At 44.1% G+C, this 70,657-nt stretch overlaps 7 protein-coding genes across 7 annotated transcripts; all 7 read left to right on the top strand.

The window, feature by feature from the left end:
* Positions 1–20,074: 20,074 nt before the first annotated feature.
* Positions 20,075–23,625, top strand: LOC146762552 (inositol 1,4,5-trisphosphate receptor-interacting protein-like 1). The gene has a single exon (XM_085546629.1). The coding sequence runs from the start codon at positions 21,186–21,188 to the stop codon at positions 22,833–22,835; it is 1,650 nt and encodes a 549-aa protein (XP_085402755.1). The 5' UTR covers positions 20,075–21,185; the 3' UTR covers positions 22,836–23,625.
* Positions 23,626–26,331: 2,706 nt separating this feature from the next.
* On the top strand, positions 26,332–29,164 carry LOC146762551 (inositol 1,4,5-trisphosphate receptor-interacting protein-like 1). Its single transcript, XM_085536797.1, has one exon. The coding sequence runs from the start codon at positions 26,719–26,721 to the stop codon at positions 28,372–28,374; it is 1,656 nt and encodes a 551-aa protein (XP_085392923.1). The 5' UTR covers positions 26,332–26,718; the 3' UTR covers positions 28,375–29,164.
* A 2,706-nt stretch (positions 29,165–31,870) lies between these two features.
* On the top strand, positions 31,871–34,697 carry LOC146762550 (inositol 1,4,5-trisphosphate receptor-interacting protein-like 1). The gene has a single exon (XM_085536796.1). The coding sequence runs from the start codon at positions 32,258–32,260 to the stop codon at positions 33,905–33,907; it is 1,650 nt and encodes a 549-aa protein (XP_085392922.1). The 5' UTR covers positions 31,871–32,257; the 3' UTR covers positions 33,908–34,697.
* Positions 34,698–36,679: 1,982 nt separating this feature from the next.
* On the top strand, positions 36,680–39,524 carry LOC146762549 (inositol 1,4,5-trisphosphate receptor-interacting protein-like 1). The gene has a single exon (XM_085546621.1). The coding sequence runs from the start codon at positions 37,792–37,794 to the stop codon at positions 39,439–39,441; it is 1,650 nt and encodes a 549-aa protein (XP_085402747.1). The 5' UTR covers positions 36,680–37,791; the 3' UTR covers positions 39,442–39,524.
* A 3,413-nt stretch (positions 39,525–42,937) lies between these two features.
* Positions 42,938–45,764, top strand: LOC146762548 (inositol 1,4,5-trisphosphate receptor-interacting protein-like 1). Its single transcript, XM_085536795.1, has one exon. The coding sequence runs from the start codon at positions 43,325–43,327 to the stop codon at positions 44,972–44,974; it is 1,650 nt and encodes a 549-aa protein (XP_085392921.1). The 5' UTR covers positions 42,938–43,324; the 3' UTR covers positions 44,975–45,764.
* A 2,677-nt stretch (positions 45,765–48,441) lies between these two features.
* LOC107306512 (inositol 1,4,5-trisphosphate receptor-interacting protein-like 1) lies at positions 48,442–51,268 on the top strand. Its single transcript, XM_085536794.1, has one exon. It carries the CDS (start codon positions 48,829–48,831, stop codon positions 50,476–50,478), a length of 1,650 nt encoding a protein of 549 aa, XP_085392920.1. The 5' UTR covers positions 48,442–48,828; the 3' UTR covers positions 50,479–51,268.
* Positions 51,269–54,217: 2,949 nt separating this feature from the next.
* LOC146762547 (inositol 1,4,5-trisphosphate receptor-interacting protein-like 1) lies at positions 54,218–56,776 on the top strand. The gene has a single exon (XM_085536793.1). It carries the CDS (start codon positions 54,363–54,365, stop codon positions 56,010–56,012), a length of 1,650 nt encoding a protein of 549 aa, XP_085392919.1. The 5' UTR covers positions 54,218–54,362; the 3' UTR covers positions 56,013–56,776.
* Positions 56,777–70,657: the final 13,881 nt, after the last annotated feature.

Here is a 70,657-nt window from a genome sequence, read left to right as displayed (position 1 = left end):
ATACCTCTTGGTGGAAATATAATACTGCCATGCAGAAAGTAATTCTGATGGAAAGTGGCTAATGATATAAGAACAGCACCAATTATTATCTTCATATTTTTGTCCTGTTGTACTACTGAGCCTATTGTGTATGTGTTAATGAGATGTCGACTGACAGAAAATTCCAGCCTAAAAACGCTACTTGGTTAAACAAGCAAACTATTTCCTAGTTGGCAAAAACAGAGCTCTAATAAGCAAAAGACACCACTACACAACTACAGGAAAGAACGTTTTTTAGATAAAAGAAATGGGAAATCATACAGAGTCTAATATACAACAAGTGCAGCCTGAGGAATAATTCATGCATGTTCACCTCTCTATTTCTGAAAGTTCTAGGTGGTTACATTCAAGTCAGCTTTGCAGTCTATAATCACAAACTCTTTTGTAATGTAGCAGCTACTGATTTTCCTCTCTGCGGACATTTCCGTGAATAGCTTCAAATCTCAAGTTAGCGTGTATATTTTTATTTATTTATTTATTTTTAAATTTTGATTATGAGTGAGAAATTACTGGAATTTTGAGGAAGCCCTGAGACTATTGCAGCTATTGTTTTCAAGTTGCAATGACATTTTTACTGGAGAAAATACATTAAAATTTATCCTATATTGCTTTAACAAAGATTCCATTCAAAATAAACCAGAGAATATAAAAGTACATTGTCATGAACAAGCATTATAATAAAAGGTTAAAATAGACCATATAATGTACAATGCATAATTTTTCATTGTATTGCGTTTCAATCAGCTGTCTCTATTCTCCATGCCCTCCTATGCAAGGGCATGGAGAAAAAAAAAAGAGGGAACACACCGATCCTTTAAATCAAAGAATGATTCTCCAGTGGTAAAAACAAGTCTTTGGCATTTGCAGCATAATATATTAGAAAATGAGCTGAAGATTTTGGAAGTGTTTTTCTTTTTTCTTTTTTTTTTTCTTAATACTTCAAGCAGTAACTCTTGGAAGAAGAATCACATCCATAGAGGGAAAATCCAACCTATTATTATTTTGAAGTTTGTTAAAGGCTCAGAATTGCTATGTTTTGCACTCATTATTTGAACAAGAAAAGAATGCACTATTCAGGTAAGCTAAGTATTACAACCAGGTTTACAGAGTGTAATGCAGATAAGAGTGGTATACTAAAAGGCTGCTACTGTCAGCATCATATAGGAGCAGATGATGCTACTCAGCATGAAATGAGGAAAAGAGGTCTCATTAACGATATATCTGCCCAACAGATAAAGTAGCTTAGTAATGAGGAAAGAGGTTCAGTTTGGTGAAGATTCAGCAAGAGAAGCAAAGTATCCACCTCCTGTAGCGCAATCACTTGTCCCAGAATTTATGTCCCATAATCCACAATAAAATGAGTATAGCAAGTAAAAATATACAGTGCATACATTTAGTATCTCTACAAGGAAATAAAGGACTACTTAGAAGTTATTGAAACATCCATGGCAAGGAAGTTGTTGAAGTGCTTTCCTTCTCATTGTTGCTCATTGATAAGCAAGTAAATGAAAAACAGTTACAACCTCTATTCTCATCTTGTATTTTTTATTGCTTTTTTTTTGTTGTTGTTTTGGGGTTTTTTTTTTTTTTTGTGTGTGTGTTCAGTTATGACTGCTGTTAGAGTTATGACTGCTGTTAGAAAATGAATACAGCTTATATGGATACATCATCTGAATTACCATAACCATGACTGTGTTTTTATACCCTCCTCACTTAACTGTGTAAACTCAGCTCTCGTGGATTCTGTAGAGACACACATCTTCATGAAAGCTGTCTACTTCTCCAGAAACAGGTTATTAGAAGGATTAAAGACAATGTCCTAAATATCTCTGCAGCTTATCTCTCTCTCCTTGCCCCTGGCCTTCTCCATCTGTGTCCCTCAGACAAAGGATTTCTCAATCCCTGACCAGGACTGCCTGGACCTGTCCATCTTCAGCAGACTTTGAGGCAATAGTGTAAAAAGCATGGCCTCTTACATATAGTTAGGCTGCAGTTGGACTTGATGATCTTTGAGGTCTTTTCCAATCGGAGTAATTCCGTGATTCTATGTATGTAAAATCTGAGAGGTAAGCCCCTAAATTTGGCTTCAGCTTTGTTTTTTTACTATGAAGATTTTTGAACAAGCTGACTTTGCTTCAAGAAGAATTTTTGGATTTGTAGGTGAATGGGTAACCATTCATCAACTAATGTGGACCAGGTGAGTTTTATCTTCATTTTCAGAAACACTGGTTATTTGAAGTGTCTATACTGTTAGGAATTATCAAGAAATACACATGCAAGTAGGGTGGGCTGTTTTTTCCCCAAGCAAGACTGCTGCTAGAAAGTTCTTGAAGCAAAAATCAAGCATTAGAAATAGTAATCGAAAATTTAATTGGTGAGTTATTCTTATACTGAAGACTGTTTGTTGAAACTTGAAGAGGTGGATCCTTTACATAATGCATCACATATTTTTTCTAGGCAGTAGAATGAATAGGAAAAAATAATCACCCCTGCTGTCACATGATGTGAGTCTTTTGATAAGAGGTGTTCTTAGCTGGCTGCTCAGACTTGTCCCCAGATGACAAGACCACAGATCAAAAACATTATGCAGAACATGAATTAGAAGGACCAGAGTAAATACTGTCTCATTAGAAATTGAATACTGATAGGTCCCTATCAGCTTTAATTACTTTAACACTGTTATCCATATAACAAGCTTCCCTGCCATTTCTTAGGAACAGGTATATTTAATAAATAATATAGTAAAAGTTACTTCCTAATTGTACCTATTAGAAAATTTAAGCTACAAAAATGCACAAAAGTTTCTGCTGTATCTCACACAGACGGTAGTTAATGAACAGACATCATGAGTCTGAATTAGCAAGCACCCTTTTCTTTCTTGAATATACCTTAGATGTTATTTCAATGAGGGAAATTGTCTTTTACGCAGAGCATATTTTCATTAACTGCATGTTAGTACTCAGTCTGCCATTTGAAATTCATATTGCCATTAATTAAAGATAATATGTCAAAATAACAGATATGCAAATGTATATATTGAAATCGTACATGTACCAAAAAGGAAGAAAGAGACAAGGTACAGAAATATTTTTTGTATTAATTATTTGGTAAACTCCACAAATGAAATTCCTCAAAAACTCACTTGCTATCAAACAACTTACTACACTGAATGTTGTGTAGAAAAATAAAGTACTTTTTCTGCTTTTTTGCATCTTCTTAATCATCATTCTGGTCTGAGTTTCTGTAAATGCAACTTTAATCTTTATTGAAGATGGCACATCGAGGGAATGTTTCTGTTGAATGTAAAAACAATAAAGTTTTCAATATTTTGATTTTATTTATTTACTTAAATTCTCTGTCTCCTTCAAAAATGAGGATGCTTTACCAACCAAAACTTAAAACAGGCAGGACTTTAGTGCTAAAATACATTAGAAGTGCTGTCACTGGGTACCAAATGTGATTTTATTTGTAACGAAATATTGGCTACATGAATAAAATGTCTCAACAAATTAAACGCTCTATATTGTAAACACAAAGATAAATACTTGAGCTGATCAAATGTGCCTTAAGTAAACTGTTGAGACAATCTGGTGCTATGCATCATTTGAACCAATTACACATGTTTTATTTCAAACCTCCGAGTAAATAAAGTCTCACCTTTTGGTTTGATAACCTTTGTCTTTCTCAAAAAAAGGTCATTTAAGGTTGCTGCTTTCCTCCAGTTTGGTCCCACTTGGAAGCAGAACAGACTTCAACTCTCATTTTTGGAGGTTATCTAAGACTGATGCAGGAAAGGGATGAAAAGGTTAGAATGACCTTTTCATCCCCCTGCATCGCCTTGAAGAGTGATATTTTGTCACTGAGCTATGCAATTAGGATCTCCCTCACTTCACTGGTTCTGAGGCATCCTGTTGGGATAGCAACAAACTGAACTATGTTTCCGATGAAAGCTTTCTCTCTGGTGGGTAATGTCTTAATTAAAAAGCAAGTCATTCTTGATCTTCAAACTTGGACACTTTTGATTTTGGATACAAATAATTATTCAAAAGTAATTCCTTTCTTCTGTAGGAAAAATTCCCAGAGATACTGGGGAAGTGTATTAATCTGCTTCTCTAGAGAAAGGCCCTTAAAAGTTGAAAGATCTAGTTCATTTAAGAACTACTATACAACTTCTACAGGTATTGTAGTAACTCTGAAGAATGGAGAAAGGTAATGCTCTGCTCCTACAATTGCATTTTTGGAACTAATGATTACAAAATAGAAGAGAGCAAATGGGGCAGTCAGCTTTAATCAAAGTGCTTGGTGTCAGATACGGACCTTTCTGGGTCATTAGAGAATGATTTTGCAAGAGAAATGGGAATAACAGTTTCCTGTTCTTACCGAAGCACGTGTCAAAGTAAACTGTTCATGAACATTACTGCTAATCAGTGCTTGAAGGCATTTATTTTCCTGGTTACGAGATCAACAAAATGCAAACCTTATGCCACAAAACCTAAAAATGTACTTTGGGAGTTCTTTAAGCAAAGATGGTAGCACTATGGCTTCCAATGTTTGCTTCACCCTTCAGGACACATTATGCCAAAGACACTCAGAAGGAAAGCAGGTACAGTAGTTAATCTCAGCTAGAGACTTACAGAAGCTTAAACGTATATGCTTATTTTTTAGTGTAGTTTGGGTACTGTGAAGTAAAATAATTTATGAAAGAAAAGCATAATATAAATATAATGAAAATATCCTGTTAGGGGGATACTTTGCCAAAGCATCATACTCCAATCTCCTAAAAGGTTGGCATGTTCTACACAGAGTGAAGTAAAAGTTTATATACTGTGTTTCTTGATCTATATCTGCTACTTGAAATAATACTATAATGTACATCAAACAGTTATGTACAGACGTCCTAAAATGCATACTGTATTAATTTACAAGTCCGTGCTAAAGAACATTAAAGCATCTGTCTAGATCGTGGTCTACTTTTAGACAGTACTCAATGTGGAAGGACCTGCTGACATGCTCATTTTTAGTGGTGGATATTTACAGCTTGTGTCCTTGGCACTTGTGCTCTTCATGAGTAGCAAGTATGCTGTGGTAGGCATCGGGCCTACTCTACAGGTTTTGGTCCTACCAGCACCTGCATATTTGCAAGGGCAAGCTCAAAATTAGTGATACATCATGTGGGACATTGGAAGCAAGAGTAATTATCTAAATTAATTACGGCAAGAAAGGAGCAAAATTAATAATAATAAAAACAATAGTCTGAGCCAAACACCTGCAGTTTGGGAAACTGCTACTGATTGGAAAAAAGGTCACGGAGATTTTGTAAGAAATACTGTTGCAGTCCAAGTTTAGCCTGTTTCAGAAGTTAAATATGATTTTTCAGCTGTGGAAATATTGTGTTCACAGTTCTATAAATTGTTCCTGGGTTAATTTAAATGAGGTTGATGCTTGGATGAAGATTTCTTTCCTTTCTTAACAGTTCATCATCACTCAGCAGCCATGTTTTAGAACTTATTCCCTCATGATTTAATAGTATTGTATTATATTTCAGGGCAATATATTCTTTCTAATCAGCTAAGAGAAGGTAGAGGAGATAAAGGCATGTCAGTTGCAGTCATCTGAATAAGTGTGTCAATCGAAATGGCTTAAGCGCCTCTGACACAATACACATCAAAGGACTGAAATTTCGTACCACCAATATGACAGAATTCAAGTCTTGAAATACATTTCTACATTCTAGGTAAAAATAGCAAGAACAGAATGGTTTAGTAAGATTTATCATGTGTCTTTGTGACCAGAAGGTTTTAAGTACTAGTACTGATTCACTTTCTGATTATGATAAGAATTAAATTATTTCCCATCATTTTTCTCATTGCAGATGAACAAGATACATGCAAGTATGTACCATATGTATAAAAGTAATTGCTTCCCAGCAAAATACTTGTAAGAATATCAGTACCAACATAATTGTGCTGGTTAGTCCTCATGTTTAATGCATTTCCCAGCTAAACACAAGAAGACAGAAAGTAAAGTAAAATAAGCAAAACTTGGGAAGGCAGGAAACAAGTTTAGAAAGGCAGATTATAGAATTAACTTTTGTATCTACTGATTGTGCACATGGAGGCTGCTTCAGGATCTCCTGAAATAATTAAAAAAATTAGATATAATCAGAGATTGCAAGGGATCATATATCAGGAAAGTGTTTAAATTTACTCAATTACAGTTATCACAGCTCTGTTTAGAACACAATGGATTCTCTTTAGGTCTCCATGAATGTGTTAAAATGTATGAATTAGACTACTGTGATATGAGGCAGTAGTTGCACTGATAACTGATATTCATTATGGTTCTATTTTTGGTTGAGCTTTTTGTAAGCAGACAATTTTCTGTTTCTCATACAGATAAATCAAACAATCACACAAAGGCTCTTGGAAAGACAGAAGGAAAGAAGATGGACAGATGTGGGCACTGAGGGGCTTATAAAATATTTAAATGGGAGAATGAAGGATCTGAAAATCAAAGCAACGTAAAAGAAAAACTAATTATGAACTTTGTTTTACCACTGGTTTACCTGAAGATGCAGTGTGCTGAAATGAAGCGTAAATGGAACGACTAATTTTTTAGCTGGCAGAGGGTTATATTGTTTCTGCTGTGGGTTTTAAATGACTCAGGCAGTTGGCCCTATTGCTGAGGTTCAAAGGCTGTGAACCCAGGAGCTTATATGTCTTATGTGAAAATGCTGGAGAAGAAAAGCTCCCTTTAGTCACAATATTGAGGCAGAGTGACAGGTGCTCGTTCCCCCAAATCCTTCCTGAGATGAATGCCTGTATGAGTTTCCTGCCAATGGGATTTTCGGAAGGGGAGCTGAGAGTCTCCAACAAAGCCCTAAGATAACAAAAGAAGGTCCTCAGATGTGTTAAAATTGTTGCAAATACTAAACATGGAAGTCAGCTTTCCTGCTTTAAAACCCATCCATATGAGACATACCAACCCCAAGGCTTTCAAAATCCTTTTGAATTCAGTAAAAAAAACCCTCACTGCCTCCAGAAATTGACTCTCAGCTGAAGATTTTCAAATCCTCACAGCAGAATCAGAGTTGGTATTTAATGAGGGTCCCTTGTAGAAACACCAAACTGACTGCACAAGCAAACTCTACATTTGTATGCTTTTTACTTTGGCACTCTAGGGAAGAGGCTGCACTTGACCAGTAAGTGATAAATTGCTGCAGAAGCTAGGTCAGTCCAGAGAAACTGAAAAATATATTCTAGCAGGGACAGTAGTGACATCTATTATAAAGATGTGCTACTTAACTACCTTTGAGCATCTGGCTTTTCCCACAGTACAATTTGTTTGGGAATGTGATCTCTACAAACAGTTTCTTATTTCATGGCTGAAGAGCAGTAACTGAACATGTTCAGACAAACTTACCATGAAAGTACTGTATCCCTTTTATCTTTGGACAGAGGAAATTCTTCAGGCAAAGTTTCTTTTGATCAGTAAATGCCAGCCCAGCAGTGTGCTGCTGGCAGTGATGAAGCTGTAGGTATCTGTCTGTTCTGAGTTGTCAGAATGGCCTGAAACAAAAAAATGCATGAAATTCATTCTCCAAATTCCTTGACAATGCCAGCTAGGGAGCAAATGTTGGTGACAGTGAAACTAATTGTAGCAATAGGGTCCTCCTCCTACGCTTTGGGAAAGGTGGGAGGAGTGTTCATAGCATACACTGTGGGATAGTCAAGGAACTGTAGAAAGAATCCTGTTAACAAGAGGAAGAAAACTCTCTGCCACAGGGTACAGCTCACTTGCTTTTATCAGTTTTTTGAAACAGCCTGTAGAGTAACAGCACTTCTGCCATGCAGCTAAGATCACTACTGTCAGAATAAAAGTATCATAAAGCATAGGTAAAGATCCAAATGTAAGTTCGTTCACCTTTTCTTATATGGCAGTAACAAGAATATGGAATTCATTGTCTTGGTTGATGAAAATATAGTTCCTGTTCTCCAAGCTCCACTCCAAGGAGTGTGTCTGTTTGTGGCAAACACTTTATCTTTTATCTATGATTATCCAAGGTAAATAATTTAATCTGGCTTTACAAGTTCTTTATTTTTTCTACACTTATTCTAAGAGAAAGGTATTAACAAGGTAACATTAACATACTGATGGGTAGAGAAAACACTACATTAGAATATCTGGGTAATTTATATGCTAAAACAGACTGGTTACTGTTTTCTCTGTTACCAAGGAATAGCCAATACCGCTCAGGCAATCTTACTGAGAATTTTATCCCTCTGTGTCTTCAAAATCAGAACTTAGTCACAGTTCTGAGTTTACAGTCCCTGTAAATGTAAAATGTTTAAAAATGTAAGGAAAAGGAGAAAAGCAAGATATATAGACATCATGCACTGTTAAATCATAGAATCGTAGAATGGCCTGGGTTGAAAAGGACTACAATGATCATTCAGTTTCAACCCCCTTGCTGTGTGCAGGATCGACAACCACCAGACCAGGCTGCCTAGAGCCACATGCAGCCTGGCCTTGAATGCCTCCAGGGATGGGGCATCCACAGCCTCCTTGGGCAACCTCTGTCAGTCTGTCACCACCCTCTGTGTGAAGAACTTCCTCCTATTATCCACCCTAAACCACCCCTGACTCAGTTTAAAACCATTACCCCTTGTCCTATCACCATCCACCTATGTAAACAGTTGTTAATGATTTAACCTATATAAATAAAGGGTGTATAGTATATGATGAATTTTGCTGGTAGCATGCTTTGAATTTGAAAAATACTTTCTAATAAAGAAGAAAAATCATAATGGTCTTCTGAACAACACTTTGCAAGGATAAAACTGAAAAATGCTGCTGAACCTTATAGAATCCAGATATTTTCTATCTGGAAGAGGAGAATTGATAAGATCACTGAAAAACAGATGTTTCAGAGGACTGCTGGCTGAGCTGGGTGGAAAAGTCTTTTCTTGAACACAAAATTGCAATGAGTGATTAACTGTTCATTTGCTTTTTCTCATTATCATATACCTGTTTCTTGTGTGTCCGTAGCAAAAGCTAAAGTGAAATATGAAAATCTTAGACATAAAAAATGACAGGAATCAGCTGTACAACAAAGTTATTTTGCAGATAAAAATCTGAGTTCTGAACAGATGGTGTAATGTCCTGTCATCCATATTTACATTGGATATCAGAAATGCATCAAAATCTGGTACCCCAAAAAAATGGAATTAGCAATGGGCATACTGCCACTCAACTGCTACGAGATGGCATAGATATTAATTATGCTGCAGAAAAAGTAGACCACTTAATAGTAAAAAGATACTATCTCTTTTCAGGGTAAGCCATAGAACCACCTCAGACATGGTCTGACTTAGAATCACATGTGAAATACTGTTCTGTCCTGCAGCTAGTGGATGCTTTCAATGGAAAGGACTCTGTGGAGTCCTTCAAGTGGATGCACTTGAAACTTGCAGCAGAACTGAGTACTGGACAACATGGTGTACTTGACCATTATTTCACACTGGCTGGGCATTTTAAAATATGATTTGTGTTTTTATATGGTTTTTTTTGGTGTTTTTTTTTTTTTTTTTTTTTTTTTTTTGCTCAGTTATTCTTTCATTTTTATTTCTGTACCATATAATATCCAATAAATGTCTTAGTTTGATCAATGGAACACCACATGAACATTATTTTGGGGATTTAAAGAGCATCTGAGGTAGGAAATTACACTCAGATAACAGAGTTGTCACAGTACAGATGCCTTTGCGAAACTAGAGAAAGTTGCTTCCTTTGGTTAAGGTCCAGTGTGCTATAAATATAAAACCTGAAAAACTGAATTTATATGGACTGTGAACAGAGACTAATAAAGAGCTGGACTTCTCTTTCAGGTTGTTAGACCCATTGTGGCCTATTTTCATGGACAGTGGCAAAGCCTGCTTTTTTGTTGCTGAGGTATCTATAGCTACAGACAAATACTACACCGTGCTTTCATTTGAGATTCTATTTCCATTTCAAAATCACATGGAGAGCACTTGATCACTACCTCTATGTTTTTCTTGTACTGTCATAGCCTGAAATCATACTTAATGTCTACATTTAATGCTATACATTACACATTCCTTTTATCACATGAAGATGCCCTATATACACATAACTACACATGACAGACCCTCTCCTACTTCAACTAGCTAAATATATCATCCTTAATAGTAGAAAAACAGATAGTGACACATCCTGTGTTCGCTAGATGGCTCTTGAATATTGATGATGAAAACACAGGTGGGAACTAAAGTTCCACAAAGTTATTGTAGGCATAAGACAGATATGATTTTTCGTAGTAATATACTTGAAAGTTCTTTCTGAAATTTGTGATAAAAAGTGACTCAGTTTAGTAATTTCCAGCAGCCAAGAGTGCAAAACTGGAGAGATGTGCACTGGTTCACAGATTTCTAAAAAGGAATTTCAGCTCAAGCTCAAAGGTGAAAGAATGAGCCCTTGTGAGCCTAAATTCATGTAAATGTACTTGTCTGCAGTAGGACTATAGGTTTTGAATTTTGTGATGTTAAATATTTTACTCCAATATGGAAAGAACACTGAATTAAGTATGAAGGCAGTAACTTCATTCCAAGAGTTTCCAATAGCATCATGAAGCTGTGTCCCATGTTTAGTGTGGGGCAAGGAATAGACTAAGGAATTCAAAGTAGACGTATTTATTGTAGATTGCTACAGCAAAGATGTTTGTGAAGGCTCAGGTTAGATGGAATAAAGCAGTGTACTGAGTTTACTTGCCATACAATCACTTTGTTGGAATTTAATGCCACAGCTTTTGATCAAACAGATCAGTTAAAGTAATCAATTTGATCACTGAATTATGGATAATTTCTTAGAACAATGAAATAAACATCATCATTCCTTAAGCATCAGCTTGGAGGCTGAGAGGCAGAACTGAAACGAGCAGCCTGAAGTTACATTACATTAATGCTACCATAGGAAAATGTCTTCACATAATATTCATCCTTGGCAAAAGAGTAGAAACAAATTTCTACATTTAAGAAATCACAACATGAATTTAAGAAGAATCATTGCACCTTGAAATAGGGATTAGAGCTGTTTAACCTAAAGAAAACTGAAGGATAGGTTTTAAAATGTAATTCCATAAAGAAGATTCTGTGATTGAATGCCCATCTACAAACCTGATGAAGCTAAATGTGCTTCAGCCAAGACAAAGAAAGGAGGCAAGTGCTGTGTCTTCATTTACACCTTTTGTGTTTATGCTCCGAGTTCTGTGACTGCCTGGATAATGCCAAATTTTGAATGATTTCTGTCTGAGGATGATGCATTACAAAAGTTTGGACTACTACAAGAATATAAATTTCTGCTGGCATTGCCAAAAACAGGACACAAAAGGAAAAGAACACATTAACTAGAGTGCAGTTGGAATGTGCTAAACGGTAATGGAGCTGTGCATGATTGCTCTGTCAGGAGGAACCTCCATGTGGTTACATGATAACTTTAAGGCTAACTTCACACACTGCGCTGTCAAGTCTGAAGGAAAAGAGATAAGAACACATTTTTCTATTTGATGGGGAATGGTGGGAATGAGGAGTGAAAATGAAGAGTGGAATTAGATTCAATCAGCAATACTTTGAAGATAATGAAGTAAATATTGAAAGGGTGGTAGCACTCCTTTGAAAAGAGGCATGTTCAGTAATTCAAACCATCATTTGTATTACATGAAGTATCTCCCCTTATTTCATTCTAACTTTTTCTCTGACATGCTCATTCATGCTTATAGTACTTTGAGATACAAACTCTCTTTGTAGTATATATGTCCTTGCAAACATAACAGCATCAAAATAATAAAGTAACAATTCAAACAACGGATAGTATACAGAAGAATCAAGTCTCATTTTTGAGAAATGAAAAGATATGATTACGGATATGTAATGGCAAATTGGAATAGCATCAATATGTGACTTCAAACAAATATTCTGAGCAGCCGCTCAGTGAAATCTTTTTTTGTTTGTTTGTGGGTTTTTTGTTCATGTGTTCCTTTATTTTTTTTTCAGTCATTAGAAAGTTTACTGTAAATATCCAGTCTGAAATGAAAATAACCTACATTCTTCTGCAGTTTAATTGAAGATGATCTCTTCACCATTGCCTAAATCTATATGAAGTAAACATTTGCTTTACTGTATTTGCATTGTTGCACTGAGGATCTTTCCTTCAGATAAGGCCCTCTTCTAGCACTGACATAGCACTAATAATAATAATAATAATAATAATTATATATATATATATATATGTATATATATATATATATATATAAATGGAATTAGGATGTCTATGAATTCTGTTATTTTGAATAATGTCCACAGTTTTGTGTTTGTATTTGGAATGTTAAATAACAGACAGCTTTTGGAAACCGGTTAAGACCTGGAAAAGATAACTGAGGAGTATTTTGTTTTCAATAGATTTGTTGTTATTCAAAGCAGAGAAATAGGAAGCGGTAACCTGTTTTTCTGCATTTACTCTCTGCTTTGTCAATAGAAGTTTCTTCTGAAAAAGACTGAACAAATCACAACCATCTTGTTGGACAGCATTCCAAAATACATGGGTATCCGTCTTTCCTCAGCTCTCACATGGTTTAAGTGATAACTTCAGTTGATCTATTTCAGTAGATGACCTACTTAAATGAATATATAGCTGAGACTGGGAAAAGGAAAATGCAAACTGATTGTGATAACCCAAAGTGTGTACATCTAAAGGTTGGTTTCCTCTAAAATTTATCATAGCCCAGAGCTTACCTTGTATTCCAGTGGTTTCCTATTTATATATGCTAGACTTCCTGACTGCTTCTCATCAACTGCAAAAACAATTAAAAGGAAATCACTGAGCTTTGACACAGGAAACAACCACCTTGAATTTGGAAGCTGAACAAGGAGAGACTGAACTGATAGTGGGAACCAAGCAAGAAGTTTACTTTATTGTGGACAATAAAATGGTCTATTAGCTGTGACCATTTCCTCGCTGGTGAATATGCTATGTGGCTACTTAGGCTTTACCCTGGCACTTGGAGGAAGGATTAGGAATGAAAACAGAATTCACTTCAGTGCTAGTAGAAGCTAGAACAGAGGTTCAGGGGAAAGTGTTTGGTACTTCTGTTTACACAAATTTTATTTTCACACTAGAAGTTAACCAAGTACTTCCACTTTTAAGCTTGCATAGGTATGTTGCTTCTCTTAGTTAAAGTCTCCAAATTTATTGAGATATTCAGAATAATAATGAAAGCAAGTAGCTACTGAGTTGCTTCTGGCAAGCATCTGTGATGGAAAGAACAATGTCTGTCCTTTGTCATATTTGGATAAATCTCTACATAAATTTAAAAAAAAAAAAAAAAAAATCCTAGATGGAAATGAATTTATAAAAAGGCATTATTGTGTTGCCAGTACAGACAACAGCATTACAAGCTTCCCCCTTGCAGTTGCAAAATATAACTCTTTGTAACTGAGATGTTCGTAAAACAGCACATCTAGTCAGTCCTCCAGTCTTTCATGCTGGAGGGACCACTAGGACAATACAGTTACTTAAGAAATCTTTTTAGTTTATATTAATCCACAGAGATGTAGTTTGGCCAGTTTCACTTGCTTTGAGCATGGGCTATGAGCAGATTAAAGCGTTTGTAATGTTTTCATTTTTAACCTGAGATATGTTGTCTGAAGAAGTCCTTGTCCTTTCTGAAGAATCAGAAAGCAAATCTACCTGGAAAGCAAATGGAAAGAAAAATAGCTAATTTTCAGGATTGCTGCAAATCATAAGGTGAGAGCCTAAGAGAGCAAAAAGCTACAGTACTAGTGAAACAAGGAATATCACATAGGGGAAACCTCAGGCCCCTGCCCAGGCCTGTTCAGGTCACGTGGCCAAGTCATCTCCCTTCAGTCTCCGATCAACTTTAAAAAAGGAAGGAGTCACAGAATCACAGAATTGTAGGGGTTGGAAAGGACCTCCAGAGATCATCGAGTCCAACTCCCCTGCCAAAGCAGGGTGGTGCAGTTGATATGCCTGAGTGGTCAGAATAGCAGACAGACAGACCTAGACAGGTTCAAGAAGTGTGCCCAGGAGAACCTCAGTGAGGTTCAAGAAAGCCAAATGCAAGATCTCACATTTGAGTCACAGGTTAATACAAGCTGGGGAAGGAAAGGAATATGCACAGTCCTGCCAAAAAGACATGGAAGTACTGGTGGATGGCAAACTGGGCATGAGTCAGCAGTGTGACCTCACAACCCAGAAACTCAACTGTATCCTGAGCTGCATTAAAAGCTGTGCAGCCAGCAGATCAAGGGAAGCAATCCTTCTCCCCTACTCTTCCCTGGTGAGGTCTCACCTGGAGTTCTGTGTCCACATTTAGAGTTTTCTGTGCAGAACAGACATAGACCTGTTGATGTGTGTCCAGAGGAGGGACAAAAAAAAAGTTATCCAAGGGATGGAACATGCCCCCATGTGAGGACAGGCTGAGAGAGTTCAGCTGTGAGAGCATTCTAGGGAAACCTGACAGCAAACTTTAAATATCTAAAGGGAGACTGTCAGGCAGAAGGGGGAGTAATCTTTAGCAGGGGCTGCTGAGATAGGAAGAGGGGAAATGGTTTCAAACTAAAAGAGAGAAAATGTATATTGGATAGAAGAAAAAAAGTTTTGTTTTTTTTTTCTTTTACAATAAAGGTGTTGAAGCACTGGAAGAGATTGCCCAGACAGGTGATAGATGCTCTATTCCTGGAGACAATTCAGGTCAGGCTGAAACAGTCTCTGAGCAGCCTGATTTGTCTGTGGATATCCCTGCACATTGCAGAGGAGTTGGACTAGGTGGTCCCTTCCAACTCAGATGAATCCATGATTCTAAGTCCCTTTCATACACATAAGAAAGTAGGTAGTCCATAGCAATGTAAATTATAAAAATAAGTAATTTTCCATTCTTTAGAGATAATAACATAATGAACAAACAAATAGGAATAAGGCAGAAAAGAAAATGATCTTTGGATTGCTGTGGTTTTTCTTTTACTCATAGAAAAGCAGTAACTTTTGAAGAAGGAAAAAACTTAAGCTGCTGCTGACATTTCAAAGTTATTTGTCAGTAAGAATGTACTTGGAGGCTGATCTTTAACTACTCTGTAAGTAGCAAGTAATTTCCATTTGTAATATTTCAGCTTACTGAGTGTGCATTGATCTCATTTTTGATGACATGCTGCAAAATGATTAACCACTACCTCACAGATACAAATCTGTACTGATACATAAAATGTTTAAAGGCAGAGCAGTTAAGGGGACATGTCCTAGAAATCTTAAACTGTGGCCTTTCTTATAGCTAAGAAAGCCTATTATTCAACACATACCTTTTGCTTCACTAATAGAATAAAATTAAAATTTCATAATCATATAACTCCCTTATGGATGATAAACATCCACCACAAACACTACACAGACTAATTAAACATAATGATTACAATAAACATATTGCAATCAAAATGTAACTAAATATTTCTTAACAAAATTTTCTATAAACTCAGGTACCATAAATTTCCATAGAAGGCTTTTCAAGGGACAGTTAATTAACAGGTGAACTTGGCAAGTGTGAACAACAGGAATTACAGCCTGTGGGGCTGAACTTCTGTGGTGAGGTTGCTACTAGTAGATATGATTGATCTGCTGTACCTTGAAAAATATATATGGTCTCCCTACTTTGCAGTAGAACAAGACATGTTTACATTGGGTAAAATAGTTTACTCCTGCTCTCTTCTGAACAAAATAACAAGAATTGCTAATTTTTCCATAGCATTACATTTCTCCTGCATGTTCAAATTGACACATTGCACAGAATGTGATGCATTTCTCTACATTGAAGGTGTTCTCATCTCCACAATATGATGGGCAAATTATTGTACTATCTTCAGAGATAGTTCAGCACAGATAGCACATTATCTCAGAATTGTGGAAATAAAGTTATAGAAGTGTTTGATCTTTGACACAAAAAACAGTTATTTCAATGTACTGATTTCTAATGAGAGGGAATCACAGAATCACAGAATTATCAAGGTTGGAAAAGACCTAGAAGATCATTCAGTCCAACCATCACCAATACTTCCCAGTTAAATCATATCCCTCAACACAACATCCAAACATTTCTTGAACACTCCCATGGTCTATGACTCCACCTGGGCAGTGCATTCCAGTGCCTGACTACCCTTTCTGAGAAGTAATATTTCCTAATGTCCAGCCTGCCCTGGAAGGAGAATGATGAGCTCAATCATGTTCTCTTATTAATCTGTATGCATGCATAAATAAATAGGATACAAATTACTTATTAAGTGAACAAGTTATCAACAAGTGAAAGTTATAACAAGTTATAACAAGTGAAAAAGTTATCTTTAAGGAGAAGTTTCAGACTACAGAATAGTAAAGCTTTTTTCAGCTATTTGCTCTGCCATGCTGTGTTTGAACTACATTGAAGAAATGACTCATATGTTTTGACATGATTCAGTCTGGTGTTTTATTTTCAATTTTTTTTTTTTTTTTTTTTTTGTTTAAAAATTAGATCAGTTTAATGCTGCTAAAATATTAATAGCTTTGTGAGACCTGGATTATCTCTGCTCACAATCTAGCTGAGGAATGAATGACTAGATAAACCTTGACATCCGAAAACCTTAAAATCTCAAGTAATATTCAGAGGAGGAAAACAGTAATTTCACTGAATGAGCAGAAACATCAGAGGTAGCTTCAAGAGTAATTTTAGAGCTAATCCTTAAGAAATTTTGTTCATTTATTGAGTATAAAGAGATAGGTAGACAGTGCTTAGGTAACTGTGTTCTTTGAACTGAGTCAGTTTCTTACCTTGATCGAATTACTGTAGTTTTTAATTCATAAATTAGAAAAAGAAACATACTTCTGGTATCAAAAGGAATTATTGAGAAACACTTCAAACTTCCTTATTCTTAAAAAATATTCTAACACTGATACTTACAGCTACTATCACGTTTAAATTGTGCAAACTGTCCTACTATTCACATTTGATAGCTCATATTACATTAGGTAGATCATACTGCTTTAAAAAAAGCATTTATAGCTTATGATTTGAGAGCTTTTAGATATCATGCATGAAATTTAGTCTACATTTTGTCTCTGAAATTTTGCAGCCATGGACAGCTGCACGCAGTTTAAAGAGGCAGAATGAATGGGAGAGGAACAAATCTGGGCCCAAGCAGGACAGTCCACAGATGAAGCATGAAAATGATTTTTGGTAGGAACTGTGGGGTGAAGTTTGACCATGTTGTGCACTTAATACTATATAAAGTAATCAAATAGTAACAAAAAACCTATCTGCTGTACATAGCAATTGCTGATAAAAGGCACTTTCTTCATGAGTTTCTGTTGGCATTGGTACACACCATGTTATGAGGCCACCAGCGTCTATGTCTGTAGCATTCTGATAAAGCTCCTAGTAAACAATTACCACCTGAGAGACTAAAATGAAAGGTCAGTGAAGACTGCAAGTATGAGTCTAGACTACCATGGCAGAGGCAGCTTCTAAAGCCTTGCTTCTTACTTGTACTATTGATTTGTCTGGCAGAAGCATCACTTTCTCTCCTATTCTGAGGGCACTGAGGAGTTTTGGCAACAAGGACTGAAAACCAGAGACCAGGTGGGAGCACACTAGAACTGGGCATGGGGTTACATCCACAAACTCAGTGGCTACAGAGGTAGTTAAATCTATTCTGTCCCTTCTCATGATCTCTAAGGTGGCCTCACACTTCCCTCTCATTGTGGCTTACAGGCCTTTTTTATGGATATCATAAATGACAGTCACTAAATTGTAATCAGTACTATTTCTGTAGCTTGAAAATCTATAAATGGAAATGAGTTTTAGGCTAATCTATTGCAAGATTTTGTCTTTTTGATTTCCACTATTTTTACAAGGCTTTTCTCTAGATATAATAAGAGCGAACAAAAGAAGGAAAGCTGGGATTAATGTGTAGAGAAACAATGGTCATTTACTTTTGAGTAAAACCAGGTAGAAAAAAAATCCATCTTATATTGCACTGTAATAGGTGAGATACTAAGAACATCTGTTTGAACTGTGGGATATTCCTGTTCTTCCAGTGCTTTACTAACTCCTTAGTACTATTTAAACTGTGAATACTTTAATAGCTGTGTCAAGTGCACTGATAGACTTAACTGCTCTGACAAGCCTCATCTGGGATTACCATACTATTCCACTGACCCCAGAGCAGCACTTCAGCTGTGGCTTAGTAATCATTGTAATGGTTTGAGGTGGGCTGCTTGCTGATAGTGCTTTGGCACAGTACAGAGGTAAGCAATCCTCTTTCCCTGGTGGAAATACCTGTGCTGCTGATGGGCTGTTGTGCTATGCCTCTGGGCTCACCAGGAGAGGAGAGGCATGCAGCTGTGCTCACTGTTACACACTGGCAGGCTGTGTCTGGCTGATGTCTTGTGAGTTAAGCCACGGAAAAGACAAAAATACCATTTTCTCTTGAAGAAAAGTAAGTCTTAGACTATCTGGTCTTCCTGGACTGGAGGCTTAGCCTTGCTATGCTGTGTTTGTGTGTATTATTGTCTCTGTTAGAAAAGGTTTTCTGAAATACCTCCACAAGTAGCTTTAGAAATACGTTCACCTTTAAGTTGTTCCTCCTGTAGTTGAACCGTGATGTAACATCCTTGAAAAACAATCTTCACTTTCACCAGAAGGAAAATCTGCTTACCAAATTGTCCTCCAGAATTGCTAGGCCATGACCTGAGCTGATGGCTGAGCAACAGATGAGAAAGCATGGCTAACTCAGAGAGCTCAGGTGCAAGCAAAGTAGCTAAGTGATCAGAAGGGTCAGAGCCTTGATCTACCCCTCCTCACAGAATTGTAGGGGTTGGAAGGGACCTCCAGAGATCATCAAATCCAACCCCCCTGCCAAAGCAGGCTCCCTACACCAGGTCACACAGGTAGGTGTCCTGGCGGGTCTTGAATATCTCCAGAGAAGGAGACTCCACCACCTCCCTGGGCAGCCTGTTCCAGTGCTCAGTTACACTCACATGTAAAGAAGTTCAACCGCACATTCGTGCGGAACTTCCTATGCTGTACTTTCATCCCATTACCCCTAGTCCTATCCCCACGCACTACTGAAAAGAGACCAGCCTCACCACTATGGCTTCCACACCTCAGGTATTTATAAACACGGATCAAGTCCTCTCTCAGCCTTCTTTTCTCAGGGCTAAAGAGACCCAGTTCCCTAAGTCTCTCCTCATAGGGGAGATGCTCCAGGCTCTTCACCATCTTAGTGGCCCTCCGCTGGACTCTTTCCAAGAGATCCCTGTCTTTTTTGTCCTGGGGAGCCCAGAACTGGACACAATATTTCAGATGAGGCCTCACCAGGGCAGAGTAGAGGGGGAGGATCACCTCCTTCGACCTGCTGGACACGCTCTTTTTAATACACCCCAGTATGCCATTGGCTTTTTTGGCTACAAGGGCACACTGCTGGCTCATGGTCAATCTGTCGTCCACCAGGACGCCCAGGTTCCTCTCAGCAGAGCGCCTCTCCAGCAGGTCTTCCTCCAGCCTGTACTGGTGCATGCAATTATTTCTACCCAGGTGCAAGACTCTACACTTGCTTTTGTTAAACCTCATCCGGTTTCTTACTGCCCAGCTCTCCAGCCTGTCCAGGTCTCGCTGAATGGCAGCACGGCCTTCAGGCGTGTCAGCCAATCCTCCCAACTACGTGTCATCAGCAAACTTGCTGAGGGTGGTCATCAAGGTCCTCATCAAGGTCGTTGATGAAGATGTTGAACAAGACCGGACCCAGTACAGACCCCTGGGGGACACCGCTAGTTACAGGCCTCCAACCGGACACCGCACCGCCAGCGACAACCCTCTGCACTCTGCCAGTCAGCCAATTCTCAACCCACTTCACTGTCCACTCATCTATCCCATACTTCCTCAGCTTTGTTCTAAGGATGTCACGGGGGACAGTATCAAAAGCCTTACAATTCTTGTCAGCAATATACATCTCAGGAACTTGCTTATTAAGATCAGAATTATTTACTCCAATTAACGCTATTTAAGAAAATTTTAAAACTACATGGAATGAAGATTCACATAAACAAGAGACTACAGTTCTGATTCAGATCCTGGAATATCCAGTAATACTCATTAAGAGTTGCCCATAATGTGTGCTATTTAGTCTGTCGTGATCCCTTAAAGGAGTAAAAGAATTGGTGAAAACTAATCTAACTGCAGGCAAACCTAAGGGAGACCCTGGGAACTCAGAAAAACATAGACAAGGCTCAAGATGGACAGGCCCACTTGATTTACTGCACTGCAGATAGGCTGAAACACACTCGTCTCAGAGATCCCTCTCTTGAGTCAAGAAGTCCAGAGTGGACAAAAACTGAGATTTAAAGTGGACCTGAACAGGCTTAGAAGAGCTACATCTGCGGAAAATAATAAAAAGAATATTGCATCAACAAAATCTGAAGAAATTGAAGCAAATGCAACCCAAAAAATCAGGTGAAGAACAAGATGTGTTTAATCTGTAATCGCCCCTTAGAGTAGTACGATATATGAAGCCAACTGCTTTCTCTGCAGTAAAAGCCGAGGGAAACAAAGGCAATCCAGTCCGGCCACGTGCCTCAGAACAGGGCCGATGCCGCGGCCATGGAGGCCCAGGGCAGCTGAGGGGGGGCCGAAGGGTGGGGCCGAAGGGTGGGGATGGGGCGTCTGTGACGGCACAGCGCGTCACAATGCGGGGCTGGCATCGAGGCCAGCAGCGGGCAGCGCTGCTGCACTTTGGCCTGGGCCAGCGGTGAGTGCAGCAGCAGGGGGAAGGCTGTGCTGGGCCGGGCGCGACCTGCGGCCCGCGAGGGCTTTGGGAGCCTGCAGTGCCGGCAGCGAGCGCTCAGGGGAGCCTGTGAGCGGCTCTCTGGGCAGCCGGCAGCGGCGCTGGCCTCAGCCCCCGCTGCCTCCCAGCTCCCTCGGCCCCGCTCCTACCTGAGCCCAGGGGCTGTGTGTGGCTCCTGGCCCCGCTCCCCCAGCCGTGCTCGAGCTCCCACCCAGCCCCTCTCACTGACCTCCCCTCTCTCATCTCTTCCAGATCATGGCTTTGGCGTTTTTCTTCGCCTTGTTGGCGCGGACAGTGGCTTTCGTTGGTGATGAGTTGGATGCGGAAACGCTTGAACGCATGCGTGAGCGTGAGGTGTTTCTGCAAGAGCAGATGACACTGCAGTGGCAGCACGTAGAGAACCTGGGGCAGAGCTGGATAGGCATTCGAGCCTTGTCCTCTGTGTTGCCTTACGGGAAGGTTTGCAGCCTTCTGGAACGCATGCGTCAGGTGTTTCTGCGAAAGCGGATGGCAAAGCTTCCGCTTCCGCTTCCACAATTAGAAGAGAGCAACCTGGAGAAGAGCAGGGTGGATATTCAAGCCTTGCTCTTGTCTGTGTTGCCTTACTGGAAGGTTTGCAGTGTTGTTTGCATTCTCTTCCTTTTTCTCTGGTTCATGTGGAAGATCTGTAAAAAGTTCCAGAGAACTGAAGACATCAGTGATGAGGAGAGCTCCATCCGTCAGCAGGAGCAGCAGGAGGAGCAACGGGAACCGGAGGTGCAGCAGGAGAAAGCGGAAGAGGAGGGGAGTAATCTTCTCCGTGCTGATGTGCTCTGGCCAGAGCAAATTCATCGAGATAACTGTGAGCAGGTCCTCCTCCTCTTTGGTCGCCTCATCAACTTATGCCAGTATCTGGTGTCAGATACTTTCTTTCCGGTGCCAGAGCACCCCATCGGGGTGGGCAGTGCCTATGAAGGCTGGTGTCCCCCTGAGGGTGAACCCATGTTCCGCCTGCTTGTGCCCCTGTCGGCCCCCCGTGGGCACGTTTTCCACCTCGATCTGGGTGCCGCAGGGGAGCTGCCAGCAAGGAACTCCCGCATCCGTGTAGATCTGGAATGCACGTGCGGGAGGGAGCAGGAGATGGGTATGCGGTGCTTTCTCCACACCTCCGAGGAAGAGCTGGGAGATCAGCAGCCCAGCCTGCTACGTGACTTCTGCAAGGACGCCTACCTAGACGCGGAGAAGACTGCCCGATGGTTCCAGGTGCTGATCACAAATGCCTGGAAATACATGCCTGAGGCAGAGACATGCACTATGAGTGTGGGGTTCTCCGGGCGCTCCTGCAGGATTCATCTGACAGACATCCACAAAACAGACTTCGTTGCTGAGACCGTATTTGGCGTCCAGCAAGAGAATACGGACATCTTTCTGAGCAGCCAGGAGACAGAGGCTGCTTTTACCCCCAGCACAACCTGGCCACAGAGTTGTGCGGTGGCTGAGGAAAAGTTTTTCCAGCACATAGCCACCCATGACCAGGGGAACACTTTCAACAACCTCAGATACGTGCAAGTGGGTGCCCACATCCTGGCGGGCCAGAATTTTTCTCCCTACCAACTGAGGACAGTGATCATGCACCTCCTGACTGCCATCCCTCCGGAAGGCTGGCATGTGAGCTATTTCCTGCAGCGGATGGATGACATCTTGCGCTACCTGCGCTGCTGTGTGGAGGAAAAACGCCTGAACCATTTCCTCATAGGAAATGAGGACGTGCCTGCGGAGATTATCTTGCCGCAGGAATTCCGAGCGTCCCAACCGCTCAACCTCCTCCAGCACCTGGTGCAAGATCCAGACAGCTATGAGCAGGCACTGCAGGAGTTGCAGGAGCTGCAAGATCGGCTCACAGGCCTGCTGATCGATAGCAATTGAGAGACGCCCACTTGTCCTACAGACCAGCACTCTGGACATGGAGAAGACACCACTCAGCAGGCAGTCGGAATTGCTCCCCAATGTTTTCTCCACAACAAACCAACAGTGCGGTAGCCAGAGTGCTGAACTGAATATGCACAAGGGAGCAGCTGATGTGAGACTACACTGTCCTTCCTTCACCACCCTGAGGACCACCTGGGGAGAGAGAAGATGCTCAGCCTCCTACAGACTCTCCAGGATACGGAGAAAACTGCAACCTGGTTCCAGGAACTGGTGAGAGAAGCCTGGGTAGCTATGACTCGACTGTCAACAGTGCGGTGCGATTTGAGGCCCTCTGTCTGCTTCTGCAAGCTCTGGCTGACAACCACCTCTTGCAGAGTCCTCTGGATTGAGCTCAGGCTCAGGGTACAGCAAGAGGACTTGGACACATTTCTGTCCTTTGAGTAGGCAGGGGCTGTTGATAGCAGAAGCACGAGGAGGCCACAGAGATGCGATACAGCGATGCAGAGACTTCTTTGGGAAACAGCCGCTACAGCAGGCTACATTTGATGGATTTCAAAAGAAGCTGCTTACTTAAGGCAGCGTTTGGAGTACAGCAAGACCATGAAGACATCTATCCGAGCAGCCAGGAGACAGAGACAGCTAGACCCATATCCTGGTAGCCACCGGCATTTCTACATATGCCATGTTAGTCCAGGTTTTTAGATGCCGGGACCACATGGAGTGAAGAAGAATCATCTTTGTCCACACTGAAGATATAGTTAAATAGTTAAATATAGTTAATGTAGATCAGAAAATGCATATTATTAAAACATATACATTGATATTTCATCAATGTATATGTTTTAATAAAAATTCAATAAAAATTTATAAAATTTCATAAAAATTATAAAAAATTATAAAATTTTATAAAAATTATAAAAATTTATAAAATTTTATAAAAATTATAAAAATTTATAAAATTTTATAAAAATTATAAAATTTTATAAAAATTATAAAAATTAATAAAAATTAAAAAACAAACCAAACTTGTGGTATATGTGCCCTTCTTTTGGTCAAACTAATGCATCAGCTTTGGGACACTGGTGGATGGCAAGCTGAGACTAACAATCGCAGAAGCCAGCTTTAAGCTTGACTATGTTCATTAGACATTATTTTGGGCTTTGTAACTTAGGTTCGTGGTGAAGGCGTGGCCAGGACCCCCTTTTCTGCAGAGCTGGCACTGACATCAGCACAGAAAAAAAGTAACACAAATACATTAATCTGACTTAAGGCGGGGTAAACCAATGTCATTGCAGCTGACTTTCCTCCCACTCATCAAAAATTCTGTAGCAACTAAGCAAATACAAAGCAACTAAAAACCGCCAGCTAGGCCAAAGACCGTAACTGTTCCCATGCTTTTAACTGGAGAGAGAAGTAAAAAGTGTTGATCTGTAAGCCAAAGGAACACTCATTTCTTCCTTCTCTATACAGTCCTTCACATGTGCCACCATTCTGTTATAGCATGTTGAAGGAAGTAATCTAGAAAGTGACATGGGTTCCTGTTAGCCACACTATTTCTTGAGTCCAAGAATCATTTAACAGCCATTAGGAGGGAAGAAATTTTGGTTTTCAGACTTTAGGTAAGACCACCATTATTTCACAGAATCACAGAATTGTAGGGGTTGGAAGGGACCTCCAGAGATTATCGAATCCAACCCCCCTGCCAAAGCAGGCTCCCTACACCACGTCGCACAGGTAGGCGTCCAGGCGGGTCTTGAATGTCTCCAGAGAAGGAGACTCCACCCCCTCCCTGGGCAGCCTGTTCCAGTGCTCTGTCACACTCACATGTAAAGAAGTTCAACCGCACATTCGTGCGGAACTTCCTATGCTGTACTTTCATCCCATTACCCCTAGTCCTATCCCCACGCACTACTGAAAAGAGACCAGCCTCACCACTATGGCTCCCACACCTCAGGTATTTATAAACATGGATCAAGTCCTTTCTCAGCCTTCTTTTCTCAAGGCTAAACAGACCCAGTTCCCTAAGTCTCTCCTCATAGGGGAGATGCTCCAGGCCCTTCACCATCTTAGTGGCCCTCTGCTGGACTCTTTCCAAGAGATCCCTGTCTTTTTTGTCCTGGGGAGCCCAGAACTGGACACAATATTCCAGATGAGGCCTCACCAGGGCAGAGTAGAGGGGGAGGATCACCTCCTTCGACCTGCTGGACACGCTCTTTTTAATACACCCCAGTATGCCATTGGCTTTTTTGGCTACAAGGGCACACTGCTGGCTCATGGTCAATCTGTCGTCCACCAGGACGCCCAGGTTCCTCTCAGCAGAGCGCCTCTCCAGCAGGTCTTCCTCCAGCCTGTACTGGTGCATGCAATTATTTCTACCCAGGTGCAAGACTCTACACTTGCTTTTGTTAAACCTCATCCGGTTTCTTACTGCCCAGCTCTCCAGCCTGTCCAGGTCTCGCTGAATGGCAGCACGGCCTTCAGGCGTGTCAGCCAATCCTCCCAACTACGTGTCATCAGCAAACTTGCTGAGGGTGGTCATCAAGGTCCTCATCAAGGTCGTTGATGAAGATGTTGAACAAGACCGGACCCAGTACAGACCCCTGGGGGACACCGCTAGTTACAGGCCTCCAACCGGACACCGCACCGCCAGCGACAACCCTCTGCACTCTGCCAGTCAGCCAATTCTCAACCCACTTCACTGTCCACTCATCTATCCCATACTTCCTCAGCTTTGTTCTAAGGATGTCACGGGGGACAGTATCAAAAGCCTTACAATTCTTGTCAGCAATATACATCTCAGGAACTTGCTTATTAAGATCAGAATTATTTACTCCAATTAACGCTATTTAAGAAAATTTTAAAACTACATGGAATGAAGATTCACATAAACAAGAGACTACAGTTCTGATTCAGATCCTGGAATATCCAGTAATACTCATTAAGAGTTGCCCATAATGTGTGCTATTTAGTCTGTCGTGATCCCTTAAAGGAGTAAAAGAATTGGTGAAAACTAATCTAACTGCAGGCAAACCTAAGGGAGACCCTGGGAACTCAGAAAAACATAGACAAGGCTCAAGATGGACAGGCCCACTTGATTTACTGCACTGCAGATAGGCTGAAACACACTCGTCTCAGAGATCCCTCTCTTGAGTCAAGAAGTCCAGAGTGGACCAAAACTGAGATTTAAAGTGGACCTGAACAGGCTTAGAAGAGCTACATCTGCGGAAAATAATAAAAAGAATATTGCATCAACAAAATCTGAAGAAATTGAAGCAAATGCAACCCAAAAAATCAGGTGAAGAACAAGATGTGTTTAATCTGTAATCGCCCCTTAGAGTAGTACGATATATGAAGCCAACTGCTTTCTCTGCAGTAAAAGCCGAGGGAAACAAAGGCAATCCAGTCCGGCCACGTGCCTCAGAACAGGGCCGATGCCGCGGCCATGGAGGCCCAGGGCAGCTGAGGGGGGCCGAAGGGTGGGGTCGAAGGGTGGGGATGGGGCGTCTGTGACGGCACAGCGCGTCACAATGCGGGGCTGGCATCGAGGCCAGCAGCGGGCAGCGCTGCTGCACTTTGGCCTGGGCCAGCGGTGAGTGCAGCAGCAGGGGGAAGGCTGTGCTGGGCCGGGCGCGACCTGCGGCCCGCGAGGGCTTTGGGAGCCTGCAGTGCCGGCAGCGAGCGCTCAGGGGAGCCTGTGAGCGGCTCTCTGGGCAGCCGGCAGCGGCGCTGGCCTCAGCCCCCGCTGCCTCCCAGCTCCCTCGGCCCCGCTCCTACCTGAGCCCAGGGGCTGTGTGTGGCTCCTGGCCCCGCTCCCCCAGCCGTGCTCGAGCTCCCACCCAGCCCCTCTCACTGACCTCCCCTCTCTCATCTCTTCCAGATCATGGCTTTGGCGTTTTTCTTCGCCTTGTTGGCGCGGACAGTGGCTTTCGTTGGTGATGAGTTGGATGCGGAAACGCTTGAACGCATGCGTGAGCGTGAGGTGTTTCTGCAAGAGCAGATGACACTGCAGTGGCAGCACGTAGAGAACCTGGGGCAGAGCTGGATAGGCATTCGAGCCTTGTCCTCTGTGTTGCCTTACGGGAAGGTTTGCAGCCTTCTGGAACGCATGCGTCAGGTGTTTCTGCGAAAGCGGATGGCAAAGCTTCCGCTTCCGCTTCCGCTTCCACAATTAGAAGAGAGCAACCTGGAGAAGAGCAGGGTGGATATTCAAGCCTTGCTCTTGTCTGTGTTGCCTTACTGGAAGGTTTGCAGTGTTGTTTGCATTCTCTTCCTTTTTCTCTGGTTCATGTGGAAGATCTGTAAAAAGTTCCAGAGAACTGAAGACATCAGTGATGAGGAGAGCTCCATCCGTCAGCAGGAGCAGCAGGAGGAGCAACGGGAACCGGAGGTGCAGCAGGAGAAAGCGGAAGAGGAGGGGAGTAATCTTCTCCGTGCTGATGTGCTCTGGCCAGAGCAAATTCATCGAGATAACTGTGAGCAGGTCCTCCTCCTCTTTGGTCGCCTCATCAACTTATGCCAGTATCTGGTGTCAGATACTTTCTTTCCGGTGCCAGAGCACCCCATCGGGGTGGGCAGTGCCTATGAAGGCTGGTGTCCCCCTGAGGGTGAACCCATGTTCCGCCTGCTTGTGCCCCTGTCGGCCCCCCGTGGGCACGTTTTCCACCTCGATCTGGGTGCCGCAGGGGAGCTGCCAGCAAGGAACTCCCGCATCCGTGTAGATCTGGAATGCACGTGCGGGAGGGAGCAGGAGATGGGTATGCGGTGCTTTCTCCACACCTCCGAGGAAGAGCTGGGAGATCAGCAGCCCAGCCTGCTACGTGACTTCTGCAAGGACGCCTACCTAGACGCGGAGAAGACTGCCCGATGGTTCCAGGTGCTGATCACAAATGCCTGGAAATACATGCCTGAGGCAGAGACATGCACTATGAGTGTGGGGTTCTCCGGGCGCTCCTGCAGGATTCATCTGACAGACATCCACAAAACAGACTTCGTTGCTGAGACCGTATTTGGCGTCCAGCAAGAGAATACGGACATCTTTCTGAGCAGCCAGGAGACAGAGGCTGCTTTTACCCCCAGCACAACCTGGCCACAGAGTTGTGCGGTGGCTGAGGAAAAGTTTTTCCAGCACATAGCCACCCATGACCAGGGGAACACTTTCAACAACCTCAGATACGTGCAAGTGGGTGCCCACATCCTGGCGGGCCAGAATTTTTCTCCCTACCAACTGAGGACAGTGATCATGCACCTCCTGACTGCCATCCCTCCGGAAGGCTGGCATGTGAGCTATTTCCTGCAGCGGATGGATGACATCTTGCGCTACCTGCGCTGCTGTGTGGAGGAAAAACGCCTGAACCATTTCCTCATAGGAAATGAGGACGTGCCTGCGGAGATTATCTTGCCACAGGAATTCCGAGCGTCCCAACCGCTCAACCTCCTCCAGCACCTGGTGCAAGATCCAGACAGCTATGAGCAGGCACTGCAGGAGTTGCAGGAGCTGCAAGATCGGCTCACAGGCCTGCTGATCGATAGCAATTGAGAGACGCCCACTTGTCCTACAGACCAGCACTCTGGACATGGAGAAGACACCACTCAGCAGGCAGTCGGAATTGCTCCCCAATGTTTTCTCCACAACAAACCAACAGTGCGGTAGCCAGAGTGCTGAACTGAATATGCACAAGGGAGCAGCTGATGTGAGACTACACTGTCCTTCCTTCACCACCCTGAGGACCACCTGGGGAGAGAGAAGATGCTCAGCCTCCTACAGACTCTCCAGGATACGGAGAAAACTGCAACCTGGTTCCAGGAACTGGTGAGAGAAGCCTGGGTAGCTATGACTCGACTGTCAACAGTGCGGTGCGATTTGAGGCCCTCTGTCTGCTTCTGCAAGCTCTGGCTGACAACCACCTCTTGCAGAGTCCTCTGGATTGAGCTCAGGCTCAGGGTACAGCAAGAGGACTTGGACACATTTCTGTCCTTTGAGTAGGCAGGGGCTGTTGATAGCAGAAGCACGAGGAGGCCACAGAGATGCGATACAGCGATGCAGAGACTTCTTTGGGAAACAGCCGCTACAGCAGGCTACATTTGATGGATTTCAAAAGAAGCTGCTTACTTAAGGCAGCGTTTGGAGTACAGCAAGACCATGAAGACATCTATCCGAGCAGCCAGGAGACAGAGACAGCTAGACCCATATCCTGGTAGCCACCGGCATTTCTACATATGCCATGTTAGTCCAGGTTTTTAGATGCCGGGACCACATGGAGTGAAGAAGAATCATCTTTGTCCACACTGAAGATATAGTTAAATAGTTAAATATAGTTAATGTAGATCAGAAAATGCATATTATTAAAACATATACATTGATATTTCATCAATGTATATGTTTTAATAAAAATTCAATAAAAATTTATAAAATTTCATAAAAATTATAAAAAATTATAAAATTTTATAAAAATTATAAAAATTTATAAAATTTTATAAAAATTATAAAAATTTATAAAATTTTATAAAAATTATAAAATTTTATAAAAATTATAAAAATTAATAAAAATTAAAAAACAAACCAAACTTGTGGTATATGTGCCCTTCTTTTGGTCAAACTAATGCATCAGCTTTGGGACACTGGTGGATGGCAAGCTGAGACTAACAATCGCAGAAGCCAGCTTTAAGCTTGACTATGTTCATTAGACATTATTTTGGGCTTTGTAACTTAGGTTCGTGGTGAAGGCGTGGCCAGGACCCCCTTTTCTGCAGAGCTGGCACTGACATCATCACAGAAAAAAAGTAACACAAATACATTAATCTGACTTAAGGCGGGGTAAACCAATGTCATTGCAGCTGACTTTCCTCCCACTCATCAAAAATTCTGTAGCAACTAAGCAAATACAAAGCAACTAAAAACCGCCAGCTAGGCCAAAGACCGTAACTGTTCCCATGCTTTTAACTGGAGAGAGAAGTAAAAAGTGTTGATCTGTAAGCCAAAGGAACACTCATTTCTTCCTTCTCTATACAGTCCTTCACATGTGCCACCATTCTGTTATAGCATGTTGAAGGAAGTAATCTAGAAAGTGACATGGGTTCCTGTTAGCCACACTATTTCTTGAGTCCAAGAATCATTTAACAGCCATTAGGAGGGAAGAAATTTTGGTTTTCAGACTTTAGGTAAGACCACCATTATTTCACAGAATCACAGAATTGTAGGGGTTGGAAGGGACCTCCAGAGATTATCGAATCCAACCCCCCTGCCAAAGCAGGCTCCCTACACCACGTCGCACAGGTAGGCGTCCAGGCGGGTCTTGAATGTCTCCAGAGAAGGAGACTCCACCCCCTCCCTGGGCAGCCTGTTCCAGTGCTCTGTCACACTCACATGTAAAGAAGTTCAACCGCACATTCGTGCGGAACTTCCTATGCTGTACTTTCATCCCATTACCCCTAGTCCTATCCCCACGCACTACTGAAAAGAGACCAGCCTCACCACTATGGCTCCCACACCTCAGGTATTTATAAACATGGATCAAGTCCTTTCTCAGCCTTCTTTTCTCAAGGCTAAACAGACCCAGTTCCCTAAGTCTCTCCTCATAGGGGAGATGCTCCAGGCCCTTCACCATCTTAGTGGCCCTCCGCTGGACTCTTTCCAAGAGATCCCTGTCTTTTTTGTCCTGGGGAGCCCAGAACTGGACACAATATTCCAGATGAGGCCTCACCAGGGCAGAGTAGAGGGGGAGGATCACCTCCTTCGACCTGCTGGACACGCTCTTTTTAATACACCCCAGTATGCCATTGGCTTTTTTGGCTACAAGGGCACACTGCTGGCTCATGGTCAATCTGTCGTCCACCAGGACGCCCAGGTTCCTCTCAGCAGAGCGCCTCTCCAGCAGGTCTTCCTCCAGCCTGTACTGGTGCATGCAATTATTTCTACCCAGGTGCAAGACTCTACACTTGCTTTTGTTAAACCTCATCCGGTTTCTTACTGCCCAGCTCTCCAGCCTGTCCAGGTCTCGCTGAATGGCAGCACGGCCTTCAGGCGTGTCAGCCAATCCTCCCAACTACGTGTCATCAGCAAACTTGCTGAGGGTGGTCATCAAGGTCCTCATCAAGGTCGTTGATGAAGATGTTGAACAAGACCGGACCCAGTACAGACCCCTGGGGGACACCGCTAGTTACAGGCCTCCAACCGGACACCGCACCGCCAGCGACAACCCTCTGCACTCTGCCAGTCAGCCAATTCTCAACCCACTTCACTGTCCACTCATCTATCCCATACTTCCTCAGCTTTGTTCTAAGGATGTCACGGGGGACAGTATCAAAAGCCTTACAATTCTTGTCAGCAATATACATCTCAGGAACTTGCTTATTAAGATCAGAATTATTTACTCCAATTAACGCTATTTAAGAAAATTTTAAAACTACATGGAATGAAGATTCACATAAACAAGAGACTACAGTTCTGATTCAGATCCTGGAATATCCAGTAATACTCATTAAGAGTTGCCCATAATGTGTGCTATTTAGTCTGTCGTGATCCCTTAAAGGAGTAAAAGAATTGGTGAAAACTAATCTAACTGCAGGCAAACCTAAGGGAGACCCTGGGAACTCAGAAAAACATAGACAAGGCTCAAGATGGACAGGCCCACTTGATTTACTGCACTGCAGATAGGCTGAAACACACTCGTCTCAGAGATCCCTCTCTTGAGTCAAGAAGTCCAGAGTGGACAAAAACTGAGATTTAAAGTGGACCTGAACAGGCTTAGAAGAGCTACATCTGCGGAAAATAATAAAAAGAATATTGCATCAACAAAATCTGAAGAAATTGAAGCAAATGCAACCCAAAAAATCAGGTGAAGAACAAGATGTGTTTAATCTGTAATCGCCCCTTAGAGTAGTACGATATATGAAGCCAACTGCTTTCTCTGCAGTAAAAGCCGAGGGAAACAAAGGCAATCCAGTCCGGCCACGTGCCTCAGAACAGGGCCGATGCCGCGGCCATGGAGGCCCAGGGCAGCTGAGGGGGGCCGAAGGGTGGGGTCGAAGGGTGGGGATGGGGCGTCTGTGACGGCACAGCGCGTCACAATGCGGGGCTGGCATCGAGGCCAGCAGCGGGCAGCGCTGCTGCACTTTGGCCTGGGCCAGCGGTGAGTGCAGCAGCAGGGGGAAGGCTGTGCTGGGCCGGGCGCGACCTGCGGCCCGCGAGGGCTTTGGGAGCCTGCAGTGCCGGCAGCGAGCGCTCAGGGGAGCCTGTGAGCGGCTCTCTGGGCAGCCGGCAGCGGCGCTGGCCTCAGCCCCCGCTGCCTCCCAGCTCCCTCGGCCCCGCTCCTACCTGAGCCCAGGGGCTGTGTGTGGCTCCTGGCCCCGCTCCCCCAGCCGTGCTCGAGCTCCCACCCAGCCCCTCTCACTGACCTCCCCTCTCTCATCTCTTCCAGATCATGGCTTTGGCGTTTTTCTTCGCCTTGTTGGCGCGGACAGTGGCTTTCGTTGGTGATGAGTTGGATGCGGAAACGCTTGAACGCATGCGTGAGCGTGAGGTGTTTCTGCAAGAGCAGATGACACTGCAGTGGCAGCACGTAGAGAACCTGGGGCAGAGCTGGATAGGCATTCGAGCCTTGTCCTCTGTGTTGCCTTACGGGAAGGTTTGCAGCCTTCTGGAACGCATGCGTCAGGTGTTTCTGCGAAAGCGGATGGCAAAGCTTCCGCTTCCGCTTCCACAATTAGAAGAGAGCAACCTGGAGAAGAGCAGGGTGGATATTCAAGCCTTGCTCTTGTCTGTGTTGCCTTACTGGAAGGTTTGCAGTGTTGTTTGCATTCTCTTCCTTTTTCTCTGGTTCATGTGGAAGATCTGTAAAAAGTTCCAGAGAACTGAAGACATCAGTGATGAGGAGAGCTCCATCCGTCAGCAGGAGCAGCAGGAGGAGCAACGGGAACCGGAGGTGCAGCAGGAGAAAGCGGAAGAGGAGGGGAGTAATCTTCTCCGTGCTGATGTGCTCTGGCCAGAGCAAATTCATCGAGATAACTGTGAGCAGGTCCTCCTCCTCTTTGGTCGCCTCATCAACTTATGCCAGTATCTGGTGTCAGATACTTTCTTTCCGGTGCCAGAGCACCCCATCGGGGTGGGCAGTGCCTATGAAGGCTGGTGTCCCCCTGAGGGTGAACCCATGTTCCGCCTGCTTGTGCCCCTGTCGGCCCCCCGTGGGCACGTTTTCCACCTCGATCTGGGTGCCGCAGGGGAGCTGCCAGCAAGGAACTCCCGCATCCGTGTAGATCTGGAATGCACGTGCGGGAGGGAGCAGGAGATGGGTATGCGGTGCTTTCTCCACACCTCCGAGGAAGAGCTGGGAGATCAGCAGCCCAGCCTGCTACGTGACTTCTGCAAGGACGCCTACCTAGACGCGGAGAAGACTGCCCGATGGTTCCAGGTGCTGATCACAAATGCCTGGAAATACATGCCTGAGGCAGAGACATGCACTATGAGTGTGGGGTTCTCCGGGCGCTCCTGCAGGATTCATCTGACAGACATCCACAAAACAGACTTCGTTGCTGAGACCGTATTTGGCGTCCAGCAAGAGAATACGGACATCTTTCTGAGCAGCCAGGAGACAGAGGCTGCTTTTACCCCCAGCACAACCTGGCCACAGAGTTGTGCGGTGGCTGAGGAAAAGTTTTTCCAGCACATAGCCACCCATGACCAGGGGAACACTTTCAACAACCTCAGATACGTGCAAGTGGGTGCCCACATCCTGGCGGGCCAGAATTTTTCTCCCTACCAACTGAGGACAGTGATCATGCACCTCCTGACTGCCATCCCTCCGGAAGGCTGGCATGTGAGCTATTTCCTGCAGCGGATGGATGACATCTTGCGCTACCTGCGCTGCTGTGTGGAGGAAAAACGCCTGAACCATTTCCTCATAGAAAATGAGGACGTGCCTGCGGAGATTATCTTGCCGCAGGAATTCCGAGCGTCCCAACCGCTCAACCTCCTCCAGCACCTGGTGCAAGATCCAGACAGCTATGAGCAGGCACTGCAGGAGTTGCAGGAGCTGCAAGATCGGCTCACAGGCCTGCTGATCGATAGCAATTGAGAGACGCCCACTTGTCCTACAGACCAGCACTCTGGACATGGAGAAGACACCACTCAGCAGGCAGTCGGAATTGCTCCCCAATGTTTTCTCCACAACAAACCAACAGTGCGGTAGCCAGAGTGCTGAACTGAATATGCACAAGGGAGCAGCTGATGTGAGACTACACTGTCCTTCCTTCACCACCCTGAGGACCACCTGGGGAGAGAGAAGATGCTCAGCCTCCTACAGACTCTCCAGGATACGGAGAAAACTGCAACCTGGTTCCAGGAACTGGTGAGAGAAGCCTGGGTAGCTATGACTCGACTGTCAACAGTGCGGTGCGATTTGAGGCCCTCTGTCTGCTTCTGCAAGCTCTGGCTGACAACCACCTCTTGCAGAGTCCTCTGGATTGAGCTCAGGCTCAGGGTACAGCAAGAGGACTTGGACACATTTCTGTCCTTTGAGTAGGCAGGGGCTGTTGATAGCAGAAGCACGAGGAGGCCACAGAGATGCGATACAGCGATGCAGAGACTTCTTTGGGAAACAGCCGCTACAGCAGGCTACATTTGATGGATTTCAAAAGAAGCTGCTTACTTAAGGCAGCGTTTGGAGTACAGCAAGACCATGAAGACATCTATCCGAGCAGCCAGGAGACAGAGACAGCTAGACCCATATCCTGGTAGCCACCGGCATTTCTACATATGCCATGTTAGTCCAGGTTTTTAGATGCCGGGACCACATGGAGTGAAGAAGAATCATCTTTGTCCACACTGAAGATATAGTTAAATAGTTAAATATAGTTAATGTAGATCAGAAAATGCATATTATTAAAACATATACATTGATATTTCATCAATGTATATGTTTTAATAAAAATTCAATAAAAATTTATAAAATTTCATAAAAATTATAAAAAATTATAAAATTTTATAAAAATTATAAAAATTTATAAAATTTTATAAAAATTATAAAAATTTATAAAATTTTATAAAAATTATAAAATTTTATAAAAATTATAAAAATTAATAAAAATTAAAAAACAAACCAAACTTGTGGTATATGTGCCCTTCTTTTGGTCAAACTAATGCATCAGCTTTGGGACACTGGTGGATGGCAAGCTGAGACTAACAATCGCAGAAGCCAGCTTTAAGCTTGACTATGTTCATTAGACATTATTTTGGGCTTTGTAACTTAGGTTCGTGGTGAAGGCGTGGCCAGGACCCCCTTTTCTGCAGAGCTGGCACTGACATCAGCACAGAAAAAAAGTAACACAAATACATTAATCTGACTTAAGGCGGGGTAAACCAATGTCATTGCAGCTGACTTTCCTCCCACTCATCAAAAATTCTGTAGCAACTAAGCAAATACAAAGCAACTAAAAACCGCCAGCTAGGCCAAAGACCGTAACTGTTCCCATGCTTTTAACTGGAGAGAGAAGTAAAAAGTGTTGATCTGTAAGCCAAAGGAACACTCATTTCTTCCTTCTCTATACAGTCCTTCACATGTGCCACCATTCTGTTATAGCATGTTGAAGGAAGTAATCTAGAAAGTGACATGGGTTCCTGTTAGCCACACTATTTCTTGAGTCCAAGAATCATTTAACAGCCATTAGGAGGGAAGAAATTTTGGTTTTCAGACTTTAGGTAAGACCACCATTATTTCACAGAATCACAGAATTGTAGGGGTTGGAAGGGACCTCCAGAGATTATCGAATCCAACCCCCCTGCCAAAGCAGGCTCCCTACACCACGTCGCACAGGTAGGCGTCCAGGCGGGTCTTGAATGTCTCCAGAGAAGGAGACTCCACCCCCTCCCTGGGCAGCCTGTTCCAGTGCTCTGTCACACTCACATGAAAAGAAGTTCAACCGCACATTCGTGCGGAACTTCCTATGCTGTACTTTCATCCCATTACCCCTAGTCCTATCCCCACGCACTACTGAAAAGAGACCAGCCTCACCACTATGGCTCCCACACCTCAGGTATTTATAAACATGGATCAAGTCCTTTCTCAGCCTTCTTTTCTCAAGGCTAAACAGACCCAGTTCCCTAAGTCTCTCCTCATAGGGGAGATGCTCCAGGCCCTTCACCATCTTAGTGGCCCTCCGCTGGACTCTTTCCAAGAGATCCCTGTCTTTTTTGTCCTGGGGAGCCCAGAACTGGACACAATATTCCAGATGAGGCCTCACCAGGGCAGAGTAGAGGGGGAGGATCACCTCCTTCGACCTGCTGGACACGCTCTTTTTAATACACCCCAGTATGCCATTGGCTTTTTTGGCTACAAGGGCACACTGCTGGCTCATGGTCAATCTGTCGTCCACCAGGACGCCCAGGTTCCTCTCAGCAGAGCGCCTCTCCAGCAGGTCTTCCTCCAGCCTGTACTGGTGCATGCAATTATTTCTACCCAGGTGCAAGACTCTACACTTGCTTTTGTTAAACCTCATCCGGTTTCTTACTGCCCAGCTCTCCAGCCTGTCCAGGTCTCGCTGAATGGCAGCACGGCCTTCAGGCGTGTCAGCCAATCCTCCCAACTACGTGTCATCAGCAAACTTGCTGAGGGTGGTCATCAAGGTCCTCATCAAGGTCGTTGATGAAGATGTTGAACAAGACCGGACCCAGTACAGACCCCTGGGGGACACCGCTAGTTACAGGCCTCCAACCGGACACCGCACCGCCAGCGACAACCCTCTGCACTCTGCCAGTCAGCCAATTCTCAACCCACTTCACTGTCCACTCATCTATCCCATACTTCCTCAGCTTTGTTCTAAGGATGTCACGGGGGACAGTATCAAAAGCCTTACAATTCTTGTCAGCAATATACATCTCAGGAACTTGCTTATTAAGATCAGAATTATTTACTCCAATTAACGCTATTTAAGAAAATTTTAAAACTACATGGAATGAAGATTCACATAAACAAGAGACTACAGTTCTGATTCAGATCCTGGAATATCCAGTAATACTCATTAAGAGTTGCCCATAATGTGTGCTATTTAGTCTGTCGTGATCCCTTAAAGGAGTAAAAGAATTGGTGAAAACTAATCTAACTGCAGGCAAACCTAAGGGAGACCCTGGGAACTCAGAAAAACATAGACAAGGCTCAAGATGGACAGGCCCACTTGATTTACTGCACTGCAGATAGGCTGAAACACACTCGTCTCAGAGATCCCTCTCTTGAGTCAAGAAGTCCAGAGTGGACAAAAACTGAGATTTAAAGTGGACCTGAACAGGCTTAGAAGAGCTACATCTGCGGAAAATAATAAAAAGAATATTGCATCAACAAAATCTGAAGAAATTGAAGCAAATGCAACCCAAAAAATCAGGTGAAGAACAAGATGTGTTTAATCTGTAATCGCCCCTTAGAGTAGTACGATATATGAAGCCAACTGCTTTCTCTGCAGTAAAAGCCGAGGGAAACAAAGGCAATCCAGTCCGGCCACGTGCCTCAGAACAGGGCCGATGCCGCGGCCATGGAGGCCCAGGGCAGCTGAGGGGGGGCCGAAGGGTGGGGCCGAAGGGTGGGGATGGGGCGTCTGTGACGGCACAGCGCGTCACAATGCGGGGCTGGCATCGAGGCCAGCAGCGGGCAGCGCTGCTGCACTTTGGCCTGGGCCAGCGGTGAGTGCAGCAGCAGGGGGAAGGCTGTGCTGGGCCGGGCGCGACCTGCGGCCCGCGAGGGCTTTGGGAGCCTGCAGTGCCGGCAGCGAGCGCTCAGGGGAGCCTGTGAGCGGCTCTCTGGGCAGCCGGCAGCGGCGCTGGCCTCAGCCCCCGCTGCCTCCCAGCTCCCTCGGCCCCGCTCCTACCTGAGCCCAGGGGCTGTGTGTGGCTCCTGGCCCCGCTCCCCCAGCCGTGCTCGAGCTCCCACCCAGCCCCTCTCACTGACCTCCCCTCTCTCATCTCTTCCAGATCATGGCTTTGGCGTTTTTCTTCGCCTTGTTGGCGCGGACAGTGGCTTTCGTTGGTGATGAGTTGGATGCGGAAACGCTTGAACGCATGCGTGAGCGTGAGGTGTTTCTGCAAGAGCAGATGACACTGCAGTGGCAGCACGTAGAGAACCTGGGGCAGAGCTGGATAGGCATTCGAGCCTTGTCCTCTGTGTTGCCTTACGGGAAGGTTTGCAGCCTTCTGGAACGCATGCGTCAGGTGTTTCTGCGAAAGCGGATGGCAAAGCTTCCGCTTCCGCTTCCACAATTAGAAGAGAGCAACCTGGAGAAGAGCAGGGTGGATATTCAAGCCTTGCTCTTGTCTGTGTTGCCTTACTGGAAGGTTTGCAGTGTTGTTTGCATTCTCTTCCTTTTTCTCTGGTTCATGTGGAAGATCTGTAAAAAGTTCCAGAGAACTGAAGACATCAGTGATGAGGAGAGCTCCATCCGTCAGCAGGAGCAGCAGGAGGAGCAACGGGAACCGGAGGTGCAGCAGGAGAAAGCGGAAGAGGAGGGGAGTAATCTTCTCCGTGCTGATGTGCTCTGGCCAGAGCAAATTCATCGAGATAACTGTGAGCAGGTCCTCCTCCTCTTTGGTCGCCTCATCAACTTATGCCAGTATCTGGTGTCAGATACTTTCTTTCCGGTGCCAGAGCACCCCATCGGGGTGGGCAGTGCCTATGAAGGCTGGTGTCCCCCTGAGGGTGAACCCATGTTCCGCCTGCTTGTGCCCCTGTCGGCCCCCCGTGGGCACGTTTTCCACCTCGATCTGGGTGCCGCAGGGGAGCTGCCAGCAAGGAACTCCCGCATCCGTGTAGATCTGGAATGCACGTGCGGGAGGGAGCAGGAGATGGGTATGCGGTGCTTTCTCCACACCTCCGAGGAAGAGCTGGGAGATCAGCAGCCCAGCCTGCTACGTGACTTCTGCAAGGACGCCTACCTAGACGCGGAGAAGACTGCCCGATGGTTCCAGGTGCTGATCACAAATGCCTGGAAATACATGCCTGAGGCAGAGACATGCACTATGAGTGTGGGGTTCTCCGGGCGCTCCTGCAGGATTCATCTGACAGACATCCACAAAACAGACTTCGTTGCTGAGACCGTATTTGGCGTCCAGCAAGAGAATACGGACATCTTTCTGAGCAGCCAGGAGACAGAGGCTGCTTTTACCCCCAGCACAACCTGGCCACAGAGTTGTGCGGTGGCTGAGGAAAAGTTTTTCCAGCACATAGCCACCCATGACCAGGGGAACACTTTCAACAACCTCAGATACGTGCAAGTGGGTGCCCACATCCTGGCGGGCCAGAATTTTTCTCCCTACCAACTGAGGACAGTGATCATGCACCTCCTGACTGCCATCCCTCCGGAAGGCTGGCATGTGAGCTATTTCCTGCAGCGGATGGATGACATCTTGCGCTACCTGCGCTGCTGTGTGGAGGAAAAACGCCTGAACCATTTCCTCATAGGAAATGAGGACGTGCCTGCGGAGATTATCTTGCCGCAGGAATTCCGAGCGTCCCAACCGCTCAACCTCCTCCAGCACCTGGTGCAAGATCCAGACAGCTATGAGCAGGCACTGCAGGAGTTGCAGGAGCTGCAAGATCGGCTCACAGGCCTGCTGATCGATAGCAATTGAGAGACGCCCACTTGTCCTACGGACCAGCACTCTGGACATGGAGAAGACACCACTCAGCAGGCAGTCGGAATTGCTCCCCAGTGTTTTCTCCACAACAAACCAACAGTGCGGTAGCCAGAGTGCTGAACTGAATATGCACAAGGGAGCAGCTGATGTGAGACTACACTGTCCTTCCTTCACCACCCTGAGGACCACCTGGGGAGAGAGAAGATGCTCAGCCTCCTACAGACTCTCCAGGATACGGAGAAAACTGCAACCTGGTTCCAGGAACTGGTGAGAGAAGCCTGGGTAGCTATGACTCGACTGTCAACAGTGCGGTGCGATTTGAGGCCCTCTGTCTGCTTCTGCAAGCTCTGGCTGACAACCACCTCTTGCAGAGTCCTCTGGATTGAGCTCAGGCTCAGGGTACAGCAAGAGGACTTGGACACATTTCTGTCCTTTGAGTAGGCAGGGGCTGTTGATAGCAGAAGCACGAGGAGGCCACAGAGATGCGATACAGCGATGCAGAGACTTCTTTGGGAAACAGCCGCTACAGCAGGCTACATTTGATGGATTTCAAAAGAAGCTGCTTACTTAAGGCAGCGTTTGGAGTACAGCAAGACCATGAAGACATCTATCCGAGCAGCCAGGAGACAGAGACAGCTAGACCCATATCCTGGTAGCCACCGGCATTTCTACATATGCCATGTTAGTCCAGGTTTTTAGATGCCGGGACCACATGGAGTGAAGAAGAATCATCTTTGTCCACACTGAAGATATAGTTAAATAGTTAAATATAGTTAATGTAGATCAGAAAATGCATATTATTAAAACATATACATTGATATTTCATCAATGTATATGTTTTAATAAAAATTCAATAAAAATTTATAAAATTTCATAAAAATTATAAAAAATTATAAAATTTTATAAAAATTATAAAAATTTATAAAATTTTATAAAAATTATAAAAATTTATAAAATTTTATAAAAATTATAAAATTTTATAAAAATTATAAAAATTAATAAAAATTAAAAAACAAACCAAACTTGTGGTATATGTGCCCTTCTTTTGGTCAAACTAATGCATCAGCTTTGGGACACTGGTGGATGGCAAGCTGAGACTAACAATCGCAGAAGCCAGCTTTAAGCTTGACTATGTTCATTAGACATTATTTTGGGCTTTGTAACTTAGGTTCGTGGTGAAGGCGTGGCCAGGACCCCCTTTTCTGCAGAGCTGGCACTGACATCAGCACAGAAAAAAAGTAACACAAATACATTAATCTGACTTAAGGCGGGGTAAACCAATGTCATTGCAGCTGACTTTCCTCCCACTCATCAAAAATTCTGTAGCAACTAAGCAAATACAAAGCAACTAAAAACCGCCAGCTAGGCCAAAGACCGTAACTGTTCCCATGCTTTTAACTGGAGAGAGAAGTAAAAAGTGTTGATCTGTAAGCCAAAGGAACACTCATTTCTTCCTTCTCTATACAGTCCTTCACATGTGCCACCATTCTGTTATAGCATGTTGAAGGAAGTAATCTAGAAAGTGACATGGGTTCCTGTTAGCCACACTATTTCTTGAGTCCAAGAATCATTTAACAGCCATTAGGAGGGAAGAAATTTTGGTTTTCAGACTTTAGGTAAGACCACCATTATTTCACAGAATCACAGAATTGTAGGGGTTGGAAGGGACCTCCAGAGATTATCGAATCCAACCCCCCTGCCAAAGCAGGCTCCCTACACCACGTCGCACAGGTAGGCGTCCAGGCGGGTCTTGAATGTCTCCAGAGAAGGAGACTCCACCCCCTCCCTGGGCAGCCTGTTCCAGTGCTCTGTCACACTCACATGTAAAGAAGTTCAACCGCACATTCGTGCGGAACTTCCTATGCTGTACTTTCATCCCATTACCCCTAGTCCTATCCCCACGCACTACTGAAAAGAGACCAGCCTCACCACTATGGCTCCCACACCTCAGGTATTTATAAACATGGATCAAGTCCTTTCTCAGCCTTCTTTTCTCAAGGCTAAACAGACCCAGTTCCCTAAGTCTCTCCTCATAGGGGAGATGCTCCAGGCCCTTCACCATCTTAGTGGCCCTCCGCTGGACTCTTTCCAAGAGATCCCTGTCTTTTTTGTCCTGGGGAGCCCAGAACTGGACACAATATTCCAGATGAGGCCTCACCAGGGCAGAGTAGAGGGGGAGGATCACCTCCTTCGACCTGCTGGACACGCTCTTTTTAATACACCCCAGTATGCCATTGGCTTTTTTGGCTACAAGGGCACACTGCTGGCTCATGGTCAATCTGTCGTCCACCAGGACGCCCAGGTTCCTCTCAGCAGAGCGCCTCTCCAGCAGGTCTTCCTCCAGCCTGTACTGGTGCATGCAATTATTTCTACCCAGGTGCAAGACTCTACACTTGCTTTTGTTAAACCTCATCCGGTTTCTTACTGCCCAGCTCTCCAGCCTGTCCAGGTCTCGCTGAATGGCAGCACGGCCTTCAGGCGTGTCAGCCAATCCTCCCAACTACGTGTCATCAGCAAACTTGCTGAGGGTGGTCATCAAGGTCCTCATCAAGGTCGTTGATGAAGATGTTGAACAAGACCGGACCCAGTACAGACCCCTGGGGGACACCGCTAGTTACAGGCCTCCAACCGGACACCGCACCGCCAGCGACAACCCTCTGCACTCTGCCAGTCAGCCAATTCTCAACCCACTTCACTGTCCACTCATCTATCCCATACTTCCTCAGCTTTGTTCTAAGGATGTCACGGGGGACAGTATCAAAAGCCTTACAATTCTTGTCAGCAATATACATCTCAGGAACTTGCTTATTAAGATCAGAATTATTTACTCCAATTAACGCTATTTAAGAAAATTTTAAAACTACATGGAATGAAGATTCACATAAACAAGAGACTACAGTTCTGATTCAGATCCTGGAATATCCAGTAATACTCATTAAGAGTTGCCCATAATGTGTGCTATTTAGTCTGTCGTGATCCCTTAAAGGAGTAAAAGAATTGGTGAAAACTAATCTAACTGCAGGCAAACCTAAGGGAGACCCTGGGAACTCAGAAAAACATAGACAAGGCTCAAGATGGACAGGCCCACTTGATTTACTGCACTGCAGATAGGCTGAAACACACTCGTCTCAGAGATCCCTCTCTTGAGTCAAGAAGTCCAGAGTGGACCAAAACTGAGATTTAAAGTGGACCTGAACAGGCTTAGAAGAGCTACATCTGCGGAAAATAATAAAAAGAATATTGCATCAACAAAATCTGAAGAAATTGAAGCAAATGCAACCCAAAAAATCAGGTGAAGAACAAGATGTGTTTAATCTGTAATCGCCCCTTAGAGTAGTACGATATATGAAGCCAACTGCTTTCTCTGCAGTAAAAGCCGAGGGAAACAAAGGCAATCCAGTCCGGCCACGTGCCTCAGAACAGGGCCGATGCCGCGGCCATGGAGGCCCAGGGCAGCTGAGGGGGGCCGAAGGGTGGGGTCGAAGGGTGGGGATGGGGCGTCTGTGACGGCACAGCGCGTCACAATGCGGGGCTGGCATCGAGGCCAGCAGCGGGCAGCGCTGCTGCACTTTGGCCTGGGCCAGCGGTGAGTGCAGCAGCAGGGGGAAGGCTGTGCTGGGCCGGGCGCGACCTGCGGCCCGCGAGGGCTTTGGGAGCCTGCAGTGCCGGCAGCGAGCGCTCAGGGGAGCCTGTGAGCGGCTCTCTGGGCAGCCGGCAGCGGCGCTGGCCTCAGCCCCCGCTGCCTCCCAGCTCCCTCGGCCCCGCTCCTACCTGAGCCCAGGGGCTGTGTGTGGCTCCTGGCCCCGCTCCCCCAGCCGTGCTCGAGCTCCCACCCAGCCCCTCTCACTGACCTCCCCTCTCTCATCTCTTCCAGATCATGGCTTTGGCGTTTTTCTTCGCCTTGTTGGCGCGGACAGTGGCTTTCGTTGGTGATGAGTTGGATGCGGAAACGCTTGAACGCATGCGTGAGCGTGAGGTGTTTCTGCAAGAGCAGATGACACTGCAGTGGCAGCACGTAGAGAACCTGGGGCAGAGCTGGATAGGCATTCGAGCCTTGTCCTCTGTGTTGCCTTACGGGAAGGTTTGCAGCCTTCTGGAACGCATGCGTCAGGTGTTTCTGCGAAAGCGGATGGCAAAGCTTCCGCTTCCGCTTCCACAATTAGAAGAGAGCAACCTGGAGAAGAGCAGGGTGGATATTCAAGCCTTGCTCTTGTCTGTGTTGCCTTACTGGAAGGTTTGCAGTGTTGTTTGCATTCTCTTCCTTTTTCTCTGGTTCATGTGGAAGATCTGTAAAAAGTTCCAGAGAACTGAAGACATCAGTGATGAGGAGAGCTCCATCCGTCAGCAGGAGCAGCAGGAGGAGCAACGGGAACCGGAGGTGCAGCAGGAGAAAGCGGAAGAGGAGGGGAGTAATCTTCTCCGTGCTGATGTGCTCTGGCCAGAGCAAATTCATCGAGATAACTGTGAGCAGGTCCTCCTCCTCTTTGGTCGCCTCATCAACTTATGCCAGTATCTGGTGTCAGATACTTTCTTTCCGGTGCCAGAGCACCCCATCGGGGTGGGCAGTGCCTATGAAGGCTGGTGTCCCCCTGAGGGTGAACCCATGTTCCGCCTGCTTGTGCCCCTGTCGGCCCCCCGTGGGCACGTTTTCCACCTCGATCTGGGTGCCGCAGGGGAGCTGCCAGCAAGGAACTCCCGCATCCGTGTAGATCTGGAATGCACGTGCGGGAGGGAGCAGGAGATGGGTATGCGGTGCTTTCTCCACACCTCCGAGGAAGAGCTGGGAGATCAGCAGCCCAGCCTGCTACGTGACTTCTGCAAGGACGCCTACCTAGACGCGGAGAAGACTGCCCGATGGTTCCAGGTGCTGATCACAAATGCCTGGAAATACATGCCTGAGGCAGAGACATGCACTATGAGTGTGGGGTTCTCCGGGCGCTCCTGCAGGATTCATCTGACAGACATCCACAAAACAGACTTCGTTGCTGAGACCGTATTTGGCGTCCAGCAAGAGAATACGGACATCTTTCTGAGCAGCCAGGAGACAGAGGCTGCTTTTACCCCCAGCACAACCTGGCCACAGAGTTGTGCGGTGGCTGAGGAAAAGTTTTTCCAGCACATAGCCACCCATGACCAGGGGAACACTTTCAACAACCTCAGATACGTGCAAGTGGGTGCCCACATCCTGGCGGGCCAGAATTTTTCTCCCTACCAACTGAGGACAGTGATCATGCACCTCCTGACTGCCATCCCTCCGGAAGGCTGGCATGTGAGCTATTTCCTGCAGCGGATGGATGACATCTTGCGCTACCTGCGCTGCTGTGTGGAGGAAAAACGCCTGAACCATTTCCTCATAGGAAATGAGGACGTGCCTGCGGAGATTATCTTGCCGCAGGAATTCCGAGCGTCCCAACCGCTCAACCTCCTCCAGCACCTGGTGCAAGATCCAGACAGCTATGAGCAGGCACTGCAGGAGTTGCAGGAGCTGCAAGATCGGCTCACAGGCCTGCTGATCGATAGCAATTGAGAGACGCCCACTTGTCCTACAGACCAGCACTCTGGACATGGAGAAGACACCACTCAGCAGGCAGTCGGAATTGCTCCCCAATGTTTTCTCCACAACAAACCAACAGTGCGGTAGCCAGAGTGCTGAACTGAATATGCACAAGGGAGCAGCTGATGTGAGACTACACTGTCCTTCCTTCACCACCCTGAGGACCACCTGGGGAGAGAGAAGATGCTCAGCCTCCTACAGACTCTCCAGGATACGGAGAAAACTGCAACCTGGTTCCAGGAACTGGTGAGAGAAGCCTGGGTAGCTATGACTCGACTGTCAACAGTGCGGTGCGATTTGAGGCCCTCTGTCTGCTTCTGCAAGCTCTGGCTGACAACCACCTCTTGCAGAGTCCTCTGGATTGAGCTCAGGCTCAGGGTACAGCAAGAGGACTTGGACACATTTCTGTCCTTTGAGTAGGCAGGGGCTGTTGATAGCAGAAGCACGAGGAGGCCACAGAGATGCGATACAGCGATGCAGAGACTTCTTTGGGAAACAGCCGCTACAGCAGGCTACATTTGATGGATTTCAAAAGAAGCTGCTTACTTAAGGCAGCGTTTGGAGTACAGCAAGACCATGAAGACATCTATCCGAGCAGCCAGGAGACAGAGACAGCTAGACCCATATCCTGGTAGCCACCGGCATTTCTACATATGCCATGTTAGTCCAGGTTTTTAGATGCCGGGACCACATGGAGTGAAGAAGAATCATCTTTGTCCACACTGAAGATATAGTTAAATAGTTAAATATAGTTAATGTAGATCAGAAAATGCATATTATTAAAACATATACATTGATATTTCATCAATGTATATGTTTTAATAAAAATTCAATAAAAATTTATAAAATTTCATAAAAATTATAAAAAATTATAAAATTTTATAAAAATTATAAAAATTTATAAAATTTTATAAAAATTATAAAATTTTATAAAAATTATAAAAATTAATAAAAATTAAAAAACAAACCAAACTTGTGGTATATGTGCCCTTCTTTTGGTCAAACTAATGCATCAGCTTTGGGACACTGGTGGATGGCAAGCTGAGACTAACAATCGCAGAAGCCAGCTTTAAGCTTGACTATGTTCATTAGACATTATTTTGGGCTTTGTAACTTAGGTTCGTGGTGAAGGCGTGGCCAGGACCCCCTTTTCTGCAGAGCTGGCACTGACATCAGCACAGAAAAAAAGTAACACAAATACATTAATCTGACTTAAGGTGGGGTAAACCAATGTCATTGCAGCTGACTTTCCTCCCACTCATCAAAAATTCTGTAGCAACTAAGCAAATACAAAGCAACTAAAAACCGCCAGCTAGGCCAAAGACCGTAACTGTTCCCATGCTTTTAACTGGAGAGAGAAGTAAAAAGTGTTGATCTGTAAGCCAAAGGAACACTCATTTCTTCCTTCTCTATACAGTCCTTCACATGTGCCACCATTCTGTTATAGCATGTTGAAGGAAGTAATCTAGAAAGTGACATGGGTTCCTGTTAGCCACACTATTTCTTGAGTCCAAGAATCATTTAACAGCCATTAGGAGGGAAGAAATTTTGGTTTTCAGACTTTAGGTAAGACCACCATTATTTCACAGAATCACAGAATTGTAGGGGTTGGAAGGGACCTCCAGAGATTATCGAATCCAACCCCCCTGCCAAAGCAGGCTCCCTACACCACGTCGCACAGGTAGGCGTCCAGGCGGGTCTTGAATGTCTCCAGAGAAGGAGACTCCACCCCCTCCCTGGGCAGCCTGTTCCAGTGCTCTGTCACACTCACATGTAAAGAAGTTCAACCGCACATTCGTGCGGAACTTCCTATGCTGTACTTTCATCCCATTACCCCTAGTCCTATCCCCACGCACTACTGAAAAGAGACCAGCCTCACCACTATGGCTCCCACACCTCAGGTATTTATAAACATGGATCAAGTCCTTTCTCAGCCTTCTTTTCTCAAGGCTAAACAGACCCAGTTCCCTAAGTCTCTCCTCATAGGGGAGATGCTCCAGGCCCTTCACCATCTTAGTGGCCCTCCGCTGGACTCTTTCCAAGAGATCCCTGTCTTTTTTGTCCTGGGGAGCCCAGAACTGGACACAATATTCCAGATGAGGCCTCACCAGGGCAGAGTAGAGGGGGAGGATCACCTCCTTCGACCTGCTGGACACGCTCTTTTTAATACACCCCAGTATGCCATTGGCTTTTTTGGCTACAAGGGCACACTGCTGGCTCATGGTCAATCTGTCGTCCACCAGGACGCCCAGGTTCCTCTCAGCAGAGCGCCTCTCCAGCAGGTCTTCCTCCAGCCTGTACTGGTGCATGCAATTATTTCTACCCAGGTGCAAGACTCTACACTTGCTTTTGTTAAACCTCATCCGGTTTCTTACTGCCCAGCTCTCCAGCCTGTCCAGGTCTCGCTGAATGGCAGCACGGCCTTCAGGCGTGTCAGCCAATCCTCCCAACTACGTGTCATCAGCAAACTTGCTGAGGGTGGTCATCAAGGTCCTCATCAAGGTCGTTGATGAAGATGTTGAACAAGACCGGACCCAGTACAGACCCCTGGGGGACACCGCTAGTTACAGGCCTCCAACCGGACACCGCACCGCCAGCGACAACCCTCTGCACTCTGCCAGTCAGCCAATTCTCAACCCACTTCACTGTCCACTCATCTATCCCATACTTCCTCAGCTTTGTTCTAAGGATGTCACGGGGGACAGTATCAAAAGCCTTACAATTCTTGTCAGCAATATACATCTCAGGAACTTGCTTATTAAGATCAGAATTATTTACTCCAATTAACGCTATTTAAGAAAATTTTAAAACTACATGGAATGAAGATTCACATAAACAAGAGACTACAGTTCTGATTCAGATCCTGGAATATCCAGTAATACTCATTAAGAGTTGCCCATAATGTGTGCTATTTAGTCTGTCGTGATCCCTTAAAGGAGTAAAAGAATTGGTGAAAACTAATCTAACTGCAGGCAAACCTAAGGGAGACCCTGGGAACTCAGAAAAACATAGACAAGGCTCAAGATGGACAGGCCCACTTGATTTACTGCACTGCAGATAGGCTGAAACACACTCGTCTCAGAGATCCCTCTCTTGAGTCAAGAAGTCCAGAGTGGACCAAAACTGAGATTTAAAGTGGACCTGAACAGGCTTAGAAGAGCTACATCTGCGGAAAATAATAAAAAGAATATTGCATCAACAAAATCTGAAGAAATTGAAGCAAATGCAACCCAAAAAATCAGGTGAAGAACAAGATGTGTTTAATCTGTAATCGCCCCTTAGAGTAGTACGATATATGAAGCCAACTGCTTTCTCTGCAGTAAAAGCCGAGGGAAACAAAGGCAATCCAGTCCGGCCACGTGCCTCAGAACAGGGCCGATGCCGCGGCCATGGAGGCCCAGGGCAGCTGAGGGGGGCCGAAGGGTGGGGTCGAAGGGTGGGGATGGGGCGTCTGTGACGGCACAGCGCGTCACAATGCGGGGCTGGCATCGAGGCCAGCAGCGGGCAGCGCTGCTGCACTTTGGCCTGGGCCAGCGGTGAGTGCAGCAGCAGGGGGAAGGCTGTGCTGGGCCGGGCGCGACCTGCGGCCCGCGAGGGCTTTGGGAGCCTGCAGTGCCGGCAGCGAGCGCTCAGGGGAGCCTGTGAGCGGCTCTCTGGGCAGCCGGCAGCGGCGCTGGCCTCAGCCCCCGCTGCCTCCCAGCTCCCTCGGCCCCGCTCCTACCTGAGCCCAGGGGCTGTGTGTGGCTCCTGGCCCCGCTCCCCCAGCCGTGCTCGAGCTCCCACCCAGCCCCTCTCACTGACCTCCCCTCTCTCATCTCTTCCAGATCATGGCTTTGGCGTTTTTCTTCGCCTTGTTGGCGCGGACAGTGGCTTTCGTTGGTGATGAGTTGGATGCGGAAACGCTTGAACGCATGCGTGAGCGTGAGGTGTTTCTGCAAGAGCAGATGACACTGCAGTGGCAGCACGTAGAGAACCTGGGGCAGAGCTGGATAGGCATTCGAGCCTTGTCCTCTGTGTTGCCTTACGGGAAGGTTTGCAGCCTTCTGGAACGCATGCGTCAGGTGTTTCTGCGAAAGCGGATGGCAAAGCTTCCGCTTCCGCTTCCACAATTAGAAGAGAGCAACCTGGAGAAGAGCAGGGTGGATATTCAAGCCTTGCTCTTGTCTGTGTTGCCTTACTGGAAGGTTTGCAGTGTTGTTTGCATTCTCTTCCTTTTTCTCTGGTTCATGTGGAAGATCTGTAAAAAGTTCCAGAGAACTGAAGACATCAGTGATGAGGAGAGCTCCATCCGTCAGCAGGAGCAGCAGGAGGAGCAACGGGAACCGGAGGTGCAGCAGGAGAAAGCGGAAGAGGAGGGGAGTAATCTTCTCCGTGCTGATGTGCTCTGGCCAGAGCAAATTCATCGAGATAACTGTGAGCAGGTCCTCCTCCTCTTTGGTCGCCTCATCAACTTATGCCAGTATCTGGTGTCAGATACTTTCTTTCCGGTGCCAGAGCACCCCATCGGGGTGGGCAGAGCCTATGAAGGCTGGTGTCCCCCTGAGGGTGAACCCATGTTCCGCCTGCTTGTGCCCCTGTCGGCCCCCCGTGGGCACGTTTTCCACCTCGATCTGGGTGCCGCAGGGGAGCTGCCAGCAAGGAACTCCCGCATCCGTGTAGATCTGGAATGCACGTGCGGGAGGGAGCAGGAGATGGGTATGCGGTGCTTTCTCCACACCTCCGAGGAAGAGCTGGGAGATCAGCAGCCCAGCCTGCTACGTGACTTCTGCAAGGACGCCTACCTAGATGCGGAGAAGACTGCCCGATGGTTCCAGGTGCTGATCACAAATGCCTGGAAATACATGCCTGAGGCAGAGACATGCACTATGAGTGTGGGGTTCTCCGGGCGCTCCTGCAGGATTCATCTGACAGACATCCACAAAACAGACTTCGTTGCTGAGACCGTATTTGGCGTCCAGCAAGAGAATACGGACATCTTTCTGAGCAGCCAGGAGACAGAGGCTGCTTTTACCCCCAGCACAACCTGGCCACAGAGTTGTGCGGTGGCTGAGGAAAAGTTTTTCCAGCACATAGCCACCCATGACCAGGGGAACACTTTCAACAACCTCAGATACGTGCAAGTGGGTGCCCACATCCTGGCGGGCCAGAATTTTTCTCCCTACCAACTGAGGACAGTGATCATGCACCTCCTGACTGCCATCCCTCCGGAAGGCTGGCATGTGAGCTATTTCCTGCAGCGGATGGATGACATCTTGCGCTACCTGCGCTGCTGTGTGGAGGAAAAACGCCTGAACCATTTCCTCATAGGAAATGAGGACGTGCCTGCGGAGATTATCTTGCCGCAGGAATTCCGAGCGTCCCAACCGCTCAACCTCCTCCAGCACCTGGTGCAAGATCCAGACAGCTATGAGCAGGCACTGCAGGAGTTGCAGGAGCTGCAAGATCGGCTCACAGGCCTGCTGATCGATAGCAATTGAGAGACGCCCACTTGTCCTACAGACCAGCACTCTGGACATGGAGAAGACACCACTCAGCAGGCAGTCGGAATTGCTCCCCAATGTTTTCTCCACAACAAACCAACAGTGCGGTAGCCAGAGTGCTGAACTGAATATGCACAAGGGAGCAGCTGATGTGAGACTACACTGTCCTTCCTTCACCACCCTGAGGACCACCTGGGGAGAGAGAAGATGCTCAGCCTCCTACAGACTCTCCAGGATACGGAGAAAACTGCAACCTGGTTCCAGGAACTGGTGAGAGAAGCCTGGGTAGCTATGACTCGACTGTCAACAGTGCGGTGCGATTTGAGGCCCTCTGTCTGCTTCTGCAAGCTCTGGCTGACAACCACCTCTTGCAGAGTCCTCTGGATTGAGCTCAGGCTCAGGGTACAGCAAGAGGACTTGGACACATTTCTGTCCTTTGAGTAGGCAGGGGCTGTTGATAGCAGAAGCACGAGGAGGCCACAGAGATGCGATGCAGCGATGCAGAGACTTCTTTGGGAAACAGCCGCTACAGCAGGCTACATTTGATGGATTTCAAAAGAAGCTGCTTACTTAAGGCAGCGTTTGGAGTACAGCAAGACCATGAAGACATCTATCCGAGCAGCCAGGAGACAGAGACAGCTAGACCCATATCCTGGTAGCCACCGGCATTTCTACATATGCCATGTTAGTCCAGGTTTTTAGATGCCGGGACCACATGGAGTGAAGAAGAATCATCTTTGTCCACACTGAAGATATAGTTAAATAGTTAAATATAGTTAATGTAGATCAGAAAATGCATATTATTAAAACATATACATTGATATTTCATCAATGTATATGTTTTAATAAAAATTCAATAAAAATTTATAAAATTTCATAAAAATTATAAAAAATTATAAAATTTTATAAAAATTATAAAAATTTATAAAATTTTGTAAAAATTATAAAAATTTATAAAATTTTATAAAAATTATAAAATTTTATAAAAATTATAAAAATTAATAAAAATTAAAAGACAAACCAAACTTGTGGTATATGTGCCCTTCTTTTGGTCAAACTAATGCATCAGCTTTGGGACACTGGTGGATGGCAAGCTGAGACTAACAATCGCAGAAGCCAGCTTTAAGCTTGACTATGTTCATTAGACATTATTTTGGGCTTTGTAACTTAGGTTCGTGGTGAAGGCGTGGCCAGGACCCCCTTTTCTGCAGAGCTGGCACTGACATCAGCACAGAAAAAAAGTAACACAAATACATTAATCTGACTTAAGGCGGGGTAAACCAATGTCATTGCAGCTGACTTTCCTCCCACTCATCAAAAATTCTGTAGCAACTAAGCAAATACAAAGCAACTAAAAACCGCCAGCTAGGCCAAAGACCGTAACTGTTCCCATGCTTTTAACTGGAGAGAGAAGTAAAAAGTGTTGATCTGTAAGCCAAAGGAACACTCATTTCTTCCTTCTCTATACAGTCCTTCACATGTGCCACCATTCTGTTATAGCATGTTGAAGGAAGTAATCTAGAAAGTGACATGGGTTCCTGTTAGCCACACTATTTCTTGAGTCCAAGAATCATTTAACAGCCATTAGGAGGGAAGAAATTTTGGTTTTCAGACTTTAGGTAAGACCACCATTATTTCACAGAATCACAGAATTGTAGGGGTTGGAAGGGACCTCCAGAGATTATCGAATCCAACCCCCCTGCCAAAGCAGGCTCCCTACACCACGTCGCACAGGTAGGCGTCCAGGCGGGTCTTGAATGTCTCCAGAGAAGGAGACTCCACCCCCTCCCTGGGCAGCCTGTTCCAGTGCTCTGTCACACTCACATGTAAAGAAGTTCAACCGCACATTCGTGCGGAACTTCCTATGCTGTACTTTCATCCCATTACCCCTAGTCCTATCCCCACGCACTACTGAAAAGAGACCAGCCTCACCACTATGGCTCCCACACCTCAGGTATTTATAAACATGGATCAAGTCCTTTCTCAGCCTTCTTTTCTCAAGGCTAAACAGACCCAGTTCCCTAAGTCTCTCCTCATAGGGGAGATGCTCCAGGCCCTTCACCATCTTAGTGGCCCTCCGCTGGACTCTTTCCAAGAGATCCCTGTCTTTTTTGTCCTGGGGAGCCCAGAACTGGACACAATATTCCAGATGAGGCCTCACCAGGGCAGAGTAGAGGGGGAGGATCACCTCCTTCGACCTGCTGGACACGCTCTTTTTAATACACCCCAGTATGCCATTGGCTTTTTTGGCTACAAGGGCACACTGCTGGCTCATGGTCAATCTGTCGTCCACCAGGACGCCCAGGTTCCTCTCAGCAGAGCGCCTCTCCAGCAGGTCTTCCTCCAGCCTGTACTGGTGCATGCAATTATTTCTACCCAGGTGCAAGACTCTACACTTGCTTTTGTTAAACCTCATCCGGTTTCTTACTGCCCAGCTCTCCAGCCTGTCCAGGTCTCGCTGAATGGCAGCACGGCCTTCAGGCGTGTCAGCCAATCCTCCCAACTACGTGTCATCAGCAAACTTGCTGAGGGTGGTCATCAAGGTCCTCATCAAGGTCGTTGATGAAGATGTTGAACAAGACCGGACCCAGTACAGACCCCTGGGGGACACCGCTAGTTACAGGCCTCCAACCGGACACCGCACCGCCAGCGACAACCCTCTGCACTCTGCCAGTCAGCCAATTCTCAACCCACTTCACTGTCCACTCATCTATCCCATACTTCCTCAGCTTTGTTCTAAGGATGTCACGGGGGACAGTATCAAAAGCCTTACAATTCTTGTCAGCAATATACATCTCAGGAACTTGCTTATTAAGATCAGAATTATTTACTCCAATTAACGCTATTTAAGAAAATTTTAAAACTACATGGAATGAAGATTCACATAAACAAGAGACTACAGTTCTGATTCAGATCCTGGAATATCCAGTAATACTCATTAAGAGTTGCCCATAATGTGTGCTATTTAGTCTGTCGTGATCCCTTAAAGGAGTAAAAGAATTGGTGAAAACTAATCTAACTGCAGGCAAACCTAAGGGAGACCCTGGGAACTCAGAAAAACATAGACAAGGCTCAAGATGGACAGGCCCACTTGATTTACTGCACTGCAGATAGGCTGAAACACACTCGTCTCAGAGATCCCTCTCTTGAGTCAAGAAGTCCAGAGTGGACAAAAACTGAGATTTAAAGTGGACCTGAACAGGCTTAGAAGAGCTACATCTGCGGAAAATAATAAAAAGAATATTGCATCAACAAAATCTGAAGAAATTGAAGCAAATGCAACCCAAAAAATCAGGTGAAGAACAAGATGTGTTTAATCTGTAATCGCCCCTTAGAGTAGTACGATATATGAAGCCAACTGCTTTCTCTGCAGTAAAAGCCGAGGGAAACAAAGGCAATCCAGTCCGGCCACGTGCCTCAGAACAGGGCCGATGCCGCGGCCATGGAGGCCCAGGGCAGCTGAGGGGGGGCCGAAGGGTGGGGCCGAAGGGTGGGGATGGGGCGTCTGTGACGGCACAGCGCGTCACAATGCGGGGCTGGCATCGAGGCCAGCAGCGGGCAGCGCTGCTGCACTTTGGCCTGGGCCAGCGGTGAGTGCAGCAGCAGGGGGAAGGCTGTGCTGGGCCGGGCGCGAACTGCGGCCCGCGAGGGCTTTGGGAGCCTGCAGTGCCGGCAGCGAGCGCTCAGGGGAGCCTGTGAGCAGCTCTCTGGGCAGCCGGCAGCGGCGCTGGCCTCAGCCCCCGCTGCCTCCCAGCTCCCTCGGCCCCGCTCCTACCTGAGCCCAGGGGCTGTGTGTGGCTCCTGGCCCCGCTCCCCCAGCCGTGCTCGAGCTCCCACCCAGCCCCTCTCACTGACCTCCCCTCTCTCATCTCTTCCAGATCATGGCTTTGGCGTTTTTCTTCGCCTTGTTGGCGCGGACAGTGGCTTTCGTTGGTGATGAGTTGGATGCGGAAACGCTTGAACGCATGCGTGAGCGTGAGGTGTTTCTGCAAGAGCAGATGACACTGCAGTGGCAGCACGTAGAGAACCTGGGGCAGAGCTGGATAGGCATTCGAGCCTTGTCCTCTGTGTTGCCTTACGGGAAGGTTTGCAGCCTTCTGGAACGCATGCGTCAGGTGTTTCTGCGAAAGCGGATGGCAAAGCTTCCGCTTCCGCTTCCACAATTAGAAGAGAGCAACCTGGAGAAGAGCAGGGTGGATATTCAAGCCTTGCTCTTGTCTGTGTTGCCTTACTGGAAGGTTTGCAGTGTTGTTTGCATTCTCTTCCTTTTTCTCTGGTTCATGTGGAAGATCTGTAAAAAGTTCCAGAGAACTGAAGACATCAGTGATGAGGAGAGCTCCATCCGTCAGCAGGAGCAGCAGGAGGAGCAACGGGAACCGGAGGTGCAGCAGGAGAAAGCGGAAGAGGAGGGGAGTAATCTTCTCCGTGCTGATGTGCTCTGGCCAGAGCAAATTCATCGAGATAACTGTGAGCAGGTCCTCCTCCTCTTTGGTCGCCTCATCAACTTATGCCAGTATCTGGTGTCAGATACTTTCTTTCCGGTGCCAGAGCACCCCATCGGGGTGGGCAGAGCCTATGAAGGCTGGTGTCCCCCTGAGGGTGAACCCATGTTCCGCCTGCTTGTGCCCCTGTCGGCCCCCCGTGGGCACGTTTTCCACCTCGATCTGGGTGCCGCAGGGGAGCTGCCAGCAAGGAACTCCCGCATCCGTGTAGATCTGGAATGCACGTGCGGGAGGGAGCAGGAGATGGGTATGCGGTGCTTTCTCCACACCTCCGAGGAAGAGCTGGGAGATCAGCAGCCCAGCCTGCTACGTGACTTCTGCAAGGACGCCTACCTAGACGCGGAGAAGACTGCCCGATGGTTCCAGGTGCTGATCACAAATGCCTGGAAATACATGCCTGAGGCAGAGACATGCACTATGAGTGTGGGGTTCTCCGGGCGCTCCTGCAGGATTCATCTGACAGACATCCACAAAACAGACTTCGTTGCTGAGACCGTATTTGGCGTCCAGCAAGAGAATACGGACATCTTTCTGAGCAGCCAGGAGACAGAGGCTGCTTTTACCCCCAGCACAACCTGGCCACAGAGTTGTGCGGTGGCTGAGGAAAAGTTTTTCCAGCACATAGCCACTCATGACCAGGGGAACACTTTCAACAACCTCAGATATGTGCAAGTGGGTGCCCACATCCTGGCGGGCCAGAATTTTTCTCCCTACCAACTGAGGACAGTGATCATGCACCTCCTGACTGCCATCCCTCCGGAAGGCTGGCATGTGAGCTATTTCCTGCAGCGGATGGATGACATCTTGCGCTACCTGCGCTGCTGTGTGGAGGAAAAACGCCTGAACCATTTCCTCATAGGAAATGAGGACGTGCCTGCGGAGATTATCTTGCCGCAGGAATTCCGAGCGTCCCAACCGCTCAACCTCCTCCAGCACCTGGTGCAAGATCCAGACAGCTATGAGCAGGCACTGCAGGAGTTGCAGGAGCTGCAAGATCGGCTCACAGGCCTGCTGATCGATAGCAATTGAGAGACACCCACTTGTCCTACAGACCAGCACTCTGGACATGGAGAAGACACCACTCAGCAGGCAGTCGGAATTGCTCCCCAATGTTTTCTCCACAACAAACCAACAGTGCGGTAGCCAGAGTGCTGAACTGAATATGCACAAGGGAGCAGCTGATGTGAGACTACACTGTCCTTCCTTCACCACCCTGAGGACCACCTGGGGAGAGAGAAGATGCTCAGCCTCCTACAGACTCTCCAGGATACGGAGAAAACTGCAACCTGATTCCAGGAACTGGTGAGAGAAGCCTGGGTAGCTATGCCTCGACTGTCAACAGTGCGGTGCGATTTGAGGCCCTCTGTCTGCTTCTGCAAGCTCCGGCTGACAACCACCTCTTGCAGAGTCCTCTGGATTGAGCTCAGGCTCAGGGTACAGCAAGAGGACTTGGACACATCTCTGTCCTTTGAGTAGGCAGGGGCTGTTGATAGCAGAAGCACGAGGAGGCCGCAGAGATGCGATGCAGCAGAGACTTCTTTGGGAAACAGCCGCTACAGCAGGCTACATCTGATGGATTTCAAAAGAAGCTGCTTACTTAAGGCAGCGTTTGGAGTACAGCAAGACCATGAAGACATCTATCCGAGCAGCCGGGAGACAGAGACAGCTAGACCCATATCCTGGTAGCCACCGGCATTTCTACATATGCCTTTTAGGTGCCGGGACCACATGCAGTGAAGAAGAATCATCTTTGTCCACGCTGAAAATATAGTTAAATAGTTAAATATAGTTAATGTAGATCAGAACATGCATATTATTAAAACACATACATTGATATTCCATCAATGTATGTGTTTTAATAAAAATTTAATTAAAATTTCTAAAATGTTATAAAATTTTATAAAAATTATAAAAATTTATAAAATTTTATAAAAATTATAAAATTTTATAAAAATTATAAAAATTAATAAAAATTAAAAAACAAACCAAACTTGTGGTATATTTGCCCTTCTTTTGGTGAAACTGATGCATCAGCTTTGGGACACTGGTGGATGGCAAGCTGAGACTAACAATCGCAGAAGCCAGCTTTAAGCTTGACTATGTTCATTAGACATTATTTTGGGCTTTGTAACTTAGGTTCATGGTGAAGGCATGGCCAGGACCCCCTTTTCTGCAGAGCTGGCACTGACATCAGCACAGAAAAAAAGTAACACAAATACATTAATCTGACTTAGGGTGGGGTAAACCAATGTCATTGCAGCTGACTTTCCTCCCATTCATCAAAAATTCTGTAGCAACTAAGCAAATACAAAACAACTAAAAACCACCAGCTAGGCCAAAGACAGTAACTGTTCCCATGCTTTTAACTGGAGAGAGAAGTAAAAAGTGTTGATCTGTAAGCCAAAGGAACACTCATTTCTTCCTTCTCTATACAGTGCTTCACATGTGCCACCATTCTGTTATAGCATGTTGAAGGAAGTAATCTAGAAAGTGACATGGGTTCCTGTTAGCCACACTATTTCTTGATTCCAAGAATCATTTAATAGCCATTAGGAGGGAAGAAATTTTGGTTTTCAGACTTTAGGTAAGACCACCATTGTTTCACAGAATCACAGAATTGTAGGGGTTAGAAGGGATCTCCAGAGATCATCAAATCCAACCCCCCTGCTAAACAGGATCCCTACACCTGTTGAAAGAGTCTGGCCCCACCACTGTGCCCCCACACCTCAGATATTCATAGACCTGGATCAGGTCCCCTTTCAGTGTTCTTTTCTCAAGGCTAAACAGACCCAGTTCTCTTAACCTTTCTTCATAGGGGAGATGCTCTAGGTCCTTTACCATCTTTGTGGCCCTGTGCTTGACCCACTCTCGCTTAAGGGTTGGCAGATGTATGGGGAACTGTTAATCACAGCCTGAACCTCTGATTATTCCATCTGAGGCAAGTGTTGAGTCAGCTGTGGGAGCACAGGTGAAATACCTTCACCTGTGGTCCCAGAACAGGTAGAGCTTCACTCTACCTCTCCTAGATTTCATTTAGAGGCTGACCACCACTCAGGCTGCATCTCTTTCTGGATTGTTCAGTGTTTTGTATCTTGTCTGAAGGTCTCGGAGTTTATGAGCTTTTTCCCATAGATACTTTCTGGTTATTGATTTATGACTATTCCTGTATTATTTGAACTGTACATTACTATTCTGACTTTATGTAGCTATTCTTGCATTATTCCAACTGTTCATTTGACTGGAGAGCAGACAAGGAAGCAATATCTGGACAGAGATTGTACTCCTATTGTATTGTCACTGAATACTGGAAAGTGTGAGCTTGTTTTTCTTATTTGTTACTTACTATTTCTCTATGGTGCTTGTGGCTTCTCAGGATGCACTGTTATCAACTTCTTTTGTTCTTGCATGTGAGGAAGTGATTGTGAAACATTTGTTTTTCAGGCATTTGAAAGTTTACTGATGGGGAATAAGTGTTTACATCTTGGGCTGACTGTTTTTTTGGTTTTTTTTTTTGTTTTTTTTTGTCCTGTGGCCCTTTCTAGGAAATCTTTCTGTTCAGCAGGATTTTTATTCATGATCTTAAGGAAGACTTCAGCCTAATTATTTCTTTCTGAGGAAATCTCTGAGATGAGTACTACTATTTGATTTCCCTTATAGAAACCTTTATTCTAAACTCCAAGAGATGTATTTTTTTAGTTTGTTTTTCTTATAGGTTGTTATGAAGCTGAACTGAAAGTGTAGAAATGGAGTACTCGTGAGTGCAGTGCTTTTTAATACTTAGAGCCTCAGTCACAAAGCTAGATCCTTAGAATTCTTTCAGGTATGTGATTTAGTTAGAGCTCTAACAAGTTCAGCTGCTTTTAGACCTGTAGGGAGCTTTTGTGAGCATACGGCTTCTTCAGGCTGAATATGCTGCCTAATCAGGTGTTGCATAACAGCATTGATCTGCAAAGATCTGAAATGAGCTTTTACTTACTTGTATGATGGATTGTAGGAAGAAAAGAAAGTTGAGTGGCCTTTATAAGGGGATATTTAAAGCAATTCCAAAGGCCCTTTAGAAGAAATGATGTCTCATCAAACTTCTGCTGTTTGAAATCAACCTAAAAATGTATTTATCTAAATATTGCAGTTTGTATTTGTCACCTATGTGAAGAACAAGCTGTGATAGAAGACAGTGCCCATAAGATGTAAAGTCTTTTCCTTACATAAACATGGGGCATCACCTCTCAAGCTTTGCCGTTGAAATTATATAATTTCTGCTTAATTAGCATATGAATCCAACTACTGAAAAAAGGTTGTGGTACCTGCATGCTGATTTGAGCATCTGATTAAAAATAAAAAAATAAGTATGCTGAAACCTGTAAAATCTTCTAATTAACTTTTAAGTTATGTTCCTGTTTTTCTGTGTTATAGGAAGAAACATAAGGGTAATGTTTAAGGAAATGGAAAAACAACGCTCTTAATTTTGTATCTAAAGAAATTAAAATATCTAGGAGTGCTACATAAATAAGTTAATGAAAGTTATGTGGTGTATGAATTTTGCATTTCTTTACATAGGTTATTGAGTTTTTAGGTCTTATAAGGTTTAAGTGCACAAGATAACATAGGGCTGTTGAAAACCCTGTTCTACTCTGAAGATGCGCGTGAGTGTTTAAAATTGCTGCTTCAAGCCTGTAGGAAAGTATATGCCATTTAAGAAAAGTTTCAGTTGTGTATGATACTTTGAAAGTAATTTTTTTAGCTTATCTTCAATCTTGAGTGTTCTTATTAATTTAAGGTATTAATTATTGATTAGATGTTGTTTCTGGAGGAGGTTTATATAGGAAATCTTTGTTTATGGAAGGCAAAGAAAGGCAATCAATTCATAGTGATCGTATTGTCCTGAGGTATGCTCTATTAACTGCCTTAATATCTAACAGTCACAATTCTATTTATAGACTAAAGTTTTTATATTAGATAGAAAATAGTGATAAGGTAATTTCAAACTGTTCTTTCTCAATTTAAGCTGAAAAAAGCTTTCTATTTAATGCTTGCCTAGGTCTAAGTATGTTCCAAGCCTAAAGCACTACATGATAGCACTTAGCGATATCTTCAGACTCACAGGAATATCAATGCAAATGATGAGATGAACATCTAGAGTCAGTATAGTTGTTGTAAAATATGTCTACTTTGTGCAAGTAAAAGCAGCCATGTGGGAAAAATGTCTAGGGTTAATAACATGGAACATTTCCTTTTTTCTTAAGCTTTGTTTTAGGAACTTCAAGCACTTCCTGATTGCAGGCAGGTACATTTATTTTCCAGTGTTGGAGATAATTGCTAAATAACTTTTCTAAGACATATGGAAACTTTACCTCTATTTAGGTTCATGAATTCTTAGGCTGCTCTCTAATAAGTGATGTCATTTCAATTCTGCCTATCCTAAGATATTTTCTCTCAACCAAGTTACTCATTAAGACAATTATCTCTTCTCTCAGTCCTTATTTGTGCCCCTCCCTCCCAGTTCCACCCACCTTAGGTTTCTGTATACCAGCACTTTTCCCATCTACTATAAGACAAATTCTAAATGGTGTAGAACTAGTACTAGTAGTTATTTTTACAGGCTCCCTGTAAGCAGTGACTGTGAAGAATAAGATCATTAATGTGCTACTGGCTGCACAATTGTTATTGATTGCAGGCTGCAAAATTACTTGCCTGTAATTTTCTTAGGTGTTCACTAAGAATGTTAGAGAAGAAGTGCATTTTCTAAGTTTGAATTTGATCAGTTATACTATGAAAACAGAAATACAGTCTATGAGAACTGATGTTCATGGGAAAAATTAGAATGCAGCTGAAAGCTTCTGCTAGTGTGATACTGACCTGTGAATGCTGAGAGGCATTTGAGTGTGCTGTGAAAGGAACAAACAAATAGAAATTTTTCTTTGAAATGGCAGCAGAGAGTGTATCTCCACTCCAACTGAACTTGTTTCTCCATATTATTTTGCTTCTTAGGACTTAAATTTTCCTCTTGCTTTTGGAGTCTCTATATGAGGATTTCAAACAAAAATGCTTACTGCTAAAGCTTACCAATAGTTGTAACCACCTAGAGCCAAGTGATGAAACAAGGATAATCATGCAACAGAGATGTCTAACAGATTTAATTCTAAGTGTTTCCATGAGGACTGTCATAGGAATATTAGACCTTTCCCTACCCTTTTGTGTACCAATAGCCAACATGGTATCTGAGGTTGTTAGCACATTTGGTTAATGGTAGCAGGTGGGAGAACGGATTATTGATGGCTGAAGAAGCTTGAATTGTCTGTGATGTTCTCCCAGAGAATCCATAATTAGCAGTGTGGAGTATACAACAAATTTATAATACATATTTAGTCAAAATTCTCAACCAGTTGGGTTTCAGATGCTCTCTCAGATTGTAGATGAAATTTTTTTGCATAGAAGGTCTTAAGGGGTTGATGCATCCACTGGTCATAGTAAAAGAATATGCCCAAGGAATGCTTGCTCCAGCAGGCTCAGTGTATGATTAGAGGAGATGTGTGGGGAACTGTAAACCAACTTTCCTAGTGCGTAATTTATTGCTTGGTTTCAGTGGCACTGAATCCCACTGTGAGGGTTTTTCTTTTTGCCCAGTTAATGCATTCCACTGATCTAATAGCAGCCTTGATATCACAAAAGAACAGAAAAAGTGGTATTATTGAGCTTTCAGTATTTGAAAATAATCTGCTCTCCCTCTGACATCTTAACACAAAATTGCAGTAAGATTCTATGCCGGCTTTCATAAATATGCAAGTGATAAGTACATTGTATAGGCAACTTCTCTTTTAAGTAATCACTAACACAGACTAAGAGTTTTACCTAGGGGTGATGCTTAAATAGGTCTTCTTCCTATCAAGAGCAGTTGTTATGGACAAAATTCAATAGATCCCAAATTAGTAGAGTGGTGTAAGAAGCAGGAAGTTGAATTCAGATTTACAAGTACCAAGGTGATGACACATTGGGTTCTTTTTTTTGTCTCTCTGTTTTGCACATTAAATGTTTACCCAACAGTGATGTGTTGAGTTACTATCCATTGTTTTAATTTTTTTGTTACTTAATTACTTGTTACACACCTTAAACACACACTGGTGTGGCCCAGAATTTATTACCATTGTATGAACTCAACACACTGAAGGCAACTTGGTTAATTCTCAGCTTGCATGTTCGTGCTATGCGGCACCCTACTGAAAAGAACAGACTGCATGTGATGTGTGTAGAATGAACGTAGTTTTTCAGAAGAGGAACCGAAAGCTTGATAAATAATCTTGCTACTCCAGGTGAACTGCTAAAGCTACTAGCTTCCTATATTTGTCCAGTGTAGTGTTGTTTGTATTTGAGTTAGATCCTCTAAACAAAGCTGGAAAGCACTGTAATGATGTGTTAGATCTACATGGTGCTGTTGCAGTTCACTGGGGTGAACTTTGTACCTCCAATAGAAAGAACTGGCTCAGTCTGCCCGGAGTCATAGGGAATAAGAGGGACTTGGATGTTTTCATGATAACCAGATAAATAGCATGGTGTTATGAAATCCTATCCTGGGTTAGATGTTGGGAGTGAACTAACTGTTGTCTGACAGAACTGTTTTAACAAACAGAAAACTGAAAGCCAGAAATCCAGCTACCTTTCAAGGGCTATGTCTGCAGTCGCTTTCTTGTTTGATGTTTTATGTGAATGCGAAATCTTGCCAATTCAGTAAATATTTTTAAATAGTTTTGGTTTAATAGCTTTTGACATTGTTTCCTTTTTTTTTTTTTTCTTTCTCCTCTGCATAACCAATTAAAATAATTGGACTCTCATTCATTTGATTTTTGTCAAGATGTTGGTAATAGGATTAGTGTGTGTTACTGCTGGGTATTAGTGAACTACCATAATTTTCTTCAGTTCAGTGTAGCCTGTAGTTTACCCAGCTAGCAACTAATTAGAGCAATAGATTCAGTCTGTAGTATGGGGTATGAAGCTGAACATGCTAACCATTGACCAGTTACAGGAGAAATTCTAGACTGTAATATAATGCTGGAAAATAAACTTGTACTATACTTCATGTTAGTTGCTGTTAACACGAATAAGTACTTTCTTTTTTCCTGAGCTCTTGAAACACAATTAACTTGTGTATTGACAGAATAACCTGGAACACCCTGGAAGGGGGTGGGGGGGAGGTGGGAAGGAAATATATTGGTCCTCTGGCTGGTGTTATGAAGTGGACAAGACCAGATGGTACTTCAATATGACACTGTTAAATATGTAAAGTAGGTAATATCATGCATAAGCACTTTTAAAATAATTTAGATATAACTTTAACCAAGCATGGAAGTAGAAGTGGTTCCACCAGAGATCCTTCTATGTACCTGTGTGCTTTTTATGTACGTACACTCTATAACGTTTTGGATTTTTTATTTTGCTTAATAATTTGTTGACAGTTGCTGTTGATGAGATACTTAATTTGACTCAATAAAAGAGTTGCTAGGGCTTACAATGAGCAAGTGAGCTGCAACTCATTTACTTGATTTAGATGACTAAACAGTGCTTGAATTTTCACAAAAGAAATTTTATTCTTTGTGCCAGCTGTCTGATAGCAATGTGGAAACTCTTCAGATACTAACTCCTTGTTAATCTGGGCTTGACTAATGAGAAGGAAGCAGAGCAATATTCACATTGCTCTAATTTGAATGAGTCACTGTAGTTGATTTTCTTGCTGCAGCCTATACACGGGAGTCTTGCACTGGAAATGCAGATGCTGATTTTAAATTTCTTTGCTCTTGGATGCTTTTATATTCAGATAACACTGAATCTTTCTTTTTCTTAGTTTGACAGTTAAATTGTTGCTTTTTTTTTTTTTAATCCATGTATTTGTGGAAGTAAAATCTGTCACTAATCAAGTCTATCACAAATTGCTGGAAACTAAAAGGTATCAGGAACTCTGATCTTTAGATGAAGACCTTAAAAGCACATTTTGTAGATACTTGTATGGTTGGGACAGTTAAATTTTCCTTCTCTTCCCTTTTACTAAATGTCGAAACTGATATATGGAAATGTATTTATTTTACAGCATGTTGGCTCATAATGCTGGAATTCTAAATCTTGTGTGCATGATAGCTAGCATAATTGATACAGGACGTGGAAGATCTGTACTGTGATCCACTGTCAGAATTTAGTCAGTGAACAAATTGGAACTATAGTATTTGAAAAGGGTTTCTAGGTGGTAAGAGTAAAATTGAAATTGAGCCCACTCTTGTTCCAGATGATTTCAACCACTTGGAAGTTAACATAGCCTTATACTCATGTATGTCCCTTTATGGTTTTTTAAAATATGCAGTAGTTCCATGTAGTAGGGGTCTGACTGGAATGATACTTGAGCTAATAATGTGCAGCCTGGCATTTGTCTTGTAATGCTGTCATGTTTTGTTGCTATGTGAGAGAAAGTAACAACTTGCTAATTTAAGTCTAATATTCAGATACCATTCTCCTTTTGTTCTTAACATAGGTCCTTGACTAATCAGGCATAGTCAGATCACTTGACTAGGCTGAAATTTCTTTTAATTTACTTGATGCTTATTATAGTTCTGTAAAAGTATATACATCACCAACACTTGTCTTACAAATGTCTAGTCAATTATAATATTTAATAATTAATATTTGATGAAACTATGCAAAATCTTTTCAGATTTTTCACTGAAGGAAATGTAAAAGGCAAAAACACACCCAGGGGTGTGGAAAAGGGTGTTGTGTTCAAGGTTGTCATTTTTCTTGCTGTTGGAGTTTTGTAGCACTTGTGGAAACTGCTAGATCAAAATGATCAGTGGTGAAGCAAAACTTTGAAAGTATTGCCCACATAGTGTTCAGCTTTGTTTCCGTGTCCTGTGACATTACTCGTTAGTTTCATGCTGTCTCACCTTTACTTCATTCTATCAATCAACAATGATTTGGAAAGAGTATTTCACATTGTATGATCAGATGATTCTGATATAGGGTGACAATTGCTTCTCTTCCTGCAGACCTTTCAACTAGGATACAATTATGTATGCTGTACATAGATGTTAGTCTGAGGCTGTCATTATAGTTGTGTTACAGCTACTAAAAAAAGTTGCAGTGAAGTACCAGTGCACATATAGTAGACAGTATATATGTTCAAATAAGTGTGTTGTAATGTATATATTCTGTCTGTAAGGATGCTGTTTACAACAGACAAATAGGTGCTTTAATGACAGAAATGATACAAACTATCTTGAAACCAGATAGGGAGGCTGAAACAGCTGTCAAGCTATTTCTTAAAATGCAGTCTTACCACTATGGAAGAAATGCAAGACACATGGTGGGACTGCAGCCACTATTTATACACAGTCTCTCAGTCCCAAGAGAAATTTATTTCATTTATGAATATTAAAGCTTTAAAAATAAGCCAACATATTTTACAAGTTACATCTGTGTATTCTGTTGTAAATACATGCTATCATTGTGTGGTAGATGTTAATCCTAGATTTTAAAACTTGATTTCCTTCTCAGGATGGAAACATATTATTCACGTCTGGAGATTACTAGAAAGGGGCATTGAAAGTTGTTTGGCAACTTGCAAATATAATTATTTCAGTACTGGAAGCGTGTGCCCCTTCCTTCTGCAAGAGTCTCACTAACAGTACAGAATATGAGTCTTTATGGAAATATCTTTTAAATCTTGTTTTGGCACAAAAACTTGCGATAAGTATGAATAGTATAGTTGATGTTGTTTCTAAGCATGTAAAGTAATATAAAATTGCTCTGCACTGGAAGAAAACTTAGCTTTAACTTGTTCAACTTAAGATTAGTCAGAAGATTAGTTAGACACGTTTTCCTGAAATAATAGACTGTTTTAAGCATGCTTGTTAAATATTATCTCCTTAAAAGATGAAGGTATCTCAGATGTAGCAAGACCATTCAGAATCTTGATTTAAAAAAAAAAAAGAGTAATGAATGGAGCTTTTGTTGATAGTTTGGGTCATCCAATAGCACTGGATTCATGCATTAGGACACTTCTATCTGAAAGAACAACACAGTTAATTTATGCCTTGGAATAAATTGTTCTTCTCCAGATCTGTTAGTTTGTATTGTAAAACTGATTGGAACTATCTGTTAAAACATCTGTTATTGTAGACTGTTTCTCCAAGTGCATCAAAGTGAACTTGTGTTTTCTAGACTTCCATTCTAATACTTCCATCAGTTCTTCAGGTGAGCCATATAGACTTCTTAAAATGTTGCCATAGTATTTTATTGACATAGGCTGTTATAATAGCATAAGTAGTTCTTTATCTTCTCATTGTTAGCATTTCAAGTTAAACACTTGAAGCCCGATCTCCTTGGTAACATTACTACAGACAAATTGAGGACTCTGCATTCTGCTTGCAAACAAGAGAAAACTCTCCAGGAAGCATATTTTGTGCTATAAATAAGTCATTCCCCAAGAAAGAGCAATAATTTAAGTCCTCTTTAGTATTTTTGGCCATGGTTTTAAGGGATACTTTTTGTCTGTGAATCTCTCCTGATTTCTTTATTTTATTTTTTTCCAGTATTAGAGTTGATCATGAAAGCCTAGGAAAGCAGATACACATCTGCTAGTTTTAAATAAGCTTTGAATAGCACTGAGTAAACCTCCAAGTAAACCTTGTAACTTTGTCAAGTTTCTATGTTTGTTGTGTCCACTGTGGTCTTTGAAGAGAGAAGGCTACAGGGTCACACCTGTTCCTTGAAATAAAACATATGACTTATGCTTAAGGGGCCTTGGGGTCACGCTACAGAGATGCAAAATTCCCAAAGGAGAAAATAGATTCTTTCATCTGCAGGAACTAAACAGGTGTTTCCACCTTTTATGCCAGCTGCCAGATCTTGGCAGAAAGCAGTGCTGATGAATAGCAGGGGGAAAAAAAACAAACCTGAAACCTGGCTCTTACTTCTTGTCTTCTGTAAATTATTCTATTCCTTGTGTAAGTGTAAAAACCAGGAAGGAATTATTCTGTTGCAATACACAATTCTGGTACTTATTTGCTCTGAGCTAGTTAACTTCCTCTAAATTGAAGGAAGGAGGGCTGAAAACATTTGCATTTTTTTAAAATGTGATGCCTAAATTAAATCTGGGAAGTGTTGTTTCATGTGGAATTGAGTTGTGAGACTTATCTTGTGTGTTTTGTTCTGTTGTTTCGACTGTTTTTTAAATCCAAATGTGCATTTAAATTGGAGAGTCTGGCAGAGAGCTTAGAATTATATGAAGTGAAGGGTTCTGAAATGTCTTGTAATAAGACATTCTTTACTCAAGAGAAAACATTCCTTGAATGTTATTTGTCAGGAGATCTAAAGGAATGTGGGTAGCAAAATGTCTTGCTTTGAGGAACCAAAGATTCTATTACTATTGATCCTTGAGACAGTACCAGCAGTTCAACTCCTGAGAAATAAGCAGAAATGGTATTTAATTTATATCTTGTCCACAGTATTTTTAAAGGAATGAAGGGAAAAATAACTTACTACTTATTGTCAGCTGAAAGGGATCTTTCAAATTTAATTTTATGGCTGATTTTTTTTCAAACCAGTGCTTGGAATGGATGTACAAACTCTTTAAATAGGATTAGAGAAACAAGTAATTCTTATGCTACTATTAGATCACCTAAAACAGGTTTCTTAAGAAATACAGCAGAAAGAAACTACTTTTACTGTTATAAGTAACTGAGATGGGAGAATATCTGTCTGTAGTCCAGGGTGGTTAAGTTCATGGGCAACATGAGTTGAGAGTGCTGACCTGCAGGAGAGTAGCAAGGAACTGTGGAGGGACCTGGATCGACTGGGTCGGTAGACCAAGGTAAAGTGTATGAGTTCCAATAAGGTCAAGTGTCAGGCATTTTGGTTGTAACAACCCTAGGCAACCCTACAGGTTTGGGGAGGAGAGACTGGAGAGCTGCCTGACAGAAAAGGACCTTGATGTGCTGATATTCAGTTGGCTGAATATGAGCCAGCAGTGTGCTCAGGTGGCCAAGAAAGCCAATGGCATCCTGGCTTGTATCAGGAATGGTGTGGTGAGCAGGACTGGGGAAGTAATCCTGCCCCTGTGCTCACCCCACTGGTTAGGTCTCATGTAGAGTACTGTGTTCAGTTCTGGCACCTAAATGCAGAAAGGACGTTGATATTCTGGAGCAGGTCCAAAGAAGGGCAATAAGGTTTGTGAAGGAGTTGGAGAACATGCCCAGTGAGGATCAAGAGAAGGAACTGGGACTGTTTAGTCAGGAGAAGAAGAGGCTGAGGGGAGAACTTATTGCTCTTTTCAAATACTTGAAAGGTGAATGTAGTGGGGTTTGTCTCTTCTCACTGGTGACAGGACAAGGGGAAATGGCCTTAAGTTGCACCAGGGTAAGTTTAAGTTGGATGTCAGGTAAAACTTTATTACAGAAAGGGTTGTTAAGCACTGGAGTAGGCTTCCCAGGGAAGTGGTTGGGTCACTGTCCCTGGATGTATTTAAAATCTATTTGGATGTAGTGCTCAGGAACATAATTTATTTGAGGGCTATTAATTAGGGTAATGTGATGTGACTGTGGTTGGATTTGATGACCTCTGAGTCATCAAATGAGATTCTATGATTATGGTTCCTTGTGGACTGGGACAGAATGACAGCTGTAGCTAAACCTTAAAAGAGGGTCGGTAGGAGGCAGTCCAGAACAGACTGACCAAGACTGTGTGTATCAAGCTGCTTGGAGAATGGACTAAATGTCAGGTTGACTGTTGGAAGGGAATGTGTCTACCTTGATGTGTGATGCAGTGGTGTTCTCTGAGCAATTGAATGTTTCTCCTAGGCTTGTGAATATGGTTGCCCTTTTCTCTCCAAAACAAGAGAGAGAAAACAGTGACGTGTCTAAGAGGCACAAGCTTAAATGATCACTTGGGTCAGTTAATAGCCCAATGGCAACAGAATTATAGTGTCTTCAGGGTTGGAAATGACCTCCAAGATCATCCAGTCCAACCATCCACTCACCACCAATATTTTCCTTCTAAATCATATCCCTTTGTACCACATTTAAATATTCTTTGAATACCTCCAAGGGTTGTGTCTCAACCATCACCCTGGGCAGGCTGTTCCTGTGTCTGATCGCTCTTTCAGAGAATAAATCTTTCCTAACATCCTACCTGAATCCCTTCCATATGTGACTTGAGGCCATTCCCACTAGTCCTGTTGCTAGATATGTGTGAGAAGAGGCCAAACCCCCACCTCACCCCAACCTCTCTAAAGGCAGCTGTAGAGAGCTGTAAGGTCTCCCCTGAGCCTCCTCTTCTCCAGACTGAACTGCTCCTTATAAGACTTGTGCCCGAGACCTATAACTGAAGGGTCCAAAACTGAATACAGTACTGGTGGTGCAGCCTCACCAGCGCTGAGTATGTAATGACGATAAGCAAAGTGTTGAATTGAGGTGAAGGGAGTGAAATTAACACTTTGTTTCTTTAGAAATTAGTTGTCAAGTGTGATTTCCTAATTGTTATAAAGACAACTTTGATTCTGTGAAACATAATGTGCATTTTGAAGCTTGTGGCAAAAATGTATGCAGGAAGAGGTAAATACAATGAGCAAACAACAAAGGGAAACTGTCATGTATGACACAAGAAACAAACATGTGGCTTTCTAAGACCTTTTCAAGGTAGTGCTAAAATACTGTTGGATTCCATATAGGAGGTGAAGTAAGATGTCACTGGGTACTGATTCTGTGACTTCAGTCAAGATGAAGTACTTAAATTATTCTTAAATGCATAATTAAATACAAAAAAATATAACAACCCAACAGCAACAAAAAAACAACCAACAACTTACTGTTGACAACATAATAAGTCTGGGTGAGACGAGGAAAAAGATTTATGTGTATGTTTTGTTTTGATCTATCTCTAATATAGACTCAAAACTTGTTCCTTTGTCTGCATCTAGTTACTCTACTGAAGTGTTGGAAACTTCTACAGAATCATTTAAACTTGTATTCAGAACTCAGACAGAACTTTTCTGCCTCCTCCTCATTTCTGCTTTTCAGAAATGATTTTGAGGAATGTGGATTTAACATTACACATTGTCCTTCTGCTGCAGTTCTTGTAAATTCTGTTATAAGCTGATATAACTATAGTATTTTAAGGTTTGCAAAACAACCTTTGAACTTTCAGTGGCAAACGCAATGCTTCCACTTGTTGATGTTGCCACTTGAAATATATTCAAAAAAGGCAGAACTTGTAGCTATGCTGGTTAGTTGTGTAACTGGTTTTGAAAATCATCCATGAAGTCTCTTCAAAGTCATTGTTTTCTCCATGAAAATATCCACTTCTACTAACTTAAGTATGATCTGCTAACCCAAGCTACAATTGCACTGGTCCTTGAGGAGCATGAATGGAAATGGATTTGCATGCTGGGGTGGGGGGAAACACTTGCACATGTTTGGAGAAGGGCTGGGGGGTTGTTATGGTCATTTTATGGGGAAAATAAGCTTTGATCAATCAAAAAACTACTTTTGAGGAAGTGTTTAACCTGAGCACTAAATCTGGAGATAATAAAAACTTGGTGCTGTATGATTGGTTCCCAAACTTGTTAAACTTTTAATACTAGCAAAATAGTCTTCCAAATTTTGATGCTAGACAAAAGTTTTTTTTGTTTTTTTTTAATGTCA

The sequence above is a fragment of the Coturnix japonica genome, chromosome 1 (genome assembly GCF_054131305.1).
Source record: "Coturnix japonica strain WE chromosome 1, WE-NBRP24, whole genome shotgun sequence".
Lineage (NCBI taxonomy): Eukaryota > Metazoa > Chordata > Aves > Galliformes > Phasianidae > Coturnix > Coturnix japonica.
Note: the sequence above shows the minus strand (reverse complement) of the source record. Positions and strands in the feature narration are given on the sequence as shown.

Bases quoted from the DNA above. Each gene is read 5' to 3' on its own strand.
- LOC146762548 (XM_085536795.1), top strand. From the start codon at position 43,325: ATGGCTTTGGCGTTTTTCTTCGCCTTGTTGGCGCGGACAGTGGCTTTC.
- LOC146762551 (XM_085536797.1), top strand. From the start codon at position 26,719: ATGGCTTTGGCGTTTTTCTTCGCCTTGTTGGCGCGGACAGTGGCTTTC.
- LOC146762547 (XM_085536793.1), top strand. From the start codon at position 54,363: ATGGCTTTGGCGTTTTTCTTCGCCTTGTTGGCGCGGACAGTGGCTTTC.
- LOC146762550 (XM_085536796.1), top strand. From the start codon at position 32,258: ATGGCTTTGGCGTTTTTCTTCGCCTTGTTGGCGCGGACAGTGGCTTTC.
- LOC107306512 (XM_085536794.1), top strand. From the start codon at position 48,829: ATGGCTTTGGCGTTTTTCTTCGCCTTGTTGGCGCGGACAGTGGCTTTC.
- LOC146762549 (XM_085546621.1), top strand. From the start codon at position 37,792: ATGGCTTTGGCGTTTTTCTTCGCCTTGTTGGCGCGGACAGTGGCTTTC.
- LOC146762552 (XM_085546629.1), top strand. From the start codon at position 21,186: ATGGCTTTGGCGTTTTTCTTCGCCTTGTTGGCGCGGACAGTGGCTTTC.